Raw genomic sequence first — 66,165 nt, forward strand, 5'->3', positions numbered from 1 at the left:
TGAAAGGCATCCAATTAGGAGGAAAAATGTAGGTCCTTATATTAACGTTTGTATCTTGATGTCAATGTTTGTGTCCTGGCAACGCTGGTGGTCATGGAGGGGCCTGCTGTATAGCAGACTCTTATAGTGTGGGAAGAGGACATTACCCTTAGAGACAAGGCCGTGGCTCAATATTAATTCCTTTAGTCATTAATGGCTTTTGCACAAAGTCTTTTGTATATTGTTTTAATAGGGGAACAGTGCTGACGTAAGGAGGGAGCAGTGTTCTGACTGCTCATCAGGGAGGGGAGACCAAAAGGTTTCCATTGTCTCAAATGAAGTTGGCAGTGAGCGTGGTTTACTTGGATTCCCCCTGCATTGTGTAATTTGTGAGTATTATATTGATACCTGCATTCAGCTTGTGTGTCTGTCTGACTGTTGTAGTAAGAAATTATGCCATAGTAACTGCGGCCAAAGGGAATAAGATTTCAGCCAGACCGTTAAGTGAATCACCAACTGTGTTGCATGTGAAGTGTACATTTGCGTGACTTGTTGTTTATTGCCCACATTTAGCTTCGTGACTGTCTTCCATATTTGTGCCAAGACTGAGGCCACATTCTTAAATCTCTCCAGTTTGTTGGTTGAGGAATTGGCTTGCTCTCCTCAAAGGATAATTCTGGTCGATTTCACATCCACTATAGGTCCTGGGACATTTATTTTATATTATATACAGTACTAACCCAATATGTGGCATTAAGGATTCCAAATCTTACCAAGAAGATTTGATATCTACCAGGTTCCGTATTCTTATCCTTTGGTAACGTCCTTTTTCATTCCTTTATTTTCTAAAGGTAGTCCTCTTTCTGTATCATTTCTGATTTGTTTTTAGGATTCTTGTCTTTTGAATGTTGTCATCTGTCTTATTTTTCCCAGGCAAACGCTGACAAGAACATTTCTTAGACTTGTTCCAGATGAATCTTAGTCAAGTTTTCGGAATTTGTACATCTGCAAAATAACAAAGCCTTGTCTCCCCTCTGCTGTGAAAGGGTGGGTGTGGTTCCCTAACAAAAAAACATCACAGTATTATAATAATGGTTGGTATTTTCACTTGTTCCATTGTACTTCCCATGGGTATAGTCAATGTACCCTAGTACAGGCCATGGTAGAATGGGTACATCATTGTACCAGCAATGGTTCTGGCCATGTTGCAGAACGTTTTACCAATCGTGAAAATTATTTACAACGTATTAACTGCATCCCACTCACAACAGAAGTACAGTAAATCTAATGGTTCCTTTGCATGTAATAAATAGAAGAGGGGCTTTTAATTAAAGGGATCAGTCATAGTGAGTGAGCGCTTGAAGGATAGCAAATGGTTTGGAGGGCCAACAATTACACATCTCAATCTCTTACTGAAAATACTGACTGTAGGTGAACTTGTTTATTTTACGGAAACTCCAGAAACAAGGAGGTTGGCATCTTATAGTGTATCCAATAGATTATTTATATTAAGTATTTCAGTTGTAGTTTTTTTAATCTAATCTATTAAAATAAAACCGAAGAGAATTTCTTAAGGGTTCTCATATGGATGTTGAAGCCTCATTTGCACTCTTGTGGATCCATGTGTTGTATTTGGCACAATGGCTGAGCTCATAAATGTGTTTGGCAGATCCACTAACAAGTGCTGTTTTTGAAGAGCCGAACTCAGCTGGTTTACAATTCGTAAAATGTGCCCCTGCCAATAGGTCCTTTTTTTTTTGACAAATTTACTTAAAAGGGGTCAAGGCTTAAAAATACTTTCTTAAAATCTGATGACATGTACGGTACGTTTCGTACGAGAATTGCACTTCTTAATTAACAATACTGTGTTAATGATGTTGTTTTTGCAGTGAACAGCATCTGCGAACTATGGGACACTGAGTAAATCGAAAAATTACAGACTTGAAAGAAGCTGTAGCTTTAACCATATCAGTGGTGATACTGCTGCTAAACTTTCTTATACTTCACTTCAGCAAATTGTAGCCACACTGGCAGCATAGTTCTGGGGATGTTTATGTTGGTCTGTCAGTCGGTCCATCACTTTTGTCTGAACTACCTACAGTAAATCTTTATAACCAGGGGATGGATTGCCATGCAATTTTTAAAGATATGCATTGTCCCTAGAGGATACATTTTGAATCATCCCCACCATGAACACCACAGTTTTGATAATATGGCCTTGAAGTATTCATAAACAATTACTTTACCTTAAGGATTAATTATATTAACTTTGATATTCTCTTAAATGTTCATCATAAAGACTGAAGTTTTACAAATACTTGGCTTTCTGACCACCAAAACTAATGTTGTTTCCATGTCGACTTTGTGTGTTGTGCTAGATAGCATATGTTACACAGTAAATGCTCCAGAAACATTGTACCTTCTAAATATTGCCATGTTATTGTATCTGTGAGCATGTTTGCATGATGACAGGGGCATTTTGCCCAATGCACTGATGTGTCTAAATACAGCTTAAAGGGATAGTTCAGTATTTTTGAAGTGGGGTTGTATGGGGTATTTAGGCATAGTTAGTTTGTTACATTATGGAGATCGCGGTAAGTGCAGTCACTAGAAGGAGTTTGAGGGAGACACCGCTGCTTGCATTCCACATAGCAGATCTGAGAGCTATATAGATGTGACCAGGACACCTGTTTGTTTGAACAGCCTTGAAAAGTGCACTTACCTTTTCTTTTAAAACTTCAGGTAGTTTTCGTCACTTTAAAATCACTGATTTTTCTCGTGTCTCTTGAATAAGCCACGATAGTCGAAAAATACGGAACTATCCCTTTAACAGAGTTACTTGCAAGGAAGTGTAGACTTTTACACTTCTATTTTGTTTGTTAACATGAGAAGGTTCACTCCAATCATTGGTTAAATATGTCAAGAAAATAACAGGAAGAAATATCATGAGGGCAACATCATTTGTTGTTTGTCAGACCTCTGTTCATTCTAGCTGCTAGCAACTGAGGGGCAAATTTGCTCAAACACCCCCCAGATCCTACAGAAGTCATTTTGCAAGAACTTGCAGAATATGAATAGAAGTTGAGTTAGATCTGAGAAAGGATGTAGTCCCTGCCACAAATGTATTGCTTTAGAAATTTTGAGTAACTTGATGGATACCACTTTCTATAGAATCTCTTTTTTCAGTCCAGACTTGAGTCTGATATTGAACTCTAAATTCATAAGATCTAACTTAAAATATCATACCAACAGCAGGTGGAAAATTAACCATAAACTACTTGTTGTGCATCACAGACTGAATGTGCTATGTTACAGTATTGTTTTTTTATATACTGTATATTCAACTGACAATACATCTAGCGAAGGTAAGATTGGTTAACTTTTTGAAAAAAAAACTTGAGGATTTGCACCAACCGGTCCATTTGAGGAGAAACTTTGACAAAGTGCATTGCTTTGATAACAAATCCATATTGACATGCGCACAAATGCATAAGCAATGTCTGTAAATTTAGCAAAATAAAATAACCTTGCATGATTTTTAAATTCAAGTCAAAACCTTTTGACTTTTTGATTCAGAGTTGCTTGTCAACAGAGCCACTCTTATCAGTTCCATCTCCTTGTGCGTAGTTACTTACTGTGACACATCAGGTTCGTCCCACTCCAAAGTCAAACTGCACTCTAACATTTGGAGCTCAGGGACTGCGGTGTACATCAGCAGACGATTGTTGACAGCATCAGCATGTTTGGGAGGAGGTGTGCAGACGGCAACAATTAGAGTCCCATCTGAAGAGTGATCATCATTTCAGTGCCACTTTTATATACTTTCCCACAGCCTGTCCCCTTCCCAGTGGGACTACCGATGCTATCTACTGCCATGTGTTTACTTAAAATGTTAAAAGAAAAACATCAAGACATTTCTTTTAATCTTGTTGACCACAAGAAATAAAAAATATTTGTGACTGCGTTATTACTCAACTGCTATTTGTCATCTGTAAAATATAAGGTAATTTTTGGGTTTCACATATTTATAGGAGAAAGTTAGATGTGACACAAATCCGTATTATCTACAAAGTGATATAAATGGAGCTAATCCAAACACTGACCCACCCTTTGATTGAATATAATTAGAGATGGCCTTTCCTCTTGTTCACTAAAGCAGAGTTTGCGTCAGAGCTTAACTAAGTAATATTAAATTAGGCATGTTAGAAAAGTTGTTTATAATTTATCTATTTGATTGGAGCTACTGTAATGACAACTCTTTTTTTTCTGAGGGATTACAGTTGTGTTCGTCAACCCAGACTGCCAGCAATTTCGAGGTAATGTTGGGTTTAGCTCAGACCAAGAGGTCACATCCTTCAGTATTTGTCAAGTTGATATAGTGCTGGCAGCATAATTAAAAGGCAGTAGTTTGTCAGGCTGGCGGCACAAGCACTTTACAGAGTGTTGTTTTCTTTGGGCGCATGGTAAATCTTGAACTGCATATTTTTCTTTTTCCTGTATGGATTTCACATTTGCATGGAAAAATCTTTCTTGTGTGTTTGGATTTCCATTGTGTGGACAACATAAAGGGATCTGGGATGGGATGTGGGAAAAGGGAGTGTGCAGTTTGCCTAAGTGCATGTTTTTATGTCTATTTGACAGCCTTGGTCAGTGGCTGATGTCAGTACATGCACAAAGTTAACAGCCATCCTCTTTCCTACTCTTAAATTCACTGAGGGAAACCAGTGAAAGACTGCTACTTCAGATATCCCACAATATGAACATCTGGAACACTACCAGTACATACAATGTGCAATCATTATGCTAAGCCAGGAGCACTTTAGTTTAAACAACCAAAAAATTAAACATTTGTGGTTGCGATGATATAAAATGACATGAAAGCTTAAAATTGATCAGGAATTTTTGTAATGTGGACCATAAACGTGCTTGCCCTTTAATTTGAAAATAAGGGCTGATTTTCGTATTTCAGTGGTTCCTTAAACACTATTTTTAAAGGAAGTATCTCAGTCATATGATTTGTCCTGACAAATTGTGGTCATGGACCAATTGGGATAACAATAAGTGCATAGCTTTCACAGAAGTATTTTTTTGAACGTGGAAATGGATGTCTGGTCAAAATGTAACCAATTTTATCCTCAGTGATAATTATTTGTATAGAGCTCAGATTTTCCCATGACTGTTCTTTAGTCTGGTGCGGCAGACACTGAATTAGATGTGGATTTTGGCATTCATCTAAAATAAGATCAATAAATATAATTTTTCCAAAAAGCACATCTGTCTTCCTCTGTCATCTCTTTGTTTTGACCTTGCCTGGTTCAAGAAATGTGCTATGGCCGACCTTCATGGAGGAAAGAGAGCTTCAGTGCTCAGTATGAAAAGCACCGGAGCACTTCACCTCATCAAGTCTGCATCATGACCTTAGGTAAAGCCTTTGGCAAATCCAGGGTGTTGTCTCCGGATTAAACTTCCTTAAAAACTGCCCCACTTACTTTCGCCATTCTTCTCTGGGTTCCCCTCTGTATTGCCTTTTCCGGGTTCTTTCATTGTTGTTCAAATGTCCTGAGTATGAGGTGTTTTAATAAGTGTCCATTTCCTCTGTAAGAGGAAATAATAAATCCCAACTCACTATTTCAATAAACAAAATGTACTTCTATCCCTCAACAGCTAATGAGAGAAAAGTGTGTTTGGCACATACAAGTAACAATGATATGCCAGGTGCTGCTATTCTGTTATTGAGACTGTCTGGCAAAGACAGATTTTTGGCATTAACCAAGGCAGTCATAATTTCGCTTGACACTTAGCGAATGAGAGTGAGTTTTTTTTTCTGGGCTATAATAGGAACTGACCTTGTGGTCATTAGTATGGAGTCATTGACTGAATATTTCAGCATGAGGTAAAGCAATGTCCAGTGTGAAGCAAACGTCATCACTACAATAGTTACTGCTCATCTCTGTACAATTTAATTTGGATATGTCAAGCTACCTGCAGCCAGCTTTGCAGGCCTGGATCAAGGCAAAAGTAAACCCTGACGTCATCAAATGTATGAGGCTGTTGTGCAAAGGATTGAAATACCTTTCACATCCCTGTGACTGATGTCACCTCCACAGGCTAAATAAAACCATCCTGGGTCTTGTTACACATGTAAGTTATCTAAGCGATTAAACATTTGGGTACTACTCACAAAAGTGAGACTGAAGAGAGTTTGGGTACAGACTCTGTGGTCATTGTTGGGTTTACTGCATACATAGAAGTAAACGCAGTTATTTGACTCTGCGTTTGACTTTATGTGCAAGTAGCAATACCATTCTGTTAAAATACTCCATTACTCTCCAAGTGAAAGTAAAGGAAAAAAGTAGAGGGAGGTCAATGTGCAGAGTTAGCAACAGAGGATTAGGTGTCATTCCTGAGGACTCTGCAGCATGGTGGATGTTTGCCAAAACCAGGGCTTGAACCTGGCTTCTCCAGTTAAAGGACAGCTGCCTCCCTCCTAACTGCAGTACCTCAGGCAGCAGCAGTATCATCACCAATTTGGGACGGAAAGAGAATCCCTGACCCAAGTGCAAAGACAATAGAAAATATGACATGGGAACGTCTCAACTCTCTGGTTCTCCAACATTGAACACCACGAGTCAAACCAGTGAGGGGATCCCCAGTTGTAACTAGGGAGCCTTTGCTAAGTTGAGGGAACTGCCCCTCATCCTGTTTTTTCTTCCTTTCCTCCAGTTGACCAGGGCCAGGGATCCCCTTGCTTCTGGAAAGTGGAAAATGATGGTCTTGTGTCATTTGTCTGGACAGTGACTGACAGAGTTGCCGCGTTCTCCAAAGCCGTGAGGAAAAAACTATTTCCGTGAGAGCAAGCAGCGTGGGGAGCTCTGTTAAGAGATGGAACAAAACTGGGGAGACGTGGTCACTACAGATCACTTTTGAGTCACTGACTCCTTTACAACTTCCCAGTTATAGGAACATTTTATATTATGGATCTCAGAAATAGAGCACTAAATAACATACCAAAGTTGTGCTTTTGAGAACATTATGCAACTGGGATTATTTACGCTTTATATTGATTTACTATGCTTGAAATTCTCTACTTCATTACATTTTGTTGGACCATGTCTAAAGAAAAAAGGTGTTTCCAATGGCCACACTGGAAACTAGGTTGAAAAACCTGGCTTCCTTTTTCATCACACTGCCTTGATTATACCGACGCACACTTTCAAACTTTCAGTATTTGCACACAGACATTCATGGCGTTGCACTGCAGAATATGACAAAGACTAATATGAAGAATGCATGCCATTTTAAACACATGTGCACACCTGACCAATAGCTCCAGGAAGTAGGCAAGAGTTTCTGTTTTTAGAAAGTAGGCAGTCCTGCATAATTCCAATGTCAACGTTTTTACTTTCCCATAGTGTTCTTGGCATGTTGATAGAAAATACAGTGCTCTCATCCACTATGTATTTTCTTGTCACCTATCTGACTTAACTCCATTGGAGCCCTGTACTCAGTATTTTGCTTTGTTATTAGGAAAGTCTTCCTTTCCTCCAATCTCTTCATCATCTATTTGCATTGGACTCAACTGCTGTCTGTAGATATTGTCCTAATAAAAACATAGCTTTCATCATACCAGGGGGTCAGTTCAATGGTCAGGTCATAGGGGTGGACACAAACATCTCACCTCTCAAACTTAATTCTCCTGCCGCTTTCTCCTCCAAGAGCCATACAAATCCAGAAGCCTCCCACAGTCCCAAAATGCGTGCTGCAGGAGCAGTGGGGCTCTTTCTTTTGCGTAATCGAGGTTGGCATTCTTTCTCCTAGTCTAGGCCTGCTCTGTACTACAAGGGTGCAGCTCCAGTGGCTTAGGCCACTGGTGGCACCTGTCTCCTCTTCAGCGCCAGGCCGGGGAGACTGCCCTGCCCTGATCCCTGCACTAATTATTTTCAAAGCAGCCAGGATTTGTATCACACTCATGCAGGCGCCAGTGGCGCTACAGCTCCCCCGGGAAGCAGCTTTTCGGGCTTTTCTCTCTTGCTTGGTGGGCAGAGATTGTTACCATGGATGTGAGTGGCACTTGGGCACCAGAAGCATCTGTCCAGCTGGTTGGATTTGTTTGTTTTCCAGATTGGGATTTCTTCATTGCATACACAAATGGTCTCAACATACATTTTTAGCAACTCAACAAGGTTATTAAAGATCACCTATTATGCTTTTTCAACTTGTATGGCCTATACACAATGTTATAATGTTTTATAGTCATGTTTAACCATACTAAAGTGTCAAATAATGACTTACATGCATTTAGAAGTATTCCCTGCTGACCGTCTAGGGTGGCTGTGCAGAGCGCTAAACACTAAGGCAGCCGGTCGCGATTCACTTGTTCAAATTTCCGGGATTTATCTATGTAGATCAGGGGCGTTTCTAGGTTTCTGAAACATCCGGGGCTTAGCCCAAGAGGGAATAGGATAGTGCGCTGGAGGTACTGGTACGGACCACTGAGCTAGTGGCACGGACCACTCAGCTAGTGGCACAGACCAGTCAGCGACCACATACAACTGGTCATGACCACTAGGGACCAGTGGTCAATGCCACTAGGGGCGCTAAAGCTAGTGGCACGGACCAGACAGTGACTGCTCACTGGTCTCACTTTCTCTTCAACATGACTGTAATAGCAATGCTTTTAAACATAGAGATCCATTGACTCTGCATTTATTTCATTATTGTAGCACTCTCTGATTTGTTTATAGCATAACTGAAGAAGAAGTTTAAACAAATAAAATAAAAATAAAGTCAGATTTTTTTTGTAATTAGCTTATGCTGTACTCTGACGCTTGGGCACACACACACACACACACACACACACGCACACACACACACTCACTCACTCATTAACTGACAGCACTCGCACACACACACACACACACACACTCATTAACTGACGGCACTCACACATGCTACTCTGGCACGGACCAGTCAGAGACCACATACCACTGGTCATTACCACTAGGGGCGCTCAAGCAGGTAGCACGGACCACTCAGCTAGTGGCACGGACCACTCAGCGACCACATACAACTGGTCATGACCACTAGGGACCAGTGGTCATTGCCTCTAGGGGCGCTCAAGCTACTGGCACGGACCAGACAGTGGCTGCTCACTGGTCTCACTTTCTCTTCATCTCTGTACATGGCTGTAATGGCAATGCTTTTAAACAGAGAGATCCATTGACTCTGCATTTATTTCATTATTGTAGCACTCTCTGATTTGTTTATAGCATAACTGAGGAAGAAGTTTAAATAAATAAATAAAATGTCAGATATTTTATTTATATACACCAGTGTTTTTTAGTCAAGGAACACGTTGTTACACCTTTCCTGCACCAAGACCGATGTTCTTTCGGGGGTAACACCCAGTTACTTTTACCGGTAGTTGGACGGAATGATGAGCCCATTTATTCTTGAGAAGCTGGTTACTTTATTTTCGGTTATCACTCACTTTACAGTACATTAGCTTATGCTGCACCCTGTCGCTTGGGCGCACACGCACACACACACTCACAGCACTCACGCACGCTACTCTCGTATCTCGAATCTTGATCAATGTAGTATGCCTACCATGGATGACCCAATATTAATATAATTTGACATTTTATTCAGCAATAAGGGAATGCTGCTGATGTTATCCAAGTATAATCAGATTGCAGCGACTGGGGGGAGCAGTTGCTTTTGAAAATACGCTGATGTGAGAGCAAAGGATTGTGGGAGTTTTAATGTTGAAGCGGATCATTGTTAAATTGATGGCATATGCACATGTTTAGGTTATTTGTGTTATATGGGGTATTTCCAGTGTTTGTACCGTCTGTGTGGTTAGGACAGCATAACTTCATTATGTAGCAATGTCGCCACCATTACCCAAGTTGTCCTGTCAAATAATAATAAGCAGGTAACCGCCAATTTCTGGACAAATATCAAAGGACTGTAGATGAAAAACTAGCTTGCATGGCTCAACCATTATTAAACATAAACATTATTAAGGTGACATGTTAAAAACTACAGTGACAATCCGCGAGTCGCGGCCGTTAATCAGTGTGCGCATAAATCAATACAATCGGTCATATAAAATAACGGTTGGCAAACTCCATGTAGGCTATTTATTTTTTCAACCACTTTGAAAAGCTTTTTTCATCCCGCCGCAATCATTCTACTTCTATGTGCCACATACCCACTTTTTGCGCCACTGTGTGTGTGTGTGTGTGTGTGTGTGTGTGTGTGTGTGTGTGCCCAAGCGTCAGAGTAGCCTACAGCATAAGTTAATTGCAATAAAATATCTGACTTTTTTATTTATTTAAAAAAAAAATGTAAACTTCTTCCTCAGTTATGCTATAAACAAATCAGAGAGTGCTACAATAATGAAATAAATGCAGAGTCAATGGATCTCTATGTTTAAAATCATTGCTATTACAGCCATGTTGAAGAGAAAGTGAGACCAGTGAGCAGTCACTGTCTGGTCCGTGCCACTTGCTTTAGCGCCCATAGTGGCAATGACCACTGGTTCCTAGTGGTCATGACCAGTTGTATGTGGTCGCTGACTGGTCCGTGCCACTGGCTGAGTGGTCCGTACCAGTACCTCCAGCACCCCCTGGTGGTGGCACACAGTGGTCTGTGGCAGAGACCATGGTCAGTGTACAGACCACTGAATCGGCTACAACCCCCTCTCCATTTTCTTCATAATGCTTTACCTAAATAAACAAAATAGGAAGGTAATTATTTAGATAGCTACCTGACTGCTATGCTGCTTATCCCAAGACATCTAAAGTTCCATGCTAGTCATTTCAGAGTAAAATAAATAATAGTGAGACAGACCTTACATTAACCATATCAGGGGTGCCAAACTCATTTTCACAAAGGGCCACTCTATGATGAAATGATAATCACACTAAAGGCCTTTGCACACCGGGCGCGACGCGAATAAACGCAACGTAAAAGCGAATGTTTTGAAATGTGAATTTTGTCGCGTCCCACTTTAGAAGCGACGTCCCAGAAAAATCGAACTCAGTTCGAAAAAATAAAAAACGCAAATTCGTGATGCGAAATGACGGCGCTGTGGAAGCGTGTATTGACTCTGTATACGTTTGTTAATAAACGGATTAATCGCACGAATAAAACGCGCCCGGTGTGCAAAGGCCTTAAGGGCCGACATTGAGTTTACTGACATGTCTTCTTTTTAATCCAAAAAGTAAACACAACATATCTATGAATATATTGTATACAACCTGCGTACAGGGTCATAGGCTAGGTTTCATTTCAACATTTTGGGGGACAGATTAAAGGTAGGAGGTATGGGGGTACTCCCCCATAAATTTTTGAGCATCAAACACTTAATTTCCTGCATTCTGGTGGATTTTCATCTATCTGTGCCTTTTCTGCATCATTTTATAGTTGAAATATTTTTTTTTCTGTGAAGGAAAAGACAACATTCAGGTTCCTAAAGAATCAACTATAATAGAATGATGCAGTAAGGCTCTCAGGCATCCTGGATTTTTCAAAACTTTCTGCAAATTCACAACATATCACATGTTTTGGGTATTTCTTTTTTAGGAATCATGATCGTTGACATCCAGTCTTTGTATCTTATTACTCCTATTTTGGAAATAAAAGCACCTAAATTCTTTTTGCAACTTAAGCCATCTCGTAATCCTTTTTTGAAGTCAATGAACCCGACTCTTTGTAACATTTGTTGGCAGTGGTGGGATGGCCAGTCGCAAAGTTGAGCTTTGCTTTAAGAAAATAACTGGACTACTTTCACAAAACCGGAACCCCCTTGGAAAGGATGAGGATGATTGGGAGACAGCCGTCTCTTTAGAGGAAGACGCACCGCTGCAGAGGTTTGCAGAAGAAGCCAAACCCAAAACCCAGCAGTTTCAGTCTGGACCAGCAGCAGAGGTGGGGCTTTCAATCACAGAGGTAGTAACTCTCTTCAAAGGTCTCCCTGTAAATCCAGTCCAGACCCCTCACTGCCTTCAGGACCCCACCAGGCCTCTTCCAGTTCACTGTAATGCCATTTGGCCTGCATGGAGATCCAGCCACGTTCCAGTGGCTTATGGACAACGTGCTTCAAGGCTGTGAGGACTGCAGTGCCGCATATCTGGATGATGTGGTCATCTTCAGCCTGACATAGGAGGAGCACCAGGAGCACCTTTGCGGAGTCGTAGGTGCAATCAATGCAGCAGGACTTACACTCAACTTGCAGAAATGTGAGTGGGCCAAGCAGGAAACGCATTACCTTGGTTATCGGCTGGGGAGAGGCGAAGTCCGGCCTCAGGTGGACAAAGTGGAGGCCATCCAGAAAAGCCCAAGACCTCGTACCAAGACGCAGGTCTGGTCGTTTCTTGGCTTGGTAGGCTGGTACCGTCGTTTCATCCCTCAGTTTGCCACCCTGGCAGCTCCCTTGACAAACCTTACATGCAAGTTGGCCCGTAAACCAGTGATTCCACCATCGAAAAGGAATGCCTTGCCATTAAGTGGGCATTGGACAGCCTGAGGTACTATCTGCTGGGGCGGGAGTTTGACCTCCAGACGGACCAAAGAGACCTTACCTGGATTCAGACAATGAAAGATCGGAATGCCAGGGTAACAAGGTGGTACCTGGAGCTCCAACCTTTCAAGTTCTGTGATTGACACAAAGCAGGCAAGGAGAATGTCACAGCGGATCACCTATCACGACTGCCATACATTGTCACTGCAGGAGAGGAGGGTGGTAATGTGACATAAAGGCCATGTCACTAGTTGCTGGCTGAAGACATTCCCTGCGTTCCGAATCGCATACTCTTTCTTTTTTCTATTTGACATACTTAATCTGACGAAAAAAGAATCTAGTTAGGGTGCAGTAGGCATACATTTGGGACATACTTTTACTTATTTATTTCATCATAACATTGCGCCTTGATCTTACCTCCGTTTGTTTTCATATGGAGGCTCCATTGATGTGATGTCACTTCAGGTTTGCACTGGATTATGGGTCAGAATCGCCCAAATAGGATGCTGTTTTCAACACTAAAAATCTTGGCCGGATGCAGTAGACAAACGCGTTAATTTCGATTAATTAATCACAGAAAAATTAACGCGATTAAAAAAATTAACGCAGATTAATCGCACCTCTATAGTGCCCTTTGACCCGGTGCAAAAGAGGTGAGACGATAGCGGAGCTGCACCTGTAGCTTGCGCACACGGCCCGCACGGGATTAAAGAGTAGGAAGAAAGAAGCAGAGAGGGCTCTATGGACGTTTTATGGGCTGCTCCGGGCACATAAGCATGAAGGTAGGAATACGTCTTATGTTATTCTCCGCAGTGTCTGTGCATTATTGATTTAGTGGGTGCTCACTTTTGTTTGCTAGCTGCGATCGACACCCGCCCCCTCTCACTCTTCCTAGCATATGCCTGTCTTTTTTCCTCCTTTGTGTGTGTGTGTGTGTGTGTGTGTGTGTGTGTGTGTGTGTCAATATTTTTGGCTATGAGTAGGACGGTGAATGAGTCGGCATAGGCTATGCGCACCGCACCTGTGGCAGTGCAGCGTTGTCTGTTGTGGGAGATAGACAGTCGTAATTTAGCCTGCTTGTTTTTTAGAGGAGACAGAAGTTACGAGAGACGGGGAGGGAGAGAGAGAGAGAGCGCGAGCGAGCAGTGTTGCCAACTCTTCAGTAAGGAAAGTAGCTATTGGCTGTCCAAAAAGTCGGACGAACGGTAGCCTATAGGCCTACAGTTGTTTATAAACAGGCATAAAAGTGTCATATAAGTATGCGATTAATTTAGATTAATTAATCACAGAGCCTGTAATTAATTAGATTAATTTTTGTAATCGCTTGACAGCCCTAATCCAAATATTAACTGTTTAGATTATTTTTATAAACAAAGTTTTCCTTGCTATTTCCTTGCAAGTGTTGTGATTTCATTGCAGTTGTTCATTAATAAAAAGAAAAAAGTTTTGTACTCATTTTTTTATTTTTGCGTCAAGTAAGAACATTTACATGCATTTATTAGTAAATGAGGGCCATTGTAATCTAGTGGCCGTATTTTAAAATTCACATATGTCTCAAGAAAAAAGTATTTAGAGGTCAAAGTAGTTTCCATTTGGGGGCGCCCTTAGCTCAGTGGGTAGGGCGTCCCCCCGGGCCGGGCCCAGCAGCAGATCCGGGTTCGATTCCCGCCCGCGGTCGTCCTCTGCATGTCACTCCCCTCTCTGCCCCATTTCACCCCTGTCTCTTCTCACAATCAATAAAGCATAAAAAATTCCAAAAAATATCTTTAAAAAAAAAAGTAGTTTCTATTTTCTTTGCAGGTGCCCAGATTCTTCCCAATCTGACGCCACATCCACAACGTAAAACCTGCTATTTTTAAACAAGTGAAACATTATGGTTTAGCAGATTGTAAAACACACAGGAACCTGAACTGTGACCGTTTTCGTACAGTAGCCCATTCTCTCCTCTCTTTGTTTTGTGCCGAAGTCAATCTGGATCATTAATTTTTACGGGTACCCTGAGGCTCACTGCATTCCTTGATGTTTTCTGATACACTGCACTTAACATTCCACATGACGTGGCTGACAAATAAGTTACATCCCATACACTCACTTATCTAAATACAGTAAAGAGGAAATTGAGGAAAAGTCATTGTTCTTGGCTTTTTGCCATCCCACAGTAGGCAACAGTGTTCTAGATAAGGTATACGTTTAAAGATGCTGTTCAAAGTATGAGGCCAAATTGTTGGGGTCAGTGTTCTCTTGACTTGGGCAGCATACATACAGCCACACCTTCAGAATACTGTATAATGGACCAGTTGACACAGGTTTAGTTTTATGGAACAAGGAATTCCCTCTGCTGTGGCAAATGTGGAAGGTAGCTCTTTTTTTAATTTGTTCAAATAGCACAGTCAATATCCACATTATCATGAAAAGGAACAACATGACCTACATGAATAAAGGACACAGGTTTAATGAATTGAAACACGTAATGTTGATTATGTACCATAGACAGGCCTAGACATTAAGTTTTTTAAGCCACTTGCGCTTTACTTGCCCAATAATAAAACATACTTGCCCCAAATGGAAAATGTAGGCCTATTAAATAAATAAAACAAGAGGTATTTGTTTTATTATGGCATTGCCTACTGCCTGGCATCTAGAGAAGACTACAGTGTTTGTGTCTTTTTGCACTTCCCATGAACCTCTAGTATGCTCTATCTGAAGGACTTAGTGCCAACAGGGAGGATGTACTGCAATAAGAATAAAATCAACATCAACATGGTTAATAATAGGTAGTGTTTCCAACATCATTTTAAGAGATTGTGGGGGAGGCTGCAAACATTCTAGGGGGGTCTGGGCCAGGGTCATTACGCGGGAGAAAATGTTGTACCTTTTTACAGTTAAATTAAATAATCTGGTATACTTTGTGAGGATAATTAAGAGGCTAAATCTAATTAATTTCCCTATGTCTCCTGTGTAGTAAATGACTATTTACTTGAATATTTTGGAAACACTGGTTCACATGATCTGAAATCTAAAAAACATGGATTTTCAATTTTAAAAATATCAATATTAAATCGAATAAGCACTAAAATCCATTTTAAATGGATGTGTCCTGTCTAGTACTATTTTCTGAAATAATATGACACATTTTCATCATTAAAGTAACCTATTTGATAAAAATAAATGAAACATTAGTAATCACAATTATTTAGCTATACATGAGCCCACTTTTTATGTATTATTTGATGCTTTGGCTAAATTGTTTTATTGCATTCATGCCAATAAAGCTTGTTGAATTGAAATTAAGAGAGAAGTGGAAGAGAAAGAGCTAGCTTTATTTTGATTTTGATATGCGTATGGTAGGCTTTGTGTGCCCGATAACGTTATGTGCATAATCTTAATAATAAACTGCTTGCCGGAAAATAAAAAAATGGCTTGCCGCACATTACACGACAGAGCAGGCAGCTCCTCGATCACGTCATAGGAGGCAGTATACTTTGTATTCAATGTACTTTCACAATTGTTTTTCACCTACCCCGCCACTGTTATCCATGTTTAGCTAGCTGTATTAGCATGGTGCTTTGACTTTAGCAAGGGAGAGATACACCATTCTTTACTAGAGGAACTATAGTGTTGCCTGATATAACTCATAGAACTTTATCTACAATGGTAAATGGTAAAAGAAAAATTTAATAAAAAAAAATTAGGGGAGACCAGGTATGGTCGTAACAAGGGGCGAGTTGTAACACCACCAATTCCACCAATCAGGGACACGATATATCCAAATTCTGAGATAAGAAAGTAACTTTTTTTTCTAGTACTTTTACCAATGTATATAAAGTTCTATGAGTTATATCAGGCAAAACTATAGTTTCTCTAGTAGATAATGGTGTATCTCCGATGGGCAGAGATTTGTGTCACTAGAACTTGAATTCAAATTGTTCAACTTGAATATGAATTGATCAACTTGCATTTGAATTATTGATACTTGAATTTGAATTTATACACTAGAATATTAATATATTTGAATTTGAATTAATTATACTTGAATCTGAATCAATTAATATTTGAAATGATACATACAAATAAAAGTTCTAAAATTCAAGTTTTCAAAATTCAAATTGGAAAAATTAAGATTCAAGTAGAGAAAATTCAGATTAAAGTAGAGATGTGCACATCCGGTTACTTTGAGGAGCACACACACACATGATGCATGTCACTCTCTTCATTAACAATACAGTTTAAGAATATTTTTTGGGTGAATCTATGTGTTTATGCTTATCAATAAATGGGCATATCTAATTAAAATGGGCATATCAAATTGAGTCCCATTGTTTTTTTGCACTTTGTATACCCGGTAGTGGGGTAGGTTGTAACAACGGTACACATTGTATTTGTCATAATCTCACAAATTCCGTGATATGTTTTTTTAAGGGCGCCCCCCCTTGTGATATGGTTGAGGAAATTTAAATGGTTGCCACTTTTAGTAGACAAATATGGATACTTTTCCTACATGTCCAGAAAAATGGTAGTCTTAGGTGCTGAAGAAAATGTTTTATAACCATACCCGGTCTCCTCTACTTTCTTATCTCAGAATGTGGATTTCTCTTGTAACTCCGGGAGAAATGGCGCCAACAAATGAAACATTTCCATGTGTGATCGTAAAGACAGTCTGAGGAGATTGAAACTGTCACAAGGCTCATATCTTGTCCCTGATTAGTGGAATTGGTGGTGTTACAACTATCCCTGTGTTACGACCATACCCGGTCTCCCCTACTGATGTTTCTCAACAACAAAAAATATTTTAATTACAGTTTGACTGTAAAAACAAAACTGTTCCATTAACTGTATGCTCTTGACTTTGGACTGTATGATGATGAAGATCCAGAAAGTTCAGTCTTTTTCCACATCCAGTATTTTTTTCTTATCTCCTCCTCCATCCAGCTATTGTTTTGAATTGTTTACGCTTTCCAATCTGGCAGGTCCATAAAGACGTGTTTGTCTCTAATTAACCAACTGGCAGGGTTGCTTTTACTCCTTATTGTCTACAGGTTAAAGGCCTTAAAGTTACCTACTCTGCATCCCAAAGGAATCCTAGAAAAAACAAAGCACCATGTTTGACCTTTGCTGAGACTCTCTTGTAGCAACAAGCTCCTCTTACAACTGATATCAGCTTCCACTAAGGTACAAACAAAGGCTCAGTAATAGTAACTAAATAGACAAGCTGAAGTGAGGTCTGGCACATTGTGGCAGACTACATTGAGACACTTGCCATGACCAAAAGTAAGTCTTCATACCTGGTCTGGTACAACCACTTATTTGATTATTTTCATCAAGAAAGAAAAGAAAAACAGTTTGTCTTAATGGTGGATCTGATCAATAGAAGTTCACATTTGACATCTAAAGTCACAATATTCCAGTTTTTAACCATAGTGACACTGGACAGGATGGTACAGCCAGGGGTGTAGGCTATTAAAACTGATTTTATAAATATTTAGGCTTAGCCACATTAAGCTGATTTGGGTACTTTACTCTGCTGGTCTGCCGTGAACACTTGAGTCTAAATCTGCTTAATTTGTACTGTGCCACTCCGCACGAGTTTTGCATTCTCTTGAGATAATATTAATGCCTGATTTTGCTGTTACATCATCATGCATTTCTTTATATTTAATATGTGATTCACAATTACTCTGAGGCTTTTACTTAGCCTCTTTTTGCTTAACTGATGACGTTTCTTAGAATTTAGATTTGTTTATATACAAAGGCGGCTCCTGTCATCAGCTAGGAAAGTCTGAGCAGATCGGCAATAATTGATTTCGGAAGCCAAAGACCCTAGAAATCCTGGCAGTTGTGAGTTATGGGTGAGAAAGTATCCAATACCAGGTTATTGTGGCGAGACAGCGGAGATGTTGTGGTCAAGGGCTAGGCTAAACTCTCTGGGTGAAGGGTAGTGATCCTTGTGGTTTACTGAAAGAAACGATTACTGGAAGATTAAAAAGGAAAAATACACGATGAGCATTATAAAGGGCTGAAATAGAGATGCTTGTTTTTCCACTAAATGATTCACTTCATTTTAGATGTTTGACATTTTTGTGGAGCTCGATCAAAAAATGGGATACAGACAGAAAGACTGTGGTTCATATTTGATCCCTGGTTTCAAGGTGCTGTTGCTGACCACACTGCAAAATAAAAGTAAATTTGCTATAAAATTAACCTCAGCGGGTGTGTTTCATAGCAAGTACTTGCCAATTTGTATTTAAAAAAAATATTGATCTACTTCAGACAAAGAGTCTACAGCCGGTGCGCTATAGAGGAAGTGATGGCATCAACAGAGTTCATCCCTGTTCATGGGGTGATAATGACTGTATGAAAAAAATCATGGTATTCCAACAGTTGCTGAGACATTTCAGTCCAAAAACATCAGTCAGTAGGATCTATTCTTGAGGAACTAAAAGTCTGTACAAAGGTTTGTTTCAAATCCATCTGGTAAATTTTTGTGATATTTTACAGGATAAGTGAAAACTTTGACACACTGCTAGTACTAGAAGAAAGATGAAGGGATCACCAAAGTAATTAAAATGCATCCCTTGGGGACCATGTCAACATTCAAGGCCATTCATTTAATTGTTGTTGAGATATTGTCTGAACCAAACTGATTGACTGGTTTGCTGACCAGTCATTCATAGAGCAACGACACTAGGGTGGCGTAATCATTACTTTGGAATTAAATATGGCATGTTGATATTTCTGTTAAAAAGGCACCCAAAATATTTACAGTGATATCCGCTGAATGCCTCTCCTTTGCTATGCATCAGTGCTGCAATTTGATCTGTGGAGAGCCTGTTACCCTCACTAGCCTCTCCCTCACTCAATCTACTATCTTGGGCAAAATTCTTAGCACAGCTACCAAAGAGCCAATGACAAGCTGGTCACACAAGTATTATGTTTTATGTTTTCCCCATTGCTGTCTTATGTTTCACATTGAGGTTGGGACCATCAAGAAAACTACAGCTCACAAAAGAATGGGCCCATTGATTCCCAGAGGAATCATTTTAGTGGAGGGAGTATTTAGCACAGGCTCAGCTAGAAAGAGCTATTAGCTGCTTCTCCAGCTCTGTGATCCATGACTGGAGAGGCTCAGTGTGAGGAGAGAAAGAGGACCCTTGCCTGGCACTGAATCCACACTCATTTCACCCTGCACAGGCAGTGTGCTTAAGTTATGTTTCTTGGGCTCATATCAGACAATCAAAACATGGTCAATATTTTCCCAAAAACCCAAAGCAGACAATGTGTCTAATTTCTAACAAAATCATATTACAGTAATTACATGTCTCGATATGATAGAACAAAAGAAAAAACAGATATACTGTAATATTAATTATGGAGGTGTTCAGGAAACTGTTGCATTTGCTTCTGGGTTTACCCAGGTCTTAGTTTAGTCAGGATCCTCTACGATTGAGCATGCATTCCTATTTCTCAGGAGAAACCAAAGTGGTCCATCATTACCTCCTCAAACTCCCCCTTTTCCCATTTCAGCACCACAGTGAGCTAAGATATCAGCTAACACATTATCCTCTTAGCCCTGGAGAGTGATAGCTAGTGAGGGCCTCGAGCCAGGAGCAGCCATTCAGGTCAGCGAATAAAACAGGCGTCACAGTTACAGCAACAGTACATTTTACAGCGATCTGATAATATATTGCTTATTTATTGATCTACATTGGACATTTAATTATTTTCCCCTTTTTAAAAATATTTGAGAAATGTATTTTTCTTTCACTTACATAAATGACATCTTACATTGAGCATACAAATTGTATTATTATTATCCTTTGGATTCAATAACGGTTGCTTAAGGTCTATAAAAAACAGTGAATGTGTGAATCAATTAGCATTGATACTATGAAATCAAAGCAGATATATTATATCATTCATCAACCATTTAGTAAATTAGAAGACATTTGCCCCACCCTGAGCGTAGCTTTGTAAGGCTACCTTAAAGCAGCTACGAGTAACATTTAAATATCTTTTAAACAGCCTCATGTTTCCTCTGATAATCATAAATGACCTTTAACAGCAAACGAGACCATCAGTGCAAAGAAAGACGTTTTTATATAGTTTTTATTACTGCTTTTGGTCTGGTCGCACACCCAGTCAGATTTTCGGTTCGCTCGTGCAGGCTCTATGGTCACATATCCGTATTGGTCGCAGATTTCAGTGTGGCGCAGCAACGCGATTTGAGAAGCCTATCCATCCAGGTGAGGGAAGGGGAGCGGGAGCCTTGTTTGAGACGTCATTATTATTATTATAGATGTTATTGGTCGTCATAATGACTGATAACAGGGCTGAACCATCAAAGAAAAAAAAGAGAATGCAATGAAGAAAAGTTAAAAAGGAGAGTGATATAGGCTGCTGGCGGGACGAGGGCGTTGCCAAGCAACGTGTATACAATTTCACGGGAGTGAACTAGACTGCAGTGTTTACTCCTAAATGAATGAGCGGTTGGTACTAACACAAAGTTTGCTTTGCTTCACCATCTTCAGATAACCATTATTCATCTGAAATAGTCATTATTTACATCAACAACACAAACACATTACCTCATCGTGATCCATACTAACTGCCGTCTCTCGTTCATTCGCTTTCTGTGAGGACACGTAATCTTTCAGCTCCGTGAGAGAGAGTATTTAGGTGACACTGCTGCATCAACTCATTGCAATCAGGTGTGTGTGGCACTGACTGGCATTAGTTGATGCAGTGTCACTAACCACTCTCACGGAGCCGAAAAGAGTCTGTGCCCTCACACTTTCAACACACGGACATGCACTATATTGCTCCCTTCTCAGTTGACACTCGCACGCCTGGCACAAGCTATAAAACAGCTTTGCGACAGCGGGCGTGGTAAAAATACTACCGCTTTTGTCCAAAGGGGCCGCCAACGGACCATGTTACTCGTATAGGCCTTTCACACCGCCGCAAAATCGGAGCTAGTTCTGGGCTTGTTCAGAGTTAGAGCCAGTGTTTTGGTTTCACACCGCCAGAGAGCCTGCTCCGGGCCGTAAAAACCGGGGGAACTCATACCCCAGGATTGAGCAGGGTTTGATAAGAACTGCTTGCACGAACGGTTGGGGGAGGGATTATCCTGACCAACCAGAGCAACTCAAACCTCATGCCCGCCATATTTAAAAACACCGCTACTACGAGACGTAAACATAACATAATTACCGAACGTAGCGATCAAATTGACCGGCGAGAATACGCTGTATGGGTCCTGTTTGCTTAAGAAAGCAAAGCGAGAGCCAACAAGTGTAAAAATAAGACGTATTCGCCGCTGTTGTTGTGCTTAAAGCTAGCGGTAGCTTTAGCGTTAGCCACAAGAGCAGCGGCGTCGGGTGACGTACACACACGTTTACAGTGACGTCATGACGTTGCTCTCTTGCCGGCTCCATGGCTGTCTCCGGTCGATGTGAAACCAACCGGTTCATAACTGGGATAAGGCTGTAACCAGTTTTGAACTGACCCCAACACCAGCCTGGAACTGACTCTTGGTTCATTTTGGTGTGAAAGGCCTAGTAGTGGCTTTAACACTAACCATTGGAATAAGACAGTAACTTCAAACCATTTCCCCAATATCACTGCAGGTGACATTATCCTGTCTATGTTGCCTAGGCCACCATTACTGACTTTTTCAAGAACATTAGATTGTATTTCTTGGATCAGACCCCTCTATGTCAACACAGAAAGCCAAACCCACCAGGTTTTTATGATTAACTGGACAAAGTCAGAAGGGGTTTATTGCAGTCTTCTTGCCAAGCCATTTTATATCACCTTAGCAAGCCAAAAAACAAACTTATGAAATTTCATTAATAGCTGCCGTAGTAGAGAAACAAAACTCCATAATAACTGAGGGATGTTTTACAAGCAACTCTGGCATTCCTTAGACACCCTGTTCTTAATCTGAGATCAGAGGCATTTCATGTAACGGCTCAAGCCCTAAAAGTAAGATGTCATGCAGCTAAAAACATTACAGCAGCCCCACATACTGGCAGTGGCCCAAGATGCACCTGCACTTTCAATTACTCAGCGAGTACACTTCTCTCTGCTAGTCTAGACACCCAACACCTGCTCCATATTAATGTGTAATGGTCTACTGCCGGATATTCACGGTTAACAAGACAACATCTGATTGCTGCACCTTTCCACTCTGCCCAGCAGGGCCACGCTCCTTGGTCTGTTTTGCAGAGGTCGGCATGCTCAGCGTCACCTATAAAAAACTGATACCTGTCACCCAGTGTGTTGTTTGGGGCTTGGCAGGGAAAGCCAGAAAGGTGGCAGACCTGCTTCACATGAATTTGGCTTTTTGGCAGAGGCATCGTCAAACTTGCATGAAATTGAACACCTCCATACTGCTTCACTGGAAGGTTACAGTGTTTCTGGATGTGGTCCATGGGCTTGGTCTTCTCCAGCCACCCTCATCGCGAGTAACGTCATCATTCCCTGTAGGCACATCTCAGAGCTTGCAACAAGTCAAAAGTAATCACGGTTTGAACTGCATACTCACATTTTCACAGCCCCCCAATTTCTGAAAACCACTAAACTTTGCATTCCGCTTTATATACCGCACATTAACCACCCAAACGGTCTGGTCAGTCAGCTGGAACTGAACCTCAGTCTTAAAAGGTCTTTCAACATGAAAAGGGGTCTTTCAAAAACAGACGTATCATGATTTTTTGGAATAAAATGCTATTCAGTTACTTTTAGTCTGAGTTTTTAGTTTAGTTTGTATTTTGTAGTTCTGAAGATTATGCTGTAATACCGAGCAAGACGTTAACATTTTCTTTTCTTTTTTTTCTACAAAAACAAACTGCTCAAGAAAGGAAAGCTCAGCAAAGAGTCACTGGACCGCTGTGCAATCTCACAGGAGTCAATTACTAATACTGGTGTATTGGTGGCTAGTGTGTACATTTACCTCCAATGTCAGAGGTCATTTGACAGAAAACACACCTGTTTTATAATTGTTTGTATTTTTTGACTTGACCAGTAGTAGGCCTTTCACACCAAAATGAACCAAGAGTCAGTTCCAGGCTGGTGTTGGGGTCAGTTCAAAACTGGTTACAGCCTTATCCCAGTTATGAACCGGTTGGTTTCACATCGACAGGAGACAGCCATGGAGCCGGCAAGAGAGCAACGTGATGACGTCACTGTAAACGTGTGTGTACGTCACCCGACGCCGCTGCTCTTGTGGCTAACGCTAAAGCTACCGCTAGCTTTAAGCACAACAACAGCGGCGAATACGTCTTATTTTTACACTTGTTGGCTCTCGCTTTGCTTTCTTAAGCAAACAGGACCCATACAGCGTATTCTCGCCGGTCAATTTGATCGCTACGTTCGGTAATTATGTTATGTTTACGTCTCGTAGTAGCGGTGTTTTTTAATATGGCGGGCATGAGGTTTGAGTTGCTCTGGTTGGTCAGGATAATCCCTCCCCCAACCGTTCGCGCAAGCAGTTCTTATCAAACCCTGCTCAATCCTGGGGTATGAGTTCCCCCGGTTTTTACGGCCCGGAGCAGGCTCTCTGGCGGTGTGAAACCAAAACACTGGCTCTAACTCCGAACAAGCCCAGAACTAGCGCCGATTTTGCGGCGGTGTGAAAGGCCTATAGGTGGTACAGAAAAAGCTTGCAGCATCCGCACAATGTTTACTCCAGACTCAAAATTATTCTATAAAAACATGAATGTTTCACTCCAGAGAACGCCCGTTGTAATGTCTGAGAGATTTTTAATAATTCCTGGGATTATCAGGCTCAAAGTTGCTGTTGCTGGGTGAGTTTCTTGTGTTATTTGACCGGTGTTTTGAGGAGCAGCATGAAAGGTAACGACCTGGGGTCACTGTGATCTGAGCCTGCAAGGTGCACTCATCTACCCTGGCTGGCTGCAGCCAAGGAATGGAGCACACACTGACAGCTGCAGCGCTGTGTTGAGTAAAGTGAATGTAAGGAAACACAGAGAGGAGACAGTTGCTCAACCTGTCGACAGCTTCTCCATAATTCAATAAGTCAAGGTGGAGGACCATTCCTGTGAGGCTACAGCAGCTCCGTAAATAGCTGTCTAGCATGATGAGTGTTTTTTTTTCCATGGTAATCTTGCTAGTCTCTCTCAACAAGCCTGTGAACATAATTGAAAACACTGACGTGAAAAAACACAGGTTTCACTGACACAAGGAATGTTTCTTTGTCCTGGATGGTTACGCTTTCACTGTCCTGTTTTAACATGTTCCAAGAATCTCTGAATCTGTCTGCAGGTCAACTTTTGCCACAATGCACCCCTTGTTCCATTATATTTTAAATGAAATAATTTGTCACTGTTTTCAAGCACAATGACAATGTTTCTCGTGTTTACATTGCCAAGGAAATAGTGCTCTTTCAGTTTGTGCAAAGAAAAACATTTATTCAAGATTTTTGGACTTAATTGTAGTGTTTGGAAAATAAGTCTTTTCAATAAATTAGCTTAAACAGTTGTATTTACTGCCAATAAGGCCTACTTTTTTTCTGTATGCCAAAAGTTCCTCCGCATGCGAAATGTTAACAGAAACAAATCAAAAAGTAGTGTGGGCAGTTGTTAAGGACTCTTGACTAACCTACCACATGCAGATTGTCGCATCAATGTCCTCTTCAAATTCCCCTTTTTGTTGAGGAAAAGTGGTATTTCAACTTTCCCACCATCTCCTCAATATATCTGCCCACCTCCAATTGTGATTTAAGTCTCTGTTGGACCCTGGCCAGAGTGTTAACTCCAGCTAAATCAATGGATTAACAATCTAGCCCAACCCCACCACACACACATCACCAACACTAATCTTAAGGAGCTGACCTCAGCCAACAAATGACCAAATTCACACAAAATGGAGACTAGCCCCCACCGACAATGTGGTCTTTCCTTTCTTCTGTCCTTATGAGAGGCTCCTATTGAAGCAGCCAGCCACACTTGTTGAGATTGTGGTGACAGATTCTCAAGTACCTCTCTGTTAAACGAAACCCCACTTCGATTTAGTTGGCAAATACTTGTCACAAAAACGGCAAGGGTGGGAATCTGTCTAACGCAAACTATCTTGCATGTTTAGACGGGATTACTATCTTCTTAGCTCATATTCCCACACTGTTTGCCGTTGGTGTTGTAATTGTAGAAGTAGTGAGTGAATGAATGAGTGGCCTTTCCGTATGCCTTGTGGCTTAAGCCTATTTGTATTACGCTGTCTTAATTTATGGGCCAGAACAATGGTTTTGCTGCCTCCAGTTAGCAGGCAGTGCTGGTTGTGACCCATGAGGTCAGCGTTACTGTTGAACCCATTCCATACTGTCTGGTACAGTCAAGCAGGCAACGTGCAGCTGTGCAGGGCTGGGGACTGGTGGGCCGCTCACACACACTATGTTGTCACACTGTTTGTCATTCTACATGTCAGTGATTCTGAGTTCTCCCAAGCCAACACGAACACGCTTTTGTAAAAGGATGGAAAAAGTGCTGCCGCTTCTTGTGTTGGCATCAATGTTCCCCATATTTTTAAGCTTTCCCATGCAGTCCAGTGTGAATGTTTCAAGAGCCGCTACTCATGACAGTTATAACTTGTACACTGTGTGCAAAATTGTATTGTGCAAGTTGTATTTTTGAGGATTAATTTTATTATTGAACAACTACAGTGCTCTCGGTCAATCCAAAATGTTAAAGAATCTAAACCTGAATGTTTACGAAAGTAAAAGTGAGGTTTTGTCTTTCTTACGAGAATATATATATATATGTTTTGCTATTATTAAGCAACTATTAGTATGCAGAATTATTCTGCAACTAAATAAAAAAACTAAAATTTTCCCATCTCACTTGTTTATTTTCATCTGTTAAAGTGAGAATAATAAAACAACTCAAAATTTACAAATAAAAATTTCCGACATGTCAAAAAAAAACAGTGACCAATATAGCCACCCTTCTTTTCAGTAACTGTCACAAGCCTTCCATTCATGGAGTCTGTCAGTTTCTTGATCTGTTGACGATCAACTTTTTGTGCAGCAGCAACCACAGCCTCCCAGACACTGTTCCGAGAGGTGTACTGATTTCCTTCACTGTAAATATCCTGTTTAAGGTCCAACTAGCTCATCTTTAAAGATACTAATAGTTGCCTTTAAAGATGAGCTAGTTGGACCTTTTCGGGTTGAAGATGGCCTCAAAATCAACTCCCAAACCTACTGCCAGTTTCTAGAAGATACTTTCTTCAAGCAGTGGTACAGGAAAAAGTCTGCATCTTTCAAGAAGACCATGATTTTTATGCAGGACAATGCTCCATCACATGCATCGAAGTACTCAATTGCATGGCTAGCCAGTAAAGGCCTTAAGGATGAAAAAATAATGACATGACCCCCTTCCCCACCTGACTTAAACCTTATTGAGAACCTGTGGGCCCTGCTTAAACGGGATATTTACAGTGAAGGAAATCAGTACACCTCTCGGAACAGTGTCTGGGAGGCTGTGGTTGCTGCTGCACAAAAAGTTGATCGTCAACAGATCAAGAAACTGACAGACTCCATGAATGGAAGGCTTGTGACAGTTATTGAAAAGAAGGGTGGCTTTATTGGTCACTGATTTTTTTTTTTTACATGTCGGAAATTTTTATTTGTAAATTTTGAGTTGTTTTATTATTCTCACTTTAACAGATGAAAATAAACAAGTGAGATATCATGGGAAAATGTTTGTTTTTACTGGACTACATGTGAATTGATTATTGGAAATTTCTATTCACCATTAAGGATTATGTTGAATTGTATTCTTTTATATTGATATTTTATTTTTATTTTGTATGTTAAGCTACCTTACTGTGAAGACCTGTAAACTAAAGCATTATGATGTTATACCTGAATGGTTTTGAGATTGTTAATGAGGAAAACATCAAGTATGTTGACAAAAAGCTCACAAATGTCATTTTTAGTATCACTACATATGTGATCCAGCCAAACTGGTTCCATTTAAAATGATAGTTGCTCTTGACCACAAAGTCGAATCACAAAAATGTTTACTTGTTTGATATATACAGGCTCAATTTCCCTATCATGGAATCTACAAAACCCATGTCATATGTTGGGTGGTCAGTGGCATCCACAGCATCAACCATCCATCCTTTTTCCTCCCATATCATCCCATTCAACATTCTCTAGGTCATAGGCGCCTGGTCTAGCCGCGGTGCCATGTATCCTAATCACATAAGCACACAGACTAATCCCTAGGACAGCTGGGGAATCTTTACTGCACAATTGAAGCATGAGCTGGACAGCAGCTTCACTGCCCATCTTTGTAAAAAAAACATTTAAAAAAAACTTGCTTTCATCAGCCTGCCATTGTAACCCCCCACCCACAAGCATGCACGCACACACACACACACACACACACACACACACACACACACACACACACACACTGTCACCACAACTACAACTAATTTCCCCATTTTAACCCCATATGCAGACACAAATCAGTGGTCGTAGGTCAGCGCAGCTGCTGATAGAAGCTTCCAGGTCCTCCTCGATTCACATTTCAACATCTTTCCCTTATGTGCTTATATAACATCAACATTTTGGGAGAAAACAAAACCCACAATTTGTCCCAGTAGTTAATATTTCATACATCCCTGATGCACAAAACAGGTGGTGACCTGGTGGAAGCAAATTTCTCCTTCAAAATTGTAAATGGCTGTTCTATTCTGACATTTAATACTGTGTAGTTATGGTATTGAATATCCTTTCAGTGATCTCCAAAGTACTTACTGTCCAGGTGAATTGATGGACTGAGGAGTATATGTCCATTGCATACATCCTGGTGATACATCTGAACACTTTCTTGTCTAGGATATCTACCATGATGAACTGGTTTCCTCCAAACGGTTTCTGTTAGAGCAGTTAGAGCATCCATCTCCTCAGAGATTCTGATGAATAATGGAGTAATAGGAGGAATTTCCTCAAGAATAAAATGTTTCTAACCCTGCACCTCTCCTGGAAAGTGCTCCAATTCTCCTGGTGCAATTGCAAGTGCGGCAGGCTTGCCAAAAAAAAACAGGCGTCTATACAGATCTATGTTTATCCCATCCCCCTAGAAACCCCGCTATGGGGTCTCTAGGGGATTTTCCCTCTCTCCGAGTATATTCGGCAATGAAAGAAACACATGCTCCATTATTATTTATAGAATAATTTGTTTGTTTATTATTCTATTTTTCCAGAAGGAGAATGTCAACTCAGGTCCACTCTGGTTTTGAACAATTTATGTGCTGCATGGAATTCTTCATTTGGACTTAAGTAGGAGTGCAACAAATTGTAACAGAAGGAGGGGTATTTGAAAAACGAGCTTTGTCATGTTAAGCTGACATTTTTATGATTGTGAGAAAGTGTTGAAAACCTCCTGAGCCAGTTGTCATTATTATCCATCGCATCTTGTGTGGAGGCCTCGGACATGGTCAATGAGCTGTTTCCCTAGTCGAGGTTGGGATGCAGAGACCTCAAGTATGGAGCGATTCCAGTATTTGAAAAAACTGATAGTTTTTACAGGACGTGTATCACAAGACATATTCAAGATACATTACACTTAAATGCTCTTCCTGGTGTTTAATCATTTGAGCAGCCTGTCCTGTAGTCACAACTGAGGTGATTATTGAGTTAAAATTGGAAGCAGTATATAAATGAAACTTGTCTCTGTGTCATTAAAAACACTATAAACCTTTTCACTCAACTTGACTGACAGTCTGCATTGCTGATTCCATAAAAGCCATCCTTGTGTGAACAGAAGATTCTCATCACCAGATATATACAGTGGACTAAGTATTTTTCCTTAATGTACTGCATTTTCTTAATTTGCTCTTGTTTAGAGAGATGCTGAGCTCACATGTTTTTCCAGGCATGAGGGACAAGCAGGCGCTTTGACAGGTACTTAACAACAATCAAAAACAGTTATAAACAGGGTAAGCTACTGGGCAGGGCGCAGGAAGGAGGCGAGAAAAGCACATACCCTTCAGACCCCTATCACAATTTCCAGAGAGGAACTCGCTTTTTCCCAAAGCACTGAAAAAAATCATAAATCTGTGAGTTCCACAGACCTGCGGCATGAGCTAAGGTGTTTTCATAGTGCTCGGCACATATGTTTCACCCAAAGAGTCTTTGAGGAGTAGTGCTTGGACTCTCATTAAATACCATAAAATCGTAAAAATTATAATTGCAACCCTTGTCAAATTGAATCGGTCTTTATGTTGTCTTTTTTCTGTTTGAAAGTAATCAACACTGTAGAAAAGTGAGACGACTTTTAAAGGAGAAAATTCACAACCAGCACCAGTACTTGTTAGATAAGTATACCAGGCCCTGTGGCGCTCCGGTGGCGTAGTGGATAGAGCGCGTACCATATTGGCTTCGGTCTTCGTTGCAGTGGTCGCGGGTTCGAGTCTGACCCGTGGACCTTTACTGCAGGTCGTCCCCCCCTCTCTCTCTTTCTCCCCATTTCAACTCTGTACTATCTAATAAAGCTTGAAAATGCCCAAAAAATAATCTTTTGAAGTATACTGCGATATTTCTGCTCCAGCCTTAGCCTACTTGGTCTGGTGTGACCAGTAGCTCATGATTGTGTGACAAATATAGCAAACTTATTACTTAGCTCTTTCGCTTGTCCTACTACTGAAAACTTAAAGAGCCTTTATATCCATTGCTTACTTTAAGCAAGAAGGTCTTACATGAATACAACATGTCCTCATGAAGTTTGAAGTGTTTCACAGATTTATGTAATTTTCGTTTTTGTTTATGCCAATCTCACTTGTTTGCTGGGCTTCAGTCAGAAAATGTCGGTCACATATTTATGTGCACCAATCAGAGTTTAGCAACATTAAATTAGGGTTAGGCAGAGCAAAACAAATTTTTGGCCAGGCCAGTAACTTCCTGGAGTCCCATCATCACTGGAGGTTGAGGGGATAGCTGTTTACCCGTTTCCAGTCTTTGTGCAAGTCTTAGCTAAACTAAGCTGTTGGTACTGTCATATTCAGATCACAATCACAAGAATGGTAACAGTTTACTCAAACTTAATACATAAACCTTTAGACGGAAAGCAAATAAGTTTTTCCGCAAATGTTCAAGAGTTGCTTTAAGGGCCAGTTCAATTACTTTGCCACTAGTTTCTAGGTTACTGTCTCTGCACCTTTAGCTATGCATGTATTGCCATGAAATCAACGCCCTTTCAACAAATCCCCCACAAAAACATCCTGTCCATTGGGGTGACGCTGGAATAACAAATCCTCTGCCACTTTCAGCAGTTCAAGAATTTTCTCACTATCCACTCTCTCTGCTTGATGGCCCGACGCATATCCGAGCAGACCAGGATGATGCGAGTGGGAATGGAAGGTAGTCAGGAGGAGGTGGGGGGGGGACAAAACCTGCTTGATTTTTTTTTCTACCATTTTTTCAGTATATGCTTTAGTTGCACCCACTTCCTTCATAGTAACAGCTGTCAAAACATTGTTGGATTACAGCGCACCACAAAGTTACAGCTCATATTAGAGCCTGGTACAGGGCAGGAAGTTAGGAGGAGTCCAGCAAGCGGGGTACATTAAAGCCTCTCAGTTTCTCAGAGCAAAGCAGCTAGGACCCAGGGGAGGTATAACTAACACCAAGAGGGTGCTGCTTCTGCACTGCTAATTGTGGTACACGTGTCAGGGATATTGTGGGCTTCTCCACTGATGTTTTAGGTATTAGAACAGATACACTCCATAATTGTGTATTGTTTTCCCAACCGGACGTGAAGTTCCTATTCACACCCTGGGATCACAAAGCCCCTTTCCTCTTGGATTACTCGAGCTTTGGGGCTTGTGTGATGAGGCCACAAGATATTCGCAGGATTGTTGAGAGAGAAAACTCCCTGAAATCTCCTCTCATCTGCTGGGGGAATAGAGCTTGTTGAAACAATATCAGTTCGATAAGGTAATTATATGGCACATACGTACATCCGAACACTGCCATCCCAAAACAGAAATGTTTATATATTATGCTCATGAGCTTCATAGTAACTTTGTTTGACTTTGAAGTAAAAACATCATTACAACGGTACTGCACAGCGTAATATGAAAGAGACCTTAATTATCAATTTAGAATGAATCAATATCAAATGTCATAGCACATTGAGGGTTATCCTGCATGAAACTGTGAACATCCAACAATGTCCCTATCATGTTCCCCTAAACACCTAACCTCAACAATAACATCCGATTACATAGAAGGAAGACTTTATTGATCCAGTCACTATAATCAAAAGGTGGGTCTCAGACATTTTTCCAGGCAATGCTTTGATGTCAACAGGACAAATTCAGGTCACTTCCCATTGCCTTATTTATCTAATTGTTTGTTGTACCAAGGGGGAAACCCCTAGTGACTGATAGAGAGACTATATCACTTTTATGTCAGCATGAATAGTCCCACACATACTCAGAATGACGGCAATAATATGTATATTTCCATGGAAACTGGGCAAACTAAATCCGCTAGTAAGGACCGTGTGATTAAATCAAGAAGCTCCGAAACTAATCATTATATGGAGTTTGACTTAAGATTGTTTTGTCCAGTCCAGATCAACAGTTAAGGTTGGATTTGCTACTACAGGCGTAAAATGTATTTGATAAAAAAATAGGCTCAGTATGAAAATAGTGGGTGCCCAGCAATTAATTGACAACTTATTATGATCAGCGGTATATTACTTGTTGCAACAACTTTTGCTAACGTCAAAGGCTGTACTTGATACTATTTAGTTGATCCTCCAATGTTATACTCCAAAGTTGTTTTATGAAAATCTGAGAGTTGTTACCGGTACTCCTTTATTTATTTTAGAGATTTGCATGACTAGGGGTAGAAAATTAGCAGGGCTTGAGTCAAAATGTCCCTAAAATTCATGTGAAATATATACTTTTTTTGTGTCTGTGATTTTATCGTTAGGATATTTATATGCATTTGCACAGCCTGAGTCAAAATGGAAAGCTAGGCATCCAAAATACCCCTGAAACATATTGCAAAGGGGCAAAAAATATTAAAAAGTTAATTCCCTACCCTGGTCCAAAGGTTGTGAAAAACGCTGAAAAGTTTCCGTCAACCAAAGAAAACATTAAAATTTGTATTGTATAATTTGTTTCATTAAAAGCTCAAAGCCTATCAGTATTACATTTATTTAAGAATATATATATAGCCTATATTTATTTATTTATTTATTTATATAAATGACAGCGTGCCATTTTAGAATAACAAGTAAAAGAATGTGTTTCAGAATTAACATATCATATGGAATTACTTCAGAGTAAGCTGCTGAAGAATGAAAATGCACAAGAAATAATTTAAAAATTCATTTATTATTTCAGATTTTTTTCGCCTTTGTTGTACAAAGATGTTAAATAACTTAAATACATTCTTACCAGTCATTTGTGATCTGTTTATACCTAGAAGCTATACACATGAGGTAGAGGAAAATAATTTAGGGTTCCCATAAGACATGAATAAGTGAACATGGACAAAGCTTTGTTGGTGTAGTATCATCACAAAGGAAAATACATGGTTGGTGAGTTTTTATCATTGTTTTACAAGCACAGCACAAATCCTAACAAAAGTACATGTACATGTAAATGTAAATTACTCCAAAAGTGAGTATAAGTAGTCCACATTGATGCAATCTTGTGTTCATACTGCATCATATGGTGATAACCAACATTACAAAGTCCTTTCACAAGATAGTTGATTATAAAAAAAGATCAAATCCTATAAAAAAATATATTGCTGATGACTGTGATTTTGTTTGAATACTCTCAAACATGTAATGATGGTGTGCATTAATTACAAAAACAGCTTAAGGTGAGTTGATTCTTAATTTGTTAGGATTTGTTAGTGCTTAGATAACGGCAAATGATGAGATATGAAATGAAATATGTTTAAGGTATACACTGTTTCTCAAAGCTTCCACCCCAAAAGGAACAAACACCCAAAGGAAAAACAGAGTAAAAAATACAGGATATAAAATCAATTTAGACCTTTGACGTTATTTACACTCAACACATGCTCATAATATATTTAAAAATAATTTATATTTTTTTTTCTACAAAACAGAATTTTGTACATCCACTGACGACTAAACAGTGCAGAGTTTTGGATTTGAAAATATGGACAACGGTGACGTCTGAAAAACCGACTGGCTGCTGCATCATGCTCTTCTTTCTTGGAAGAAATTTTGTAGGTTCATGTACTATCTATAAACAAACAAAAATGCACCCGGTATGCATTTGGTATTCCTGTCATGCCTGTGTGGAATCCGGTCAATTGTAGAGAACCTCTGTGTGTTAGGGCTGTGTGTGTATGACGCACACACCAAAAGCTGTGGGAAGCAGGCATTTATGCTTCCAGTCTCAGCATAGCTATTATGGTTTCAAAGTAGCGTGCAAAGTTCTATGTATATGTTTTGACCAGTCTTTTATTTGGCATGCCTCATATCAAAATGCTTCGAATTCATCTCCGAAGGACAAATAACCCATGCTAGGTCTTCTTAAAGCATGATATTGCTGTTTAGGACAGTGGATTAATTTCCACTTTTGCAATTTTGTTATCAGCCGTGTGCTGTTACCAAAGGCGTCTCTTCCTATCCTTTCATATTGCCACCAATTTCTGTAACAGTTGCTTTTGATAGTTGAACATGTGCCTCACTTTTTTCTTATACCACAGGAGAAGACCTTTTGCTATTTACAATTTTAAAAAGAAATAAAAAAAAAATCTGCACTGCACTGTATCCATAAATACAGATCTTAAAATACTTTATAGGGCTCTGGGGCTTCAGTGCGTGAATGGTGCTATAATACAAAGCTGGGTCCCTCACTCAGTAGTTAATTCACACCCATGTAAAACAAGGCATATCTCATATCTTATAGTATTTAACATAATGTTCTCAGAAGCTGCTTGCTGAGAGTACAATGAAATATTATTTTCTGCATTGTTTGTGTGTACAGACGCCTTTCTCATTCAAAAACATTTGACTTCATGGTTGTGTCTTAATAGTAGGCAATAATAAACAAGTCTCTTCAAAAATGTGGGAAAATATGCTTATTCTCTTTCTTGTTGAGAGTTAAAAAGAATATTGATACTCTCATATCTGGTATATTTGAATCTACAGTGACAGCCTTTGTAGCAGCACCTTTAAAGCTCACTGATAAACATGTTGTATCTTGTTTGTTGCATCCTTACAAACTGTGTGCTGATTTTGTTATCCTCAGATTGAGCCAGGCTTGTTGTTTCCCCATTTTTCAGTCACTATTCTAAACTAAGCTCCTGGCTGTAGCTTTATATATTATATAGAAACATGAGAGTGGTATCAATCATCTAACTCTCGTGAAGAAAGTGGATGAGATCATTTTCCCAAAGTGTCAAATTGTTCCTTTTAAACTGTCAAAATAGTTGCATGGCAGGGTTCACTATGCTGTATGATGGTTGTTAACTGTGTCACTTTCTGCCAAGCAACAATATGAAATGGCACATAAACTTGTGTTAAAACAACTTCACTGACTTCAGAATGAAGACAGACAATTTGCAAAACCCCAACATTTGAATTTATATAAATTTGCTGAATGTTTCACAAATATTAGGCTTATAAAATATATGTATTAGCTAGCACATTCATCTACACTTGAACAAATTTGCAGATACGTCAAGTTAGATTATCGTCTCACACTGTTTTGAACTGACTGCATGTCTACATGTGTTGATTACGGCTCAATCAATCGTGGCAGCTGAAGAGGAAAGAAGGACGTGAAATGGTAGATGGCTACATTCCTCCAGCTCTCAAAATGTTTCTTTACAACTTCGAAGCATTCAAAGTTAAACCAAAAAAAGTAGAATTTAACAGCCGCAAGGCTCCACAATTTCTGATCTGATTCACACGATTGTGATCACCTGTTGCAATGGTGTAGGCTGTAATAACACGGCCACTGACATCTCCAACTTTGACATTATTTGTATTTGCACTATTCCATCTCCTATTTTATCGTTAAAGTGGTTTAAGTTATTCCCTGAACACTGGTTCACTCGAGACCGAGAATAGCCTAAACTGACTGGTTTAGTTACTTTCTGTTATTGCATTTACTAACAGCTTTATATTATATTATTACATAGAACAATTTGAATTCCATTTTTTTCTCTTCCTGTGAAGGAGTTGTCCCAAAGGATCTATAAATTATCCACAGCATGACAACAGACACAAGTGTGCTGCTTTACAAAGGGCCTTGTCAACATGAATCAAGAAGAAAAACGAGCAAGAGCACACAAACAACAAAACATTTGTGTGGTTAGTGGTTTGTTTTAACATAGTTAGATAAGTGGCTTATATAATTTCATAACAATATAATTGAATTTATTTACATACATATGCAAACACACAATGTGTGTGTGAGTGTAAATATGTGCGTGTAGAGTAAATCTTACACCCTGTCTTTATTTATTTTCTTTTTTAGCAGTCTCTGAATATGGTTTTGCCATAAAAGTCGTCATTCAAACCCCCATACTATACCCCCTCACTATGTCTCATGCTCACATACATACACACACATGTAAAGACACACACAAGCAATCACACACCATTCTTCTGTGGGCATAGCCCCAGAATTCAGTCTTTTGGTGATACTGTCCTTGTGTTGGATCCTCATTGACTAGATGCTAATCTCTGTTGTCTTGTGAAAAAGATAGGAAAATAAAAGCTTCTATCTCCAAGGCATAACCATGATTTGAAAAAGCTTGAGATGTCGACCCAGTTGTCTGAGAAGTTTTTTTTCTGTATTTGTGAACCCCTGACACGAGGGGCCACAGGAGCTCTGCAACTAAACCCACAGAAATCCCACAAAGTGCTTATTGCTTCTCCATCGGCTCACTCCTTTCTTGTTTGCAGAACACTGTTCCAACAGTGAAGGCAAAACCTTGTCTGAGAACAAAACAATCACTCCTCTTCAACACAACCGTCTTTCACTTGCTCCACTGACTGTAAGGGGCTGACAGGTGACTGTCTGGTTTTACCCTTTGCAAGTATAAACCTCTTCTCTCTGTGTGCACTGCTTGCATTCGACGTAGCAGCACCAGCGCACCTGGCACTGGCAGGGCCGGGTCACCTCCCTACTCTGTGTGTTGTGGCCTCGCCCGCAGCAGATAGCGTCACAGTTCTTGTCCTTGTAGCACTTGCGGGCTGCTGTGCCTGACGAGTACTTGCTAGGTCTGCAGAAACTGGGCGAGTCCTCGATGTGGAGCAAGTCCATAGTGCGAGGGATCGGATCGTTGAGGCCAGGCAAGGGCTGCTGCTGCTGCTGCTGCTGCTGCAGCTGCTGCTGCTGCTGCTGCTGGCTCCGGCCTGTGGAGATCTCTGCCTCCCCTGTGGCCTCATTGGTGGAGCTTCCAACCTTGACGGAGGTCTCGTAGCGCTGCTTCAGCTGCTTGCCGATCTCGTGGAAGGGCAGGAGCTGCCTCCAGCAGGTCTGGACGGTACAGGAGCCCGACACACCGTGGCATTTGCAAGTGGTCTCCACTCCAGCCTTGATAACCTGGTTGTCAAAGACAATGAAATATACTGTTAACTGTCACAAAAACATGAAAGGGATGTATAATGAAAAGCATGTCATTTAATGAGCCTTTGTTTAGTACGCAGCATTTCAAAGAGCCTAGTTTACCAAAATATGCTAACAAAGATGATTAGGGTGGAGTGAAGTGGTGTGGGGAGGAATGTTATAATATGATGGAAAATTATTAGGTTCTCTGTTTTTTTTTCTCTCTCTTTTTGATATTATAATAAACGGGAGGAAAATGGGCTTCACATATTGCCAGTGGACTTTCATCAACATAATTGTAAAGGTGAACAAAGAACCACTTTATCTAAGCCTTCGTATGAAAGAGGAAAGGAATATTAGATAGTGGGAGCGTTGATATGTAGTGACATTTCGTCTAACTCAATAACTGTTATTATGATAAGTGGGGGAGGTTTTTGATAAGAGAAGTATCTTTAATACTGAGTCATGGGAAAAAAGAGACTTTAACATGAAGACACTGGGCACTATTCTTGTCCTTTTTACTGTGAATGTCTTTTCTTAGCCGATTGTTGATCAACTCAATCTTGTAGCGTGGTAATAATTTAATAAAACAGAATAATTCATGCAAACGGGTGGAAAATTAAATAATCTCCTTTTATAAATGAATAGTTATTGCAAGGGAAACAGAGATCTTCAGCAATAATGACCACAACACATTATTTTAACGCTACTTCTTCGCAGTCAGCCAAAGTTCAATCAGCATCGACCGCAAATAAAAAAACATTAGTGCGAAAATCAATGACAATAACACATTGTCTTAGACGGGGTTTGGATAGTATCCACTGTTCTTTTCTCAGACTGTGAAAGCGATCGGGGGAACAGGAAGTGCATATTCATCACACCAGCAGGTCAAGAAAATTTGATAGGTCAGCTTTAAAATGTCAAGGGGATGCAGGGGCTAGCACATTCCAGTTCCGTCCTCCATGTGGGAATTCATCTTGAACGAATGCGGTATAACTCACGACATGTGCAGATCACAAAAAATAGCAAAAACAATGTTGTAAATCTTTTATCGCAAATAAAATCTCCCGAGAGATTGAATTTTGGAGAGCTAAGCTGAAAAGGAAGAGCTTGCATTGGTCTTTTGGGAGAATTTTGTGTCTGCTAACATTTGGGAAGTGTGCCTCTGCTATAATTCATTTTGAAACCAAAATGAAAATGGCTACAGTATGAGAAAAGCCAAGTAAAAGCAACAGTGTCCAGACCTTTAGTTTGCTTTGGCTTAACAGATTAAGACCATTCTCTCGTTTTTATTTTACTATCAAAAACACATCCAAGATGAAAACCCCATATTTGCTCACCACAAACATTTGCTGAAATGTGCCAGGGCAGAAATAGGAATCGTTGTCTATCTAATCTGGGAGAGAAAACCAAATATTGACTAATGAGCCTGTACAGATTTTACCAATTTTACAGTGGCAATTACTGTAATCAGTTTAATCGGTCCTCGAAGCTGCTTGAAACTCTACACTACTTTCTGTAATTTACCTCTCCCAAGATGCCTCATGTAATTCTATCAACGGCATTCTGTAGTGGTCATACTAAATTCCTCTTGGTCATTTAAACCATATATTTGGACAGTGTGTTTAAGTATTGCAAAGCATTGATTTACCAGCAGTGAAATGTTGAAATTCAAAACCAAATATACAATGGTACAGTATATCCTGGATAAGGCGCACATTGAATCGGCACTTTATGTAGCTGTTTGTCTACCTAACCAGGCAGAACTCAGACTGTATCATATTATCACAGTTTTCCCACTGTTTAACTGACCTTTTGAGCAAATGGTCTACATTTCTGTTTAAATACTAACTGTAACTCTAAATGAACTCTAAACCGACTTACACTGCTTTCTTGATGTGTTTCCTGGTTGACCACGATTTATGTTATGCAAAATAATCACGCAATTAGACATGTTAATCTAATGGAGCTACATGTCTCCTCGGCACAGAGCAGTAAACAAGTAGTTTGACAAGTGAATTAAAGCCTTAAATTAAGACACTTTTTTGTTGCAAGGAGCTAACATTTGCTAAAAGGCTTGATAGAGTTGGCAGGTGATTTTGTGATCATGAAACCTGCACACATACCTTCATGCCCACATTGGTGTTGTGCATGTCCAAGCGTGCGCGCAGGTCCTTGTTGGAGCGTTTGCCCAGGAAGTCTTTGACAAACTTGTTGGCGTATTTAAGGTTGTCTCCGCAACCTCCCCACTGCCATGCCTTGCGGTTCTCCAGGTCAGGGGCCTCGTCACACGTGCAGCGCTCCATGCGTCCTGCACTGCAAGCTTTGGCCATAGCATGAGTCAGGCCTGCCGAGGAGATGGCATACAAGAAGGCTGTCTCCTTAAATCCTGAAAAAAAAATCACATTGCGGAATGAGAAATGAGAGGCAAGCAAATAGAGAGAGTTCAAAGGAGTTTGAGTGCTGCCTTTATTTTATTTTTCATTATATCGGAGAATAGGATTGGTTAGTGTTCAAAAAGGAAGGGAATGCACATATACCTCTCTTTAGTATGTTGGCTCGGTGGCGCCCCTCTAAGGTGCAGTTCCACCTCTCGAAGCGGAATTGATACTGGCATTCCATGGCGCTCATGGTGATGGCCTCTCTCAGGGTCTCCGCCACGCCCGGGTCTCGTCTGCACATCCTTCGCTGCTTCTTTTCCAGTTTGAGCCGGTCGCACAGCTTGAAGTGGGCCCGGCCCACGTTCTCCTCAGGTAGAGAGTTCAGTGGCAGGATAGACAACGGTTCATTACCTGTTAACCTAGAGGGAAAAATCACAGACGCACTACAGTCACTTTACATATCTTGATGAAGGTTCCAATAAAGAGCAGGAAGCCGACCTTTCTGGATAAACTATAAGAGTTTGCAAAGATATACTACATAAACAGCACAGGAAGCACAGCTGGGGCATATAATGCTCAAAAGTTTGGTTAATGTTCAAATGAATTCAGCTGTTCACTGGTTAATGTTCAGGGGAATTCAACATTTGCTGGAGATTGAGATCAACCTCCAGCACAGGCGTTTCTGTATTGAGCAAATTCTCTGCAGAGGTGGACGGGTTCTTTCTTTTCACAAGGAAGTTTCCTACAGTGCGTTGTCCCTGTTTGAGACCCCACACACAAACCAAGTCACAGCAACAGCAGCCAACCTTCATTAAGTTTTTCAGATTGACATTATAATTTGTATCGGTAGAAAGTATTCAGCTGGTACATAGGGGTATATTTCAAACAATGGCATGCAGTGAACGTGACTGTCATACCAGATGCTTGTGAAACAGTAGCCACAGAATACTTGGTTTAATATTTCATATCCTAAGGAGGGGGAGGGGGGGTGTCCTTACCAGTAGGGTAATATAGATTCAAACATGATCACACGACAAGATTTACTCCCATTATAGAATCCCCATAACAAAAGTCCAGTATTCAGGATCTTAAAGCTGCAATCCATTTGAAATATAACAAGCAGGGGTATCAGTTCTAAACATGGTATGGAGAACATGTGGTATACTCGCACCCCTGTCGTAAGTTTATTTAAGGGAAGCGTATATAAAACACTCAAAAGCAGGGACTGCCACATAGCTGGCAAAACCGACGACCAGCGTTCTGAGGTTGTGATGGGGAAAGCAGAGCATTACTTTCATAAACACACACAGGGGACATGACTGTCAGCCTGTGACCATTTTGGTCACAGCAACTGACAGGATTGGCACTGTAGTTGTTCATTATGTGGAATTTCTGGCCTCCTTTACACACTTAAAGTGAAACTAAAGAATAAATGGATTTACAGAACTCACAAAAGCACAAGTCTACAGGGCAACGTGCCTTCGCAGTTGGGATGGGACACATTTGTGCATGGTTTGACAGCTCACCTACTGCTGCATTGATAAAGTTCAGACTGCTTTCACTGCATTGAACAATTGATTTATCTTTCTTATTAAAAAGTTGGAAAAACACACATTAGAGCAACTAGCTTTGTACATTGATGTCTCAAAAGATTCAACAGAACTTCTAAAAAACATGAATCTGAGAGTTACTCTCTTCTTTTTTTAGCTCAGAGGTGTTAGCGATGTACTTGAAATTAATATAAACAGGAAATATCACTATAAGTTTAGCAATAGTATAACATTAGCACTGACATACAGTGTCACAGTATAGTCTATGGATGTTTGTAACATGTAGTTTAATGGTATTCTGGAGATACAGTCATATGAAAAAGTTTGGGAACCCCTCTCAGCCGGCATTATAATTGACTCTGCTTTCACAAAAAAAAGATAAAAGTGGTATGTCTTTAATTTACCAGGAACAGCTAACTACTGGGATGTTTTCCAAACAAAGATTTTTTGAAAAGCAGTATTTGGTTGTGTGAAATAAAATAAAATGTGAAAAACTGGCTGTGCAAAAATATGGGTACCCTTGTGGTTTTGTTGATTTTAATGCCTGTAACAGCATGTAAAACTGATGACTTTAAACACAAAGTTGGTTGGATTATGTTGTTAAGCCTTGAACCTCATAGAAATGTCTGTTTAATCATGAGAAAATGTATTTTAGGTGCCTAAATGCAAGTTGCACTTCTCTTTGACTCTCTGCTGAAGTGAGACAGAATGGGACCATCAAAACTGCTCCCAAAATATCTTAAAAACAAAGATTATTCATTATCATGGTTTAGGGGAAGGCTACAAGAAGCTTTCCCAAAGGTTTCAATTGTCAATTTCTACTGTAAGGAACGTTGTCAGGGAATGGAAGGACACAGGCACAGTTGCAGTTAAACCCAGGTCTAGCAGACCAAGAAAAGTACAAGAGCGGCATATGCGGCGGATTGTGAGAATGGTTGCACACAACCCAAAGATCACCTCCAAAGACCTGCAAGAACATCTGGCTGCAGATTGTGTATCTGTACATGGTTCAACAAATCAGTGCAATGTTGCCGGCTGAGAGGGGTTCCCAAACTTTTTCATATGACTGTATATGTAAAATAAAGAGTATTTTGAATCATAACTAAACATTTGAAATATAGCCAAATATATGTAGGGGAGAACGGGGTAATCTGAGCCACTTTTTACATTTGCTCCCCTCTAAGCGAGCTAAAATGATTTATCACTCAAATTTACACATTTCCCATTAATTCAGGATGTTTCCTAGAAATGGGCATTAGCAGAATTTTTTCAAGACAAAGGGCAGTGAAAATATGATTGTTTTAAAAAAAGTTGTCATGTTACTTTTTCCACTCTGAAACTACCATAACAACACATATTGTAACAGTAAGAATTCTGAAAGCTAGCCACACATTCCAGAACTAATGTCGGACTAGTAAAAGAATGATGGGGTTTGGTCAATTAAGCAAAGCAAATTTTCTAAACACTTGAAAGTAACTCTAAACAAAATCAAATACAACATATTATAATTCAAAAGGTTTTAAGAAGATTAAAATTAAAGATAGAACCAGTTAGATTAGAACACAGTCTGGGGGTCAGAACACAGGACCCTTAGAGCCAGCTTGTGTCTGGGGGTCAAAGCATAGGAAAATCAGAACCAGCGAGAACAGCCTGGGACTCAGAACACAGGAGAAGACCCAACTGGATTATAACATCAGCCTGTCATACTCTACAACTAGGCCTACTCTACATTCCAGCCCTGAAGGTTACAGGGAAAGATGAGAAGGTGCTCTTTCCGTGTGGTTGCCCCAGGTCGTCTTCCTGGTGTATTTCCTTGGCATGATGGCTTTTCTACAATGTGTATCACATTAAAATAAAACATATGTCATGTAATATTACATTAAAATATGTTTAAGACTAAACTTAACTTGTGCCTCATGGTGGGGGAAAGTGAGACAGTGGCTCACTTTCCCCCACAGCATTTGGCTCACTTTCACCCACCACCACAATTTGAGAAAAAACCACCTCTCTTAGCATTTCAGGCTAATCTTTAGCTAATATCATCACATGGTTTTTATATGTTGGTAGTTCATCAACACGTATGATAGAAGTTTTTCTACGTGAATACATTTGCTTTGGCACAACAGTTGATTAAGTTGACAGCAAGAAAATTTACTTTTACATGCAAAATACCTATTTTGGGGGAAAAAACATGCTTACCACAGCACCATGAGGTCCTCTCTTTCAGGGCCATGGGGAAATGAGAGGGGCTTGAAAACATATATCTCACATGACCACAAATGTTTTCCGTTGCTTAGATACAGGGGGTGGCTCACATTACCCGATGCCTCAGATTCCCCCGTTCTCCCCTAGGTTTTTTTTTGTCCACCAATCTGATTTTTATAATAGGTTTAGAAAAACATAAAGGTGTATTCAAATAGACATCCCTTCTTGCTTGTAAAAATTGTACAGACAGTGAAATTAATCTAAACATGTCCAACTATGCAACTGCAAAAAGTAAACCCACAGCAAACGGGAGACCTGACACATAAAATGTTGCCAAAAGGTGTAATAGAAATTGTTCAACAATATTTTTTTAAGTGTGCAGAGCACCTGCTGGTTGTCCACACCGGTTATATGCTCCAGAAGTGCTCATCGGTGATCTCCATTACTTACATTTTTGACTTCATGACTTGTTTTTCAGAGAAGATTCTGTCAACACTCATATCCACTTCAGCCTCCAGCAGAAGGTCACGGTGGTTCTTCAACCAGAGATTTGTTTTATTAAGTCCAATAACTGACAGAAATGTTTCCCCTCGAGTCCTCAGTTTCATACCAATGGACTTAATAGTTTGCATATGCTATACGATATCGTCTTTAAAATGCATTCACAGCCTGGTTCAAAATGTGAGCAGTCAAATCAGGATTTGCTTTCAGATTGGGTCAAATGGTTTCCTTTTTACAAAGCGTGTTTGCCTTTCCTTAACTTGTCTGACAGCTATGAATTTTGGAAATGGAAACCTGGCAAGCTGTGTCTTGACAGGGAATGCTCTCCCAATACACTTAGGGAGTAAAAAAATGTATGGTTACAGAGCGAGACATACACAATACACAAGAACTGTGAAAAAAACATTTTTTTTCTATTATTTGTTTCATGCTTAGTTTAAAATACCCTGTGCTTACAATGCCAAGGAAACATACTCAAAGTGCCAAAACAAACAATTCTAGCCGATCCAGTATGTTACATGTGACTGACAACCGTTCCACAACATTTCTATGGTGAGCAAGCAGCCAGGGATTGAATGATGGCGCCACGTGGAGTACCTGCCTAAATCCATTTGGAACAACAGTCGGGAACTAAATTGCCTGTGAATACAACACATATTTCAAATTCACACTACACCAAGGAGAAGTTATCTTAACTGCATATGTTTGCAATTTAAACAGAACCAGCTAATATTAATTTAAATTTGAATTATATACTATAGCTAAGCAAAGAGATCCATCTAACAACTTGAGGCCTTAAATGACAATACCGCAAACATGACATTCACATTCCTTAGTAAGACATGCATAGTAACACGTATCACCGGCGTCAGATCTTCCAAAAGCCTGCATGCATGCCAAAACAAGAGACCATTAGAGTGACAGGCCTCAACTGTCTGTGTGACGTCCGCCTGTCTGAGACAAATAGATGTACTGAGCAGAGAGCTGGAGGGACGCCAAAGATGACATGACACTGATATCAGCGCTACTGTCTCTGTGGCTTTATTACACAAAGGCATATTTCTAGCTAGTTACAAAGACAGCCTGGGGGCAAAGTGTGAGGGCGGAGAAAAGTTTCACAACTCCAGGAAAATAACTACTGGCCAGGGCTCGCTCTCGTGCATGTTTGCACTCTGTGGCAGACCAGAAATTTGTCAAATTGCATCACAGATACTACACCGATTCCATTTCTTCTGTCTTTGTTAAACACCTACTGTATCTATGGATTACCTTTTGTGATACTCACATGATTCAACACAGTGTTTAATCATTCATCTTTAATTCAGGTTTGCTTGAAATGAATGATAATATTTTCACTGGATGCACGTACGTGACCCCTGCTGTCACACTAATGGGTCACACATTCCAATATGGTGATCTGTAGAAAAAATTATATTATATATTTATCACTGTCGCTGTTTCACTGTAGAATGAACTCATTCAACTCACTCAGAGGAAAGGAAAATTGGAAAAAGTGCTGTGCTGGAATCAAAAAAATGATTTCACATCTGAAGTTGAAATCTTCGGGTCAGACAGAAATCAATATTGGTTTTCTCCATAACCACAAACACTTTAGTGCGAATAAATCGACTCAAACAGTCAGACATCATCTCTGACAACTTACTGAAGCTTAGTTATTCTATAAAATATGAGGTAATACTTTCTAATGATGGACCCTTTATAAATGGTTACTGAATTGTTACTGTAACGGCTTCATTAATTAATAATTAGTTAATTCATAATTTACTGAAACTGTACAGTTATTAGAACATTTTCATTTGCCAAACTGTAAAACATCCTTTTGACAAATAACACATTTTGGTGCATCAATACATGGATTGCCAACAGGGGGGCATCAAATTCTTATTTTCGCTCATTGACTCATCTGCAGATAATTTTCTCTGTTAATGTATTAATTAACTGGCTTAAATCGGCTTGTTTAGACAAAAGAAACCACATATAGTCAAATTACCAATGTAAATGAAATATATTAAAGGAAATGTATTAAATGAAAAAAGGTTCTAATGATTACTCACTTTCACTTGTAGCCTCAACTGTTGCCCATTATAGTTATGGAAAACAACTAAACAACATCGATATCACCATTAGTACCAAACAGCAAGGATACATTCTTTCACAACCTGGCAACCCAAAATGTGTTTTATCCCCTAACCTATCTATTAAGCACTATTTCATTATTTATTAAAACATCAGAAGGTAGCACCAAATGTAGAATCCAGTTGCTTATCATGATAGGCAAACATTTGTTAATGGGTAAGTGAAGCTCAGGAACCAACACGGTATCTCCACTACACTGAATTACAAACATGTGTAACTGTGTTTTCACATCATGGACATTTTCAGTAGGTGTTTTTGTTTGAAGTGTTGTTTGAGGTGTTGGCACAGCAACACCAATTACATGTGGAATACAACACCAGCATATAAAACTCATTATTATCCTATGTGAGGTTGGATTCTCACTCATGTTTGCTCAGCTTTTCTTTTTCCATTCACACACTTGCCTCTATACGCACTCCTCACAGACATCACTGGGCCACTCTCGCACTGCGTCTCCTCCACTGTCTCTCACTTAGTAACACTGCAGTTTGTTGGGTCCTTTCTCTCCACCTGTCACCACTTCCCATTGCCCGTGACATTCACATTATATACATTTTCCAAAGCAGTGGGTTCACTGAAAACGGTTCATTTCACACAACAGAGCCTACGAGTTGATCGCTTGAGGAAATCATTGACTAGCACAACGCCATCATCACTCTCTCTCTCTCTCTCTCTCTCTCTCTCTCTCTCGCTCTCTCTCTGGCTTTACATTACAGTCCTGGAAGTGAGTGACCCTCAGCAGGTAATTCTGCTCGTTCTTCACTGGTTTGGTATGTAAATAGTAAAGGGAGTGGAATAATACCACAACTTTTAGATAGTGGAAAACATATTATTTGTCTGACTCTGACTTTCTTGGCCTTATTGAGGTGTGGGCTCTGTGTATAGGGTACAAACACACATAGCTAGCTATGTAACTGCTTTTGTTATTCATATACTTGCACAACCATATACAAACAAAGAAAGAAGCACAGTCCATATGGTATAGATTAATCTCAGAAGGCTAAAGGAGACCTGGGAAATTGTGAGGGTAATTTCCCCTAATGTTCATACTTTTTTAAACATGGCTTAACCTTCATAAACAATCGACAGATTGATTGGTAATAAAAATAATCATTACTTTACGTCACAGCTGGAGCATCACACAGGATGATAGATCAGCCAATTTAAGCTTATCACAGATATATGATAAATTATCGAGTCGAGGGTCTAACGACAGAGGGTGTATATAATAAATATTTTGATATTGGGCTTTATAAATAAAACTGAATTGATTTGATACATAGTTCCCTGAGTACCTATCTTGGTCATAACTCCTTAAAAAAGTGTATTTATGGAATCCTTACCAAAATCTTTCTTTACATTATGTCTTTAAAAAATCAACTATCATAAGTCCAGTTGGTTGGGCTGTAGTTGCAGCCATATTCGGGTTGTTTCCCTAATGAGAGATATTTTTGCTACTAATAGCAGGTGACACGTTCACATTTTAGAAACAAGCAACACCAATACAATAAGACTAAACACTAACACTAAAACACTAAGCTATAGAACATGCTGTAGTTTAGTGATTTCAAAGGAAAGGCTCTCCTTGGTGTTTCATCTGTTGAACAAAATTACAATTTTACTACTACAAGTTACCAAAATGCAACATATTTCTGGCACAGTGTTATTTTCCAGCTATGAAGATAAGAATGAAAACAGCAAAGTGTTTTGGCAATTTTCAGTGGGTGTCTGTTCATCATCTCCACTCCATAAGACTAACAGGTGCTGGCCATGTTTGTGTATGTAGTTGCCATATACATGTGTCTGTGCATGCATGCATGTGCACTTACTACCTTAAGTCAACACCTACAGGAGTTAGTCGTGGCTAAACGCGCCCAGGCAGAAAAAAAAGCACAAAAGCAACAGTTTCTCCATCAGCCTGGACTTGCAGGTTGTGTGGTCTGGTGTCTCCTAGATCACAACTAACCCCCCTCTTCCTTTTCCCCCTCTTCTTCGAACTTCCCCTATTCCCACTGGTCAATTACTCCAAACGAATGCCAATCATTCCACCCAGCTGTTGGCTCAAAACAAAGACTCCTGTAGACAAAACTACCGCTGTCTGCGAAACTTAACCTACACAAGACACTGACAGACGTGAGCCTGTGTCCTGGAACAGTTCAACTGTCATGCAGACAAATTACCACTTCACCTGAGATTAATCAGCAAATATATATATATTTATATTTAATATATATATATATATATATTAAAAATGTTTGTATGAAAGTACACTCGGGAGTGCTGAACTCCTTCTCTCTTTCACTTTTTCCTCCTGCCTTCAGTGTGTTAAAAATGCTCCTTTTGGGGGGGGAAAGTGCTTTTCTCAGAAATGTTGGATGAACTTCAGACCACCCTGCCCAAGTCCCATCTGGTGTATCACAGCCCAGGCCATGCCAGAGGTTGTAGGAATGTGAGCGTGTGTGGTGTTTTCCCTCTGGTCTACTCCAACTATGGCTGACAACGTGCTCCAAAGCTTGAACTTGAATAATTGAAGAAACCATGAATCAGTGTCAAATGACTCTCTGGTACAGTGAGTCTCTTGGCTTTTGTCCACCTCCAAGAAGTGTAGAAGAGAAGAAATCTTGCACTGAATTCAGCCATAGTGACTTAAAAACCAGAAATAGGGGAAAGAGTAAACTATTATGTATGAGGCTAAGATAAGATTAGTCACAGGTTGAAAGAACTGGGTGTTGTGACTACTTCTAACAAGCTCCGACTGACACAGTACAGTAACATGACAAAACCACTTTGAAGACAAAGGAGTACTGGCCTGAGCCTTAGTAAGTCATTATTAGTGGGCAAGTAAGCACTGCCATGTGAGGGGGGGAAAGTCCGCTATCATGTATGACTTCACAGGAAATTACCCAATTTTATATCATCTGCAAGTCCCTTCTGCTCATTTATAACCTACATTAGACCAGACCAAGTTTCTATAAGTGTACGCAGTTGATATTATAAATGTGCATTAGGCATATTTTCTTTTAAGTCACTGTATTCTCACTCAGTTTTTCCACACAAAAAATGACACTAGAAAAATACAATTCTTTTTCAAATCATAAAAAAGGGAGAAAAGTTACTGTTCAGCCTAATTTTTTAATCCGCAGCCGTGAATGGGAGCGCTGGTAGCTGAGCAGTAGGAATACAGGACCTGGGTTTGGGAATGGTAGTGTGGGGCATGGTAAGAGGTTTAACTGCTATGTGAGAACTCAAGGCTTCTAAGGTCAGCAGCTCAGTTATAGTCACTGTGTGACTGGCACAGATTGGGCGCGCAGCACTGTCCGCATGACTCCCCTGTTCTAGCCTACACCATGGCACAGAGCAGCCCTGTACCAGCGCACCGACACACCAAACACATTCAGGCCCACATACTGTACTTGCACCGATTCGCACACGCTGACACAAGACCCAGGTTGTTGGGTGAAAGAGCGAAAAAAAAGTTTTGACCGTAAACCATTGGGCCAATTCTATAAAGCAAGTATTAAGATTTGTGCAGAGACTGGAAATGTCAGGTTTGTTCATTCCTATTACACTAGGCAGAAGCAATTCTGTGAATAAACCATGCATGCAAATTCAAACCACAAAATCCAAAACAAAACAGTAGCTGTTTTTGAACCACTCATGCCTCAGTAACTACAAGTGGCTGAGTTTATTAACGGTTATTTACTCTTACTACCGAAAGATTAGTTTTTTCCTGAGGCCTGCAGAAAACCGAAAATGCAACAGGTCATTGTTTTGAATAAGCTGGGAAAGATATATGTCTTTAATTTTAGAACCAATAACACCCGAATACCTAAAGTCACAGGAAGATACAAAGGGCTGGAAAGAAATCAAAGAATATGCAACCTCTGTGATTCTAATTGTGTTGGAGATGAATACCATGTACTTTTTGAGTGTGAAAATGTGGACGTAATGTATTATAGAAAAAAGTACCTGCCAAATTATTATGTTTATTTTCCATCCATGACCAAACTGATTTCGCTTTTGAGGGCAAGTAGGCCAGGGGTTATTGTTAAAACAGGTGCCTTTTTGAGAAATGTTTTGCAATTGTTTAAATGATGTTTTTGTTTTGTTTTTGTTTTGTTTTTCCTTGCTGTGCACCATTGTTTTGTTTTGTAATGATTTCAGTTGAATTGTGTGCTCCATGCCATGTGCTATGGCCGTGAGCCGTAATAAATAAATGAAATGAAAAGTTAAAGACATAAAATGGCGGTTAATTTGGCTCACCTCACACATATCCCTCTTTTCTGTGCACATGCACACACCGTATTTATCACCTGGAGTGAAGAAAAGGTTGCCTCTTGACAACTGATTGATGATTAAAGCAGCAGTAGATGAAAGTCATGCAAATAAGCCATTTTCAACGTGAACCAAAAAACTCCTTCAGGGTTTATCGCTACTGAGAATGTTTGCCATGCCTGGGCCCATTCATGTCAGTGTACGTCTAATTGTGTCCATTCTCAAACTAATGCTTGGGCTTTATGGATAAATATGCCTTTTGGGGCAAACCTTAGTCCATGTAATAACACCCATTTGGCAAACACGAACATCTGAGTGGTGTATCTGAGTGCAAGTCAGGTCAGGCTTCTATAGGATTGGGTTTATGCAAGTTGATCATCCTGATAAAAGGCTGTAAAAGTCTAACCCTGCAGTTTTGAAAAGATACGGCCAACTCTCTTGAACCCTTATGAAATCTTTGTAACAGGTGCAGCTCAAAGCCTTTAGTGAAGGTTTGTCAATCTGCTAATCTTGGCACATGTGAAGAGCCATGTCTCTTCTATTCCCACAAACCAGGCAGAGTAAAACGCCTGTGGTCAAGGCTGGAAGACACAGGACACGGTGGTCGCACTAACAAGCATCATCTCATCAATGCCTGACCATAAAAGTGTCTTAAGTCTATATTAGTTTTCCTGTTTTGCAAATTGCCCATGTCTCCAGCTCCTTCTGCAAAGATCATCATGCATGTTACCAGCAAGAGTCTCCTTCAACAGGAGTTCCCTTCCAATTTCTTATGACTATCCAGCAATGGAGTGCACAGCTGACTGGTGGAACAGTCCTTTTAAAATCAACCCAGTCTCAGCTGTGGTCTCTCTGGTATGCTGTTGACACCAGAAGAAAAAGTCCTTAGGATGTGAGTGGGCCAAACACATTTTTAAAAGCCATACAAAACCATGTAATCTACGAAACTATTTAGAAAAAAAACATGTTATTATACAGTAAGGGCCCCATAACAACACACTACAGACACCAGTGAAAGCTTCATAACAAACGTGCGCACCAGTCTTTGAATTATTTCATGATTCAACCTGTAAAATAAACAGTAACACTGTGCATAACTTAGTTTAGAGAAGACAAATTATGTGCAGAGAGTGGAATTTTTGCCCTGTAAGCTGAAGTTGAAAGACACTTCATTTCATGCAGGTTGACCACAACTAAGCATGGACAGAACGCTTTTCCTTCCCCAAATTATTTTTACACAGACTTGGCTGCCTTTACCTTTGATGTTTTCACATTTCATATCCCACTCTCCCACTGTTACACAAAAAGGTTGCAAAGTGCTGATTGAGGACCGTCATGCACTCTCAGAAGGCGCTGCACCACCATGTGGCATCCACGGGCATAGCAGGCCTTTACACAGTGATGTTATAGAGCAGAGCACTCAAAGCAAAGCAAGGCTTAGCTCAAATCCAGATGTATCAAGCAGAAATATAAAGAAAACAAAGCCCTCTCTTTTCAGAGGCCGTGCGGTCTGTTATCTAAGCCTCCAGGTTTGCGTGATCTCACCACGCTACACTGTCACAGCACCAGTGCTGAGAGAATCCTATCTTCTTGGCTCACAGTAAAGTGATACCCTTTGAGGTGTGGCTATAGCCACAGGATATCCTATGAAGTTGGGAAATCCCTCTATCAACGGTGCTCCCCGCCCTGCTGCCCGTCAGGGCTAATCAGTCCTTAAGGCCTGGTAATGAGACGCCCGCCACCACTGTCTGCCAGGCAACGCCAGCCTGAGCCCACACTAACTCTGCTGCTCCTAATGAGTGGTAATCACCCAGCAGCTCCCCACAAACCAATGCAGGGATGCCGGCACGCACATGAGGCAAGCAAGCCAGAGGACGGGAGGGGAGAAAAAGGGGGGAACCCAGGGAAATGTTTACATGGAGCCGCTTTAAAAAACAACTTGTAACATTTCTGTGAAATAAATGAGGCTCCATTAAACTTTAAAACAAACTGATGTTTGATACACACCAGGAACTAATTCAGCACAGTGATAAAAAAGCTTTTACAGCTGCAAACTGAAACTTCACTCCTCTGTAAATTTACACACATCCCATTTGTTATCCTGTTGTTTTTGGCACGCTGCCGCACTTAATGGAGCACTGAAAACAATGATACCATCTGAAGGGGCATCAGCTCTGCTTCAGGGAACAAACCCAATGATAGGGTGTTTAAGGATATTACAGTAATCAAATAGCAACCACTATATTTGCTTCTTCCAGATGCTGCGGTGCCTCTGCGATTGGTAAATCCCAGTTGCATGACTGTGGGCAGCCTTCCTGTATGTGTCGCACATGAACTAAATAAAAACAAACTCTTGACTCCGTGTTAGGACTTGCATTCTGCACTGTTTACAAGACCACAGAATGACATGCCTTTTAACCAAAACTCAAATTTAAATCAACAGAGTCATCTGAAAGAGCACTCTGAGTCTGCGCTGTTCCCCTGACAGGTTCTACTGAGAAAACAAATCACTTCACTCTCCAATAGTTTATACAATATCTCTTCAAGGTGCTGTAACCCATCAGGGCAAGTAACGAAAGCTCAGAGGAAATCTCAGATTCAAACTCTTATGATAACGGATTTAGCAGAACCAGCACCTGCCACAACAGGCTGAGGGGAAAGAAAATGAGCGCTCGCATTCTTGTGGCAAAGGATGACAATTTAAGCGGGTGCTCGAATACGCCAGGAATCCCACCCCACCCTCAGCTGCGCAGACTACGGGCAGGAGAGATTGTGTTTATGTTACACTTACGCTCCACCGCACTCTGGAAATTGGGTATGCAACATTGACCCTCTATTTTGAGTAAATCAGTACTCATGAGGCCCTAGGATGCCTCGTGCTCATGGTGTATTTATTTGAACAGGTTTGTGTTAGTATGCCCCCCCCCCCCCCCAGTCAAAGCTGAGCAGGACTGTGCCGGAGTGTCACTGGTGTCAGGTTTCTGGGAAGTTGGCCACGGGGCAGTCACATTTTGTATCTGTGTCACCTGTGCAGGCTCCTTCAGTATGTTTCATGTTCCTCAGCTGCAGGGCTAAATCATTCACTGACGCTCATTCATATTCCCTCCTCACCAGGCTTGCAATAATAAATCTGCCATATCGTAATACCACATGTCTCCTTGCAACTACACAGGACACAGATAAAGAACAGAATGACAGAGGGAATTGAAAACAAGTGCTTACTGAATAAGCAAATATGCATTACCATTAGGGCCATTAAGGCTGATGAGAGTGCCAATTTGGCACATCATCCATACTACATAGTTCCCGCCAAGGGCGACACAGCTTTAGGGAGGGAGATACAAACAGAGAGCGTACAGGGTTACATTTGTCCTTCTCTAACGCAACTTGGGAGCTGACACCAAAGACAGTGACAGAGAAAGCACTTGTATGTACATGAGCATTACAGATGACATTTTCCTGCGAAAGGCTGAGATATGTTCGTCATACAGAGCTATTGCAAGTTCCATAGGGTACGTTTGCGTCACTCTGACCCAAGAGAGCAACATTCACCCGAGACATAAACAAATCTGTCAATTACATCATGTTTATTTCGAAAGCTAATGATTCAGTACTCCAAATATTGCTGTTCATTTCATACTTTTCCTTATTTTTATTTTTTCTTAACTTTTTCTAGTACTAAACTATATAAACTAGTATTTTAAGATTTCTTTACCAACAAACTTTATAAAGGATAGCGTTTACATCCACGAGAAGTTAAAACCCCGTCCAACAGGTTGACAGGTCTGACACACCGCTCTAAAGGGCCCTTAGGGGACACTTCCTTTGCTCTCTTGCAGATTCACAACAGTTCCCAGATCACCTAACACTCCTGGATCCAGCACAACAGCCATACCTACCATAAATTTAACTCTGCTGGAAAGGCTTCAAGTGTCATCACTCTGCAGTCTACAGCCATTTGTCTCAGCCAAGGGGGGCACTAACAACATCCCATCAACGCCGATATTTGTAGATGCAGCAGAAACCACAGAGATCTTGCATTTGTGAGCATGACATACCTTGGCATTGGCAAATATATTTTTTAAGGTACACTTTGTTCCGTGGCTTTTTAAAGATTAGGTGTGACTTTTGGGGGGATTTCGTGGATCAAAACTCATCAGTTCCAGGTGAAACATGGCTGCTCTCCCGCCTGACATGCTGACCTCATTTTCAATGACCTTGGCTTCCCTGCAGGGTAAATGTTCTTCTGTTACTAAGCCAGAAAAGTAAAGGAAAAAAACTAAAAGGGCAGTTCATGTGATCAGAAAAACTGGAGTTCAGTGCATTATAGAAGCCACTCTGAAGTGGAGGTCATAGTGGGCTACACCTAAAATCCTAAGGCGTTCACTGGGAATGACTTACTTTGAAATATACACCCTTGTGCAATTTCTAAATTAAACATTTTTCTGTTACGTGATTCATGAAACACTATATTTTTTCATGATAGATTTCCTAACACATGTTAAAGTTGATGGAGGCAGCAGAAGAAGTAGGCAAAAAATATATATAAAAAAAAAATCTTGCCAGAGTTGTGTGATGTTTATGCTGGATGGGGGATTTTTCTGTGCAAGCTGAGCAGACGTTTCGGCCACCAGTTCAGTCAGATTGCTTTATTGTTACCAGCTGTTGAGTCTGGGGCATATACACTCACCTTTCGGCTCCGCGGTTGTTTTCAGAGTCGACTAAGGATATGATTTTACAAGTGTTTCAGCAAAATAATCACTCGACTAGCTACAAGCCATTCAAACGTGCCAGCGGTTACTACTTTACAGTGGGCGCTGGCTCAATTGTCAAAGAAAGAATGGGGTGAACTCTCCTCGGCCAACATTACTCCGAGGCTGCGTACATCTATCTACCTATAATAGATACTGTACGTGTTAATGGGCTGCGGGTTCGTTACGGGCTAAGATACTCGCTGACCCTGCTTCTTGTCACATAAAAGTAATTGTCAGCAGCTTCAGTGAGGCCAAATCATGCGCAGAGAACCTGCTGTAGCCACCAGCTATGAGGACGCTCTGCGCTGCGCAACCTCCGCCAAGTGACACCTCACTGACCCGCACTATATAAATTCAAACAAACAACTCATAAAACATAAAAAATAATAATAACGAGGAGTGATTTTGTTATAGGCTCGCTGAAAAAAAATCGTATGATAAAACAAGTTCTTACCGGGTTAATAGGGTGAGAAAAAAAGTTACCTGTTTCGAATTTCAGGAACCAATCAAATCAATGAGACCAGCACGATTGGCAATGTGTGTGTGAATGTGTCTCTGTCAGTCCTTACCCGAAATACCCCGCGGTTGGTCCAGGTAAGTTGAGAAGATACACTATGACTGTGAACGATAACCATCCCAGGAGTAGGTGTCCATCCAGCATTTTGCTGCGGCTCCAGGGCAGATCATTTCGTTTCTCCTGAGTAGCTGTGTAAAATCCCTTGTTGAACGTTCAACACTTCTTATACAGAGAGGAGCTGCGCTGCGCTCCTCCCATCTGCAGAGAGAGAGAGAGAGAGAGAGAGCAAGGAAAGAGAGAGAGAGAGAGAGTTATATGGCATATGCATACAGAGAGCTGAACTGATTCATAATTCACTCTCAAGTTTCATACAGGGAAATTCCTCTCAGTTGTCTTACTTTATGATTGACAGTGGGCGTTTCTGGGCAGTGTTTGTGCAAATTGGCCTGCATATGATAAAATAGTCCTACTTGTTTACCTTTCAGTCTGTGACCTTTTATTTCCTGAATTGCATAATCTATTACAAGCATACAGTAATGTTATACTGTGATGCATGGAAGTGTGTGGAAGTCCACATCTGCTGGAAGAGATGTTACGGCTAGACCTTGCTTTTTGAAATACTTAATTTCTGTGCTATGTTGGCAAGCAACTACGTTTACTCCATTTGTACAAGTATTGCATCGGTGACAAAAAATCTCATCACAAGGGCAACTCCATCTGTCGGGGATAAGCATGATACAACACATACTGGAGGACTTTTAACCAAGTACATGGTGAAATTGTTTGGTCAACTGCTGTTTCAGTCAACAATGAATGGAATTAGGTTTTGGTATGTTCAGAAGGTTATTGGCTATTCCCATGTTATAGCCTTTATGGAACGGTTTTACTGTCCAGTAACTCCAGCCATCTGACTGGCTGGACGAACAGTTTACTTTGCACAGAGAAAGCAAATGATGGACAACTGTCCAACTGTAAATAAATAAATAAAAATCCCTTGTTGTCCCCAACGACTATTACTCTTTTAGTTATGTATGCCCCATATTGTCTAAGTATGCCTGTGTTGAATTCAGCTGTCAAAAATACATAATTTAGCTTACAGCAGAAAGGGCTCCCTGTTAAGTAAGTTTTTTGGTTAAAGATTGTCTGTTGAAGTTAAATATCAGTCTGGTCTTGCCTCTTGCGAGACACAGCCATTAGCTCTCCAAACCACATGTAGCCTACCGAAGTGAGCCCATCCGAAGCTCACAATGAAGCTGCCCGCAAACATACCTGTAGGCGATTTCACAAGAGCTGAAGATGAACCCTTTAATACGTTTAACAAAATTCGGTATTGAGCAGCATAAATCAATTGGCAGACTATCAATCATTCCGGCACGTTATCTGAACCGTGTGGCAGGCCTGCTCTTGAAAAATATTGACTCTTCCTACGCATTTGATTGCATAAGTTGTGGAGATTAACAAAATATTTAGTTATTGTCACAGAAAACCTCCTCTTGCATGCAAACACCACTGACTCACTTTGGAAAAATACATACATGGACATATAAAGTAGCAAAGCTTTATTTGAATCATCACCGGGATCTTTTACATATAAAGATCACTTAAGGTATAAGGTTGATTCTATTTCCTTTTCCAGCTTAATGTATTATATTAAAACAGAGTCTTAATAGTCGTGACAGCAATATTTACAGGTTCATTCACAAGCATGACAGGCATATTGAGAGAGAAGCAGTAATCCACATTTGTTGACTGGGTTGACCTCATGATTTGTCAATAACATTCACTTACTGTTTGCCAGCTGAGTGTCTTTAGTCCGGGACAACCCTACTTAACTCCTGTGTAAACACCTTTCATCAACTCAGCTACCACCTGACATATTTTTTGTCCGCACACACCTTGATTTCTGCAACGTAGAGAGAGAGAGGGATCTGAACTTGGGACTGGTCCAGGTTTTCTCAGCTACACCTGGGGAGCGCTCCTGCCAGGAGTAGGGATGAAGTCTATTCATTCCCAATCTCAAACAATATCCAGCTCATTCACAAACAGCCTCAGACGGGCCAAGTGGCTTCACAAGGCCAAGTTCCTCCTTACTTATGTAAACAAAATAGCACCTCAAATTACACATTAAAGCTCAGAGTGATTCGCATGATATTGGATCTCCTATGTTTCCCCCACCCACATCAACAGATCACCAGTCATTCAGCTGTTGCATTTGTGTCATTTGAGTATGAGTAAACATGGCAGCTTGACTTGCTGCACTGTGGAATGGATGTTTTAAAGTGAATGTTTACAATTTTGAGAAATATGCTTTTTTGCTTTCTGGCAGACATTAAGATGATAATATTGATACCACTGTCATATCTATTAATTGAATATGTCCTACATCCAGTTAGCTTTGCCTAAACACTGGTAACAGGTAGGAACAGCTAGCTTGGCAATATCAAATGCTAAAAAGAAATTATGCATACCATCAGTGGTATCGATCTTCACTTCAGAAAAGCAAATATGTGCACCTGAAGGCCCTGCGTCTGTGTGTGTAGGTTGTGTTATGTGCCAGACTATTTCTTTACTTCCTGGAGTCACTGCTCGTTTCCTGGCAACAGTTCAGAGGCGCCCTACACCAATCTACTCACTAACATGTCGATCTGCCGTTTTTACATTTAGATTTTTTTTGTATGTATTAAACAAATGAGATATAGCTTTGACCCTATAAGTGGTTTTGTTATCTTCAGACAGAGTCAGGGTAACAGCTTCCACATTTCAAGTTTTCGTGGCTAAGCTAAACTATTTGGCTGCTGGCCATAGCTTAATTTTTAACAGACAATAAATAGACTCGTATCGATCTATCTGCTACTTACACTTAATATCAGAAAGCAAATAAGCATATTTCAAAAAATGTGCGATAACATTTTAAAGAAATGCTACTTAATTGTTTCAAAGTTTCCCCATTTTAAGTATTTGTGATTAGCTAAGCTACTTGGTTGCTGGCTGTGGCTAATGGACAAATAAGATAGTGGTACACAGAACACAAAACAACAACAACGGCCACCCTGGGGCCATCACACTATCTCCCTTCTAAATAAGCTATTTCCAAAAATCTCCTTTGAAAATTTAAAAGAAATGCTACTTAACTGTTTTCTGTTACAGGATGATGGAATCATATGCCTACTTTCATCAAAGGATTAGTGAAAGCAGTCACAGCTCAGTTTGTCAGTATGAATTTGCTGTGTGCATGATTTCACTTTCGACTCATGCTCAGTATGATTTGAGAATTCCCACAGGTGAGTGCATGAAAGCACAGGAATGCACTTTTTATCATGATAAGCTTGTCAGTCATTCCTAAAGAGCAGTTATTTAAAAGCCTATAGGCCCCCAGCAAGGGCCTTGCTTCTTAATAACACCTGGTTTTAAGGAGATCAGCAGGAGGGTTTGTCAGTTCATGACAAGAATGGACACTAATCCCGAGCAATACCCACTGGTCCTGCATGTCTCTTGAGTGGGATAATTGATTCCCACACCCTTCTTAAAACACGCTCGCCCCCTCTTCTCAGACCCGGCAACCAAGAAAACAGAGCTTGTTTCATTCTGGTGTCGAGGGAACATGGCCATAAGGACAAAAGCGTGTGTTGTTGTTTTTACCAGGGCCTGTGAGGGTTGAACTTAGGGCTGTCATAAGTGTTGTAGGTGGTAGCAGAAATTTGTTTGGTAATGGACACTTATCTCAAAGGCTGTCGGGAATTGTTTTCCTGTCCCTGCTGTTAGAGACACCACCTTTACTCACTTTCCGCCTCTCTGATCCTCCCTCAAAAGCTGACGCACATACATATTAGTGAACAAAATGCCTTCTAGATAGGAACATTATAGATCCGTCTGAAAATAGTCGTTTTGGGTATCCATGAGAGAGTCAGCCTCAAGTAAGTGTGACTAGAATACTCAGTTCAGATTAGAGTGTTAGCCTGCAGTGTTACATTTCTTTGCAATTACAATGAGGTTCCTCTGGGCATTGAGGTTAGTCTGTGCACCGACTATTCAAATGAGACGGAATGTGCTTTGGGATGTTGATGCAGTTTGAGGTATTTCCTTGAAAGAAACAAACCTCTTAAATGCATGCAAAGCATTTCAATGTGCAGTATATATTTTTGACTAAAGTTGTGTGCAAGGTATTTCATGCAAGTCCATATAAATTAAGACAAATAAAGAGACCCAAAAAGATGTAGTTAATTCATGTAAAGCAACATAGATTTTATCTCTAAGAAGGTTATGCGACATTCAGAGTCTATATAAAATATGGTATTGTATTCTACATAAGTGAGTAAAGACCAAAGATTAGATTGCCCCTACCTCTCCTCAGGGTCTTATGTATTAGCCTTGGTCTGACCTTGTCTTGATATCACATCCCTGGAGAGGAATGTAAATCGTATCCGTCCAATCCCAACCCAGTTACCACCAAACTCCTCGTTCTCACCACCCCTACTCCGCTGCAGGGCCACATGATCTCTTCCATGTACCAGACATAATTTGTGGCTTAGGTTTGGAGGCTGACGGTGCGTCTGCGCCACTCTGCTGTTTCAGGCGTCGGGTGCACCATGTGCAGCAGTTCTCAGGATTCATGAAAAAGTCTGTCTTCGGGAGCTGGAGAGGTAGCTGTCGGTTTTGAAACCTCAGTAAATGCACCGTCACCCTGCCGTGTTAGTTTGATTGCGTCACAGAGAAAAACAAAGACTGATATTTCTAATGAATACGTTTGAAAGGAGGCTAACAGAGATGAGTAGCCAAAACGTTTTGCCAAAAAAACTCAATTGATACAAGATATCACTCAAACGGGGTCCTAAAATCTTGGGAAGATTGCAGAGTTCTTGCTGAAGGCTGTTTCCTATATTTACCTTGTGTGCAGAAACCAAACAGTAGCTGCACCTTACAATCAAAAAACACCATAGTGGAACTTAATCCTGGTGCTTCATTTGTGGCATGTAACCTATAGTCCATGCACATTTTCTAGTGAAGTGTTATGACACACTTGAGCCAAATTCTATGTGAGCATGTGGCGGCTTGTCCATTCGTGAAAGTGTTTAAGTAGGCACATCTAAGCTTCTGCGCTGTAACTTAGGGAGGAATACCTTTAATGTAAGGTGAAATAGTTGGCTAAACATGGTCCTCCAAAAAGAAAAAAATAACTTTAATTTAGTGTAACATGAGAAATTATCTTTCCAAAGCATCGGCCAACAGCTTTGATCATTCAAGCATTAATAACATTTCCTGTCCTGCAAACAAAGACATTAATATTAAACCAATTCTACTGGAGTTTTCTTTTATTGCCAAACTATCCACTCTTTGGTTTCCCGGCAACCTGTAAAACACCCGGCTTGAATGGTGTTTACAGAATTGCAATTTTCTGTTTGCCCTTGAACAGGCACAGCCATTCATCCAGGTTCACTTGGTCTCACTCGAGAAAGCATTTACAATGACACAACACCAGTCCCAACAGTAAAAGTAGTGACATGTGAGGAGTTTGAGCGGGGAAAGCGATTGCTGTATGCAGACAGATGATATGCTAGATGTATGGCGAATGGGTCGTGCTCTTGACCAGCAGGTGGTGTTGATGGAATGGTATGATCTGCTTTACGTAGCGTAAATGAAACAAGACAGAGTCCAGATGAGCAACTGCAGTCACTGCAGAATCCCTCATAACTGATTGCGACCTTGGATAACCCGGAGAAAAATATCATTGTTTAGAAAAGACCAGAGAAGAAGAGGCTGAAGGAAGGTGGTGATATGTAACTCTCTCTCTCTCCCTCTCTCCCTCTCTCCCTCTCTCTCTCTCTGTCTCTCTCTCTCTCTCTCTCTCTCTCTCTCTCTCTCTCTCTCTCTCTCTCTCTCTCTCTCTCTGCAGTTGATAGAAAACACTGCACCCTGATATGACACAAGGGCCTGTTCCTGTAATTAAAGCTGCATTGTCTCTTCTTGTTCTCTGGCCTCCTGAGCTTCATCCCGCTGGCTTTATGTGTGACCTTGGCGCTAACACAACTCAGAGGGAAAACCTTGTGACAGAAGGCTCCCACTACAGACTATTGAAGACTTCACTTATGAACAAAATAAAACAGTTTCAACAGCCTCTGGTGCATTTATTTGCTTCTCGTGGAGGATTTTTCTTGCAACTCCTTCAGATTAAAGGACTAAAACTATAGAAGACATTTGTTTTATTGCTTTCAGGTCTTAAAGCTGGGGTATATGATTTCTGATTGGTCAAAGTTAACATGAGCTGATACTTTGACCAATCAGAGCGAGGCTCCGATTCTCTGTTCTTATTGGCTGTTGGGATTTCAACATCATTCTCCCCATCCATTTTTGTGAGGATAATAATTCTCAGATCAAAAGTCCAGGTCCTTCACTTACTCTAGATCTTCAAATTAGGGTGTTACATAGTAAAAATCTCAGGGTCTGAGCTCTAAAGCAACAAATCTGACCTCAGAGTCCACAAAGACAGTTTACTTTAAGATTTGAATGTTGTCTCCCATGATTTGTCTTATCAGAAGCCTTTTTACACCCTGTATTGCCAAGAGGCGAGCAGGCAAGATAGGGACGTCAACGCCTGTGGTATTGCCCATCCTGAAGATAAAGTCAAAGCAGGGGCAGACCCTTTGCTTCGCTTCCCATGTCTGGAGACCAACGTTGTGGCACAGGGGAAAGTGAGGAGTTGTTTCCAGGTGTTAGCTGGTGGGGTGTGTCACAACTTTTTGATGCACAACCCTCCTCCCTTTCCCTTTGGAAGGGTTGTACTTGTAACTCAAACGCAATCAATCAGGTGGAAGGGTCCTTGTTACGGGTCCTGTTGCTCTTTTCATCTTTTCTCTGTTTCTCACTGTACACCTGAGTTGGTTTTTATGATCATTTACAGAAAAAATAGCATTTAGAGAGACAACCTAACAGGTTAAATTGGATAGTAGAGAGATATCACTTGGTTGTCTGTCTAAAAAGGATATAAAAAAAATCAAATTGTGGTGGACTGTGGTATTTCTATTTCTGCTTTACTTCTTTTTGTATTTGTATTTTTTTGTATCTTCTTTATCTAATTATCTAATTTTGTTATCTTCTAATTTGTTTCATCTTAATCTATTTTTTGTTTGTTGTTGTGATGCATTTCCTTGCTCTATTAAAGTACCCTGTTTTTGAAAGGAATTTACAAATCAACTTGCTTTACCTTAACGTTGTTAAAAATAAATAGGAATTATGCAGTGATCACATGTGTTTTCCCATTGAGACTTCTAGAGTTCAGCAAGGACAATAACTATTGTAATACAATTACAATGCTGACATCTAGTGGTGCTGTCATATTTGTACATGACAAATTATCTTATGTTTGTATATATACAGAAGCTGTGACTGAATCCAGTTTGGTTTGTAAGTTTCATTTAATTAAAACTGTTGAATGCACAATAGGAATTAGCAGTTTCATGGCACATCAGGAAAATATTCATGGAAAATCTTGGTGAAGTAATGAAAATGTGATTAGTTCAGTATTTTCGTGTTGCATGATGTTAGTGTAGCTGTGTTATGTCAAAAAGACATCTGACTGAAAACTATGATGTCGAGCAATGACAAGACTCACTTGTCGGACATTACTCGCTGCTAACGGCACTTTGCTAAATTACATCATCATCACAGTGAGGTCACCATGTGCACACAGAGGTGCCATGATGTCCTTCTGTTTGCTCGGAGGGGGGAACCTGAATGGATGAAGTGCAGGGACTTAGCTAAGGTGGGAAATGTGTTGAATGAGATGAAATGAAAATAAACAAGTTAACAGTTTTCTAAATAGATTAATGTAGATAAAGTGTATACACTGTGTGACCCTTTATATGAAGCAATTTGATTGATTATTTATGGTATGTAGAAGTTAAGTCTTTACACACCTTTTAGCTCTTGTAAAATCTCTTGTTGAACCATATGATCTATGTTCAGTCGCCATGAGCTAAACAGGCATCTCATTTTTCTCATGCATTTCACACCCTTATTGACTTGGCCTCTGTGCCAGTGCTGACAGCTACTGGGGAGGAAAAAAAGGCGCAGTTCATAGCAGCTTATAACTTCCAGATTTTCCCCTCTGCAGTTGCCCAAACCCTGTGGTGCATTTTATGATTATTATTAGCAGTCATAGTGAAATGAATGTTATTTATAGGGGCAGTAGCAGTAGTAGTTGCAGAAGGACTGGCAGAATCACCAGTAGCCCTCTGTGTAATTATAGAAATTATTGTTGTTATTTATACCTTCTTCAGTTTGATAAAGATTGCGATTATTACTATCACTAATACATTTTTATTGTGATTTACATTATAATGATTATTGTTTGATTTAAATTTTAGTGGATTATCTTTATCAAAGTCATTTAATAAAAAATCAAGCCATTAATAATGATATCCTTGTGGATTTGAGCAGTGGTAATAGAAATGTTTGGGAAAAGTACATTTAGCAGTAATTGGCCCACCTCTCAGTAATAGTCAAAATAAATGTATATAAAAGTCTTAAATTCAAAATCTCAGCAATCTCAAAATTAGTACAGTTAAAGTACAGTGATTTAACATCATACACTTAGTTCCAGCACTATATGAAGAAAAACAGTGATATAAATTTCCATCATTTAATCCAAAGTTTTTGTCAGGGTTGCAGTGCACAACAATCTCCACCAGATGACGGTAACATACTGCCTTCCAGCTGACTCCAGAGGCTCAACGTGTGACCTTTTTTTTTTTTTTTTTTTATTGAGAGAACAATGTCAGTTTTGACTGAATAACTACTGAATGACTGACTGATGAGTCAGTGAAAATAATAATTTATGTTAAACCACAACGACCAAAACAATTAGGCTAATGCAGAGGCCTACATTTCAGCGCAGTTTGGAGATTATTAAAAATCTAGTAAAAGGTCAGGAAACTGTTATGAATTTGCCTATGATGTGATTTTGAATCTGGATGAAGACATCCAAAATAGCTCGAACAGTCAAGTAAACTGACGCACAAAACCTCTGGGAAGATTTTCAGCAACACAGAGTTAGGGTAAATATTCCAATAAAATGAAAGTGTATTTTGTTCGTGTCTGTTTTAATATCTGCCGATAGAAAATGTACCTACACAGTACACAATTGGGTTGTCTGTTATTAGGCTACCTTCTAAACGAATCTTTGTCCTGCTGCTAAATGCTTCTGAAAATCTTAAACAACAATATGGGGGGAAACAGTCCTTGCAGCTTTATTTATATGCACACTTTACTATATACTGCATTTTTTTCAAATAACATGTTTCAAAACATAGGAGAAAATTGTGAATTGTTTTTATTAAAGAATGGGCGACAGTTGAACTTATTTAACTTATTTCGTTAAATTTCGAAATTTGCCTTTTTTTTGGTTTCCACGGCATATCGCATTAGTCATAAATCCACTGATGTTGCACACCCGTTTTCTCTAATCATCATCTAAGCATATGTGCCTGTAAATGGAGAGAACGATCAGCTATCAACAGCCACTTGACATTGGGAGAGGGAAACAGACAGTCTGTCATTTAAACTCAGCGGTGCGGCCAATTTGATCGGATATTTTCGTTGGGATGAGCAGTCTGGCAGCTTCTTATGCGGGCAGCTTTAAAGTTAGACTAGTGAGGGTGTGAACACAATGCAGTTTTCACAGTGCGTAATGTAGGAATCATAGTTGCCTATTCGAGAAGAAAATCATCTCATTTAATGCTGAGTAGTATATAGCCATGCTTTTTTTTATTTTTTTCAACATTATTATCACTGTTTTGCAATTTTGATATCTCACAGCATAATTTCAAAGAGCATACAGTGGAGTGACAGAAAGCCAAATTGATTTTCCCCCCCACATCTATAAAATAGCCTTATAAATAAATACCATCATTAGGTGTTTCTTTTGAGACATTTTATAGAAATTAAGTCTAATTTTCTGCGTGTCACTTTGAAATGTCCTTTGGAATAACTTGTAGACTTCTAATTTAAAATTCATGGCAAACAGGCACAAATATGGGACTGGATACCTTAATAATGCTCGCAAGCAATTCACACATATTTATTTCTGCATTTTAGAAGCTTCAAGCCAGGGAGTGAAATCCGGACAGGTTGTTATAGCTACGCAATCCACAGGGGTTCCGATGTCTATTTAAAACCCCTCAGACCCTCCCTCTCTCCTTTAAACAACATTATATATCACACACACTGCATGCTAATGCGACCAATTCTCAATGAGCACTAAAACACGTCTTAAAATTAGCTCATTCTGGTGTCTGAGTTCAAACTGCCTGACTAGGCAACAGAGGGAACATATCATCAGAATTTCCCCTTTGGCAATAGCTGCTGATTGGGTCCTAAAAAAGCGAGTAGCATTTAACTTTTTATATTTGGCTCCCGAGTTCTGCCACGAGTAGTCGCGAAAGATAGGTTCTCCCTGTGATTTTTTTTTTTTTTTTTTAGATGATAGAAATAAAATAAAAAAAGAACCCAATTGTATTTTTTTTTCTTTTTTTTACCTTTGTTTTTTTGTTTTGTTTTTGTTTTACTCTCCAGCTAAAACTTGAGTGCGCGTATGAGCGCGCACGCAGGCTTTCTGCGGGAGAAGTTTTTTCGAAACTTTAAGGATGATATACCTTGGATGTTTCCTGTTGCTCGCCGGGCTTACCCGTGTCATGGCAAGTTATCCCATCTGGTGGTAAGTTTTATTTTCGTTTTA

General features: G+C 40.2%; 2 protein-coding genes across 2 annotated transcripts in view; one reads left to right on the forward strand and one right to left on the reverse strand.

Moving 5' to 3' along the window:
• Positions 1–32,906: 32,906 nt before the first annotated feature.
• Positions 32,907–55,694, reverse strand: wnt9a (wingless-type MMTV integration site family, member 9A; the record flags this gene model as incomplete). The annotated part of the gene is given in 5 exon segments (XM_080033923.1): positions 32,907–37,093; positions 39,223–39,485; positions 39,637–39,896; positions 55,489–55,649; positions 55,653–55,694. Coding segments are annotated over 5 exon segments (1,248 nt in total). The 3' UTR covers positions 32,907–36,571.
• Positions 55,695–65,881: 10,187 nt separating this feature from the next.
• Positions 65,882–66,165, forward strand: part of wnt3a (wingless-type MMTV integration site family, member 3A) — a 15,187-nt gene continuing 14,903 nt past the window's right edge. The window contains exon 1 of the mRNA XM_080034687.1: positions 65,882–66,144. Within this exon, the coding sequence (XP_079890813.1) occupies positions 66,074–66,144 (71 nt within the window). The 5' untranslated portion in view covers positions 65,882–66,073. The remainder of the gene's footprint in view (positions 66,145–66,165) is intronic.

Source organism: Ammodytes marinus (genome assembly GCF_949987685.1).
Source record: "Ammodytes marinus genome assembly, chromosome: 9".
Lineage (NCBI taxonomy): Eukaryota > Metazoa > Chordata > Actinopteri > Uranoscopiformes > Ammodytidae > Ammodytes > Ammodytes marinus.